Consider the following 71,336-nt stretch of genomic DNA (forward strand, 5'->3'; position numbering starts at 1 on the left):
ATAGGATTTAAATTTTGATTATAAAGCATTGTTTTTGTCAGACTCTTGACTATGTAGATGAATAGTAAACATGAGATAACACAAAATATGCTTCAAACATTGCGTATGATTTGGAAAGACTTTGATCCGAAGATGGTTTCATCTGCTAAACGTCAACAACAGTATACTCATTTATAATATCTTTAATTCTTTTCATGTAGGTCTCACATGGCTGATTATTCTGATGTCTGTCTTGGTAACGTCTATCACTGGCTTATCAATTTCTGCTATCTCCACTAATGGCAAAGTCAAGTCAGGTAACTCAATGATTTGTTCAAATACATCACTGATTATACATCACTGATTATTTTATCATTGTGGGATTTATTCACTGAACTGAGAGTTGCAGGTTAATTGAGGTGAGAAGAACCATTGATCTCACCACCCTCACCATACATTATAAAGGACTTAGGGAAAAGTTACAATTCTGAAATGAAATACTTCATCACAAAACAATACATATGCTTTCTGTTGCAGGTGGAACCTATTTCTTGATTTCTCGAAGCCTGGGCCCAGAGTTAGGGGGCTCCATCGGACTTATTTTTGCATTTGCCAATGCAGTTGCAGTTGCCATGCATACAGTGGGCTTTGCAGAGACTGTTCGAGACCTTCTCATAGTATGTTACGTTTCTTATTCCATGTTATAATTGAAAGAGATTGTTATGCTTAGTGCAAGACATGGGTTTAATTTTTTTATGCATACATTTTGCACCCCTTTTTTAAACAATATATTATTCACCCATCCTCAACAATATTATACAACATTATACATCATGTTCTAACCATCTCTTCTTACTTTTCTCCCAGGAATACAATGCTGTCATTTCTGACCCAGTTAATGACATCAGAATCATTGGTGTGATAACAGTTACAGTTCTTCTTGGAATCTCTTTAGCTGGAATGGAATGGGAAGCTAAGGTTGGGATACTTTCATAGGCCTTATGGCATTGTTTCATATCTCATTCTTGACTGAAATTTGTGTTTTAACTCCTGAACTCACACTGTTTTGTTTTCTTAACCAGGCCCAGGTCATATTCTTCTTTGTCATTATGGTGTCCTTTGTGAATTATTTAGTGGGAACATTTCTCCCTACTGAGGAAAAACAATCTAAAGGGTTTTTTGGCTATCAAGGTAAGTAGTTCATGGAGCTATCTTGAAAATAAACTTTATATTTCCAGCACATGGCTTCATGATTTAAAGAACTAGCAATATGTCTAACTAATCTTGTGTAACCATTATATCTGCTTTTATGCAATAGGGTCCATTTTCTTGGAAAACATTGTCCCTGACTGGCGTGGTGAAACTGGGTCCTTTTTTGGAATGTTCTCTATATTCTTTCCATCTGCTACCGGTATCCTGGCTGGTGCAAACATTTCTGGAGACCTTAAGGTATGATGCAACCATTCTATATAAATCCCAAAGTCTTACAGGTTCTCAGCTTGACATTGGGATCAATATAACAAGCTTGCAGCAGAGAATGCAAACTAAGCTCCTCGGTACATATCCCTGATGAGTTCACCCATTTGATGGTAGTTAGAAGAGAAGAGGACATTCAAAAGCATAGTAGTCAGTTACAAATACTGCGTCATCTTGCATTTCTTACATTTCTTTTCCTCAATATGTTCTATTATTTAGTGATTTTTTTTTTCCAGTCATTTGGGGGAACAAGTGGCAGACCTAATCTTGGTTTGTGTTTACTATTTTAATTCAGGATCCAGCAGTAGCTATACCCAAAGGAACATTGATGGCTATATTTTGGACCACCATATCATACCTGGCAATTTCTGCCACCATAGGTGAGTTTTAACTGCAGCTGTTTTAGAAACGCGAGAGCTTGTTACTTTTCCCATTCTATGTCTCCTTCACTCATTAGTATCTCATTGTAATCTTTTCCCTTCCTGTTGTTTTCAATAAGGTTCCTGTGTTATTCGTGATGCCTCTGGTATTTTGAACGACACAATCCCTATGAACGAGACAGTGGATTGTGAAGGACTGAGCTGCCAGTTTGGCTGGAACTTCACTGAATGCCAGGAAGCAGGATCATGTTACTATGGCCTGTCTAACCACTATCAAGTAAGATGTTGTGAACGCCAAAGTAGTGACATGGCTCTGACAAGCCTAAAGGCCTTCTAATTTGGATTTAACTCTTCTTTATGTCTCCAGGCAATGAGCATGGTGTCCGCATTCAGCCCTCTGATCACAGGTGGTATCTTTGCTGCTACTCTCTCGTCAGCACTAGCCTGTCTCGTGTCTGCTCCAAAAGTCTTCCAGGTAAGAAGAAATCAGTTTCCTTTAAGAATCTATTGTTATAAATTGTTTTTCTCTGTCACATTCCCTGCTAATATTTTGTCTTCTTCCTGTTTTAAAAATACCAGTACATGACATTATATTTTCTACCCTTCTATAGTGTCTTTGCAAGGACAAACTTTATCCTTTCATTGGATTCTTTGGGAAAGGTTATGGGAAGAACAATGAGCCACTCCGTGCATACATTCTGACCTTCATCATCGCTATTGCATTCATCCTCATTGGTGAGTTCAGTGTTTGACCAATTACTCAACTTCAACTATTGTGAACATTCAGCAACAGGCACCTCATATGTTTGGTATGATGGAAACAGGTTTGCTCTGATTATATTAATAATGGGGATAAAGTACAGCACTAGATAACATTACCATACTAAAAGCCGCAGTGATTTCTACACAGGTTACGTAAATTATTTTTATTTCTCATGCTTAAATGGGTTTTGTGCCCACATTATTTGTAAAGGCTTACACGTGGACATGTGATGACATTTATATGAAATGCTGTGTGTGTAATGCTAGCACCCACAGATGTAATGTAGGAAAGGGAAGCTACCCTGGTTCCACTGGTTAAATATCCATATTTGCTGACACTGATTGAATTTCCACAGCTGAGCTAAACGTCATTGCTCCAATTATCTCCAACTTCTTCCTGTGCTCCTACGCGCTCATCAACTTCAGCTGTTTCCATGCGTCCATCACTAACTCTCCAGGTAAGGACATTTATTGTGGGTTTCACCATGTTTCTTATCTCAGCCTTCTATAATCCTGTTTTGCTCATACTCTCTCTCTAAACTATGCAGGTAGCGTCTAAAACTACTTTCCAAACAATGCATGGGGTTTTCATAAACCAGCAGTTTTCTCATATTGTTATTTAAACCCTTTTAATGCCAGAATGATTTGATTTATACAATTTATTTTCCATCCCACAGGTTGGCGCCCATCATTCCGTTATTACAGCAAATGGACTTCCCTTTTTGGTGCAGTGGTGTCTATAGTCATCATGTTCCTCCTCACATGGTGGGCTGCTATAATTGCTGTGAGCATCATAGTTATCCTGCTTGGTTACGTCAATTACAAAAAACCAGGTACGGAAAAGTTCACCTTACATGATGGGCTAGTCTGTAAAGCTCTTTAAGGTAATTTTAGCTGACAATTGTACAAATTATTCAATTAACAGTTACCCTTCGGTATCTTTCTCCTCTATTTCCGTGTAGATGTGAACTGGGGATCATCTGTGCAGGCAGGAGCTTACAGCATGGCACTCACCTACAGTGTTAGCTTGACTGGCGTACAGGAACACGTCAAGAACTACAGGTAGCTTAATACGTACCTAAAAATTATTTTTCCTCCTATTAATATCCTTTCCCCAGTAAATGACACGCAGCTAATAAACATGTTGTGGTGTAGACACCATATATTGCACATATATTCACTCTTCAACACTCACCTTTTACTTTTTTTTTTTCACCTTCAGGCCACAGTGTCTTGTACTCACCGGACCTCCAAATTTCCGTCCAGCTTTGGTTGACTTTGTGAGCTCTGTTACCAAGAACATAAGCCTTATGATCTGTGGCAATGTTGTGACTGTGAGTATAGACAGTGTATTACTACAGTTATGCACATGATGAACATTTGAATAAATTCCTACAGGTTTCCACAAAACTGGTCATGGATACTTGTGCCATTGTTCAGACACTTTGTCTACCTTCAGCTTTTAATAATCTTTTTTTTCATCTCATTCAAGTCACAGTTATGAAACATTTTCATTTGTTTTTATACAATAATTATTATTTGGTTGCCTCTAACACAATATTATAAATGGTGGCAGAAAAGGTCATATTACATCAATAATGTGATATGGTTTATTTTGTTAATATAATTGGGTACACTTTCTTTTTTTATGAGTGCTGTGGACACAATAAGTGCTAGATAAGTGGATAACGTGGAAATGTTATGGTTATAGTTTGTTGTATGGACAATGTGAAAGTGGGTCATTTCTTTTGTTTGTGATGGAGAATGCTTTTGTATGTGTTTAGGAGAATGACAAAGTGACTGACTCAGATGGACACCTGCGGTGGCTGAACACCAGAAAAGTGAGATCCTTTTATAGTGTTATCTGTGAAAACAACCTGAGAGCAGGAGCCAAGAATCTCATGCAGGTATTATACACCTTATCAAAGTCTGTTTCTTCCTCTTCTTCTTTCCTAATCATGCTGAAAATTACAGCCTTCCGATTCAATGAACTACTATACAAGTCATACTATTAGCTTTTTCTGAAAACTATGTTTAATATTTTGAGCACACATTGAAATCACTCTAAATTCTCCTTACGCAGGTGTCTGGACTTGGTCGTCTAAAGCCAAACACATTGGTGTTAGGGTATAAAACTAACTGGCAAAATGATTCCCTACGGAGCCTAGAAGAATATGTAGGAGTTATACAGTGAGTACACTTTGACCTTTTGTATCTGCTGTCTCTTGAGTTTGCGGTCACAAAGCACAAACTCTGCCTCTTTTATAATTTGTGCTGATTTCTATTCTGTCTTACAATATGTTGTAAAGACAAATAACCTAAAGAAATGTTTTTCTCACAGTGATGCGTTTGACCGCCACTTTGGAGTGTGTGTTTTGAGGATAAAGGATGGGCTTGATGTGTCCCAAAAGGTGCAAGGCCAAGGTGAGCATTGCTGAGTGCCTAGTTCCCATAATTAATGAAGGGTTTTCTTTGGATAGAATAAGAAAATTACACGTTGTCTCACAAACATGTTTAATGTACATTATGTTCTTTCATTTTATGTATAATTTTTTATAATTATTTTATTTGGGAAGGTCCAGGTACATTTTTTACCTTATAATTTGAGAAACAAGGACATTGTACATTTTTAGTACAGGTGTCTAGGGTATATCCATAATTTAGTATGTATATAATCTATGGGTCCACTTATCTGTAAAACATGTTTTGAGACCAGAATCTTGTAAATATTACAGACCAACAAAGCCTTGTAATCTGGTATGTCATTTTCAATAGACTGGCAGCGGTATTATAATATGCAAAGTACTATTTTTAACATTAGTGACCTAAACAACATGAATATGTCAATTATAATATTAAAGTACATCAACAATCAAGGGACATTTTGCTGTTTCTCTGAAATATTTTATTATTGCCTGATCGGTAATAACAAAAAAAATATGTTCTTTCCCTTGTAGTCAATCTGGCCTTTGCTGACTCTGATGATGAAGTGGAATGTAACAAAGAGATAGAGAAAGGTAAGGGGTTTTCTATGTTCATGCCTGTTTCGGTCTGTCTGTATTGTAATATAGAAATAAATGTTGTGTGGTCACAATGGGTGTAGTAATGGTAGGAGTGGACAGGATTACTATAAAGCTCATTCTGACTCCACTAGTGTCCCTATGTGTGGCATTCTAGATACACGCCACATCTGGAAATTCATGTTTGCTAATAAACGTTATCATCAGTTTAGCTCAACAGTATACAAGGCTCCCTGAATCAGATTTATCTGGGGACCAGATTACTCAAAAATACATATGGCCTGACCACAATCACATTCTAGAAAAAAAGTACTGCATACATCAAACAAGTGGGTAATAATGACAATAATATAAAAAGTGTATTTAAACCTGAAAATGATAATAGACATGCCATAACTCATCGATACCTATAAACCTGTGAGCCAGCACCTAATTCAACAGATGTGCTTCTGTAGAGTTTATATAGACCTCTTGCAGACCACACAAATCCACGCACACACATATACCTTTTCCCACAACCACATATTTTGAAGGGTATTCTTCTCACTCTGTTTTTTTTCCTTCTGCTCAATTAAACCTCCATGACACTCACCACACATTTTGCTCCTCCAGTGCCACCCAGCCCAGGCCCAGAGATTCTCAGCCAAACCAATACTGAGTTCCAAACCAGACAGGGCAAAAAAAACATCCATATCTACTGGCTGTACGACGATGGAGGTGAGTAACTTTAATATTGTTTCATTAACCCCTGCTGTGTTCATCAACAAGATGATCTTGTCCTTTCACCTGCGTGCACCTGACCATGGTGGACTAATTTGTATTGTTGCATTTAGACCTTGTTATAATTGGTGCAGCAATCAGGAAAGGGTGGCTGTGACATGTAGTGCCATGAGATCCACAGGATCCAGGATACATTTTTCACTGAAAATTACCCCATATTATCATATTAGTACAACATATAGACCGGTAGTTTTCGCTATATAAATAAAAGATCATTATATATATATATATACATATTTAATGATTTACCATTTTGTTCTTCTTTTCCCATCATTTTACAGGCCTAACACTCCTTATCCCATACCTGCTGACCCGAAGGAAGAGATGGGGCCAATGTAAAGTCCGTGTATACATCAGAGGAACAAAGGAAAACGCAGAGCATGAGAAAAAAGAGTGAGTGACTGAGAGGTTTAGATGAAAATAACATTGTAAAGTGTTTACAACCAGCCCTTTAAACATTTGGGTGTCTTCTATTTGTAGTATTCAAGATCTCCTGGAGAAGTTCAGGCTGGGCTTCCATGAGGTTGTAGTGCTCACAGACATCGACCAAAAGCCACGACCCAAAACGTAAGTTCACACCACCTGTATGACCATATTGGCCTTAAACATACACTCCAGCCCTGTTTTCAAGTGAAATGCATTCTGGAGTCATGATGGGCTCTGTGAGAGAAACAAGAGATTTAACAAAGTACGTAAGGGATGTTTAATGTTAGACCTAGAATGTTATGGCATGGTCTAATAGTGGACCAAATGGTTCTTGAAATTCTATGTCATGAAATTCCATGTTTCTATTGTTAATGATTTCAATGGGAGTGCTAGCAAGGATGGGGCAGGAAGTCTGCTTCCCGCTTATGCCTCTTGTTTTCAGCAGAGGCAGCTGGAAGGATGAGTTAAATGTGAGGGAAGTTTCATTTTCTATCTCCAATAATTTGTTTTTTTTAACAGGGTAAAGATGTTTGAGGACATTATTGCCCCATACAAGGTTCCTGAGGTGCGAACAGGAGAGGAAGGATCTGAGATCCCTGTGTGCGGTATCACAGAAACTGACCTGCTTAATTACACGAACAAGGTACGTGGCTATAACTACAGTAAGGTTAGGGATCAAATACTTACACTGAATACATATCATGTGAAACAGGAGTAGCAAGGATGCTTACAAGACTCATGTTGCCCCATACATCAGCAACTTACTTCCAACGAACCTCCAGCTTTCAACCTTCCTCTCAATATATTTAAGAAAAACCTCAAAACCCGCTTCTTCAGAGATTGTAAGCATCTCAGTATGGCCCTCTATGGGTTTGCCCTAGTCTTATCAATTCTAGTTTTGTTATGCTCTTTGAATGTATTTACTGTAAGAAGACTGTGTAAATTGTTGGTAACAATAATAAATAATATCCAGTCTTGACCCAACACTAATCCATGCACTTACTCTATCCGAGAGCACAATGGGATAGATACCAGAGTACATGTCTATAGCTTGAGTCACTTGGGTCTATGTCTTCTAACCTGTATTATATACACCTACCAAATTGGTTCCTTTCTAAACATAACTATGATGTACACATATTTCTATGAAATATAACAATTTATTCTATTGACAGTCTGAGCGCTACATGAGGGTGAATGAGATCCTACACGAAAACTCAAAGGACGCTGCTCTTATTGTAATGTAAGTACTAAGATTCATCATTCAGTGCTTTATTTTTGTTGCAGATCTAACATAAAGCACCTACAAAACAAATGACATTGTATAAACACTTAGAACTGATCACAGTGACATCTGTGCTCCAGTACTGAACACTAAAGGAGAGTTATCCCTTATTTTCTGTGTTATCGTCATTCATTTAGCAGATTTTACAGGGTCTATTGGAAAGTCTGTTCTCTTTCAAACATTTTAGGAGGTTGTTCCCACTTATTGCCACTATTAGCTTATTTATTTACAGTTTGGGCTGTTAACGGTTTAACATTTCACGCTCTTCCAATTTATTTTGCAGAAGTCTTCCGATTGCTAACAAAGCAATCTGCCCCAGTCCTCTCTACATGGCCTGGCTGGAAAGCATTTCACATGACCTCATCCCACCAGTAATCTTTATACGTGGCAACCAACAGGATTCGCTAACAGTATACTGTCAGTAAATCGGCAAGACCTTCTTATCTACGTCCTTTGGTTCTACTCACTTATGGCTTTGACTCATGTGATCAGCCATTTATGAGCTTGTGACAAATATTTTACTTTTACATTATTTTTTATAGTGTGATAATGTAATGACACTTTGTTTTGGTTTCCTTTATGTACAAAATGTTTTTCTTTTACTTGCCTGATAATCATATCCATTTCTTGCCAACAAATCACAGTGACAGAGCTTTTACATAAAAAAAAATAAAAATATATGGAAATGCCGATTGATGGTGTTTCTGAAGTCAGGGTTTACAATTTTATAGATACACGTGTATTCATTTGTAAAGAGCTTATTTAGAAATATTATTTCTATTAATCATGAGTTATTTGATTAAAGCTAATTTAGAGGCTGATTTTTTTATTATTGATCAATCACCGATTACAGCCCTGCGTTATTTATTTTCCCTGTGTCGTCTTAAAATGGCTAATTATAGGAACCCTTAGTGACGGGCAGTATTTAGCCACCACCACCTCTATTTCTCTGAAAATCATCTAATTCTTAAAAAATGTAGCTGTTACTTTCATGGTTTCTGGAAACTGGTATAAGCTACTGGTGTTTTGTCTGTTCCAGTGTATTTATCACAATCATGTACATCCTCCACTCAAAATATTGATCATTTCCTTGAATGAGCGAACATTTCTGTTATTGTGTAAACCTGTAATATGTATTGTATATACAAAATGCCTTTGTAATAAACTGAGTTGTAAATGAATGCAATTGATTTATTTCTATGAAATACACAAAAACGTATCCCAACACAGAAATCTACAAATTGAAAAAGGTTAGTCTGCCCACAAACAAAAATATCCAATAAACAGCAAATCCTCCTAATAGCAATTTGAACAAATGTGAAGCCATTTTAAAGAAACGTCCCTCCTAGTGAATTAGTGGCACTGACATAGTGGGGTGATGCCCAGCTGTATACCCATAGCAATGATGAGTTTCCCAATTTCCCATGGACCTATACAATCAGATTGTTGGTTATCAATCTCTAGTGATATCAAGTTTAAATAAAACAAAACCAAATGTCTTGATGGAAAAAAAATATAGTGAGGAATATTACATTTTTTTTTATAATTTTCTAATAACAAAAATCCATAGCTAAATGCATCTTCAAAATTATTTTATCTGCCTGACAAACCAAATATTCATCCTTTTAAGAGAGAGCTCTATATAACATTCTTTAACGTGTACTATAAAATGTAGCTCAAGAGCAACTGACACCCCTTATAGCAGTTATGTCCATGTATCCTCCAACCTTGGTAAAACACAATCCTAAAATGTAACACCCTTAAAAAAAAAATTAAAAACAAAAAAAATAGCATTTATAGTTTCAATTTAACTCTCCGCCAGCACAACAATATGCCTCATTTCAAGTATGGGTTTTGTTTTTTTCTTTTCTTCAATAGATGCCAGTGCAAGTGCCTTATATGCAAGTAGAGAACAGAAGGTGTATGCTGATCCATAAAAATGGGGTATGACTTCCCCTTTAAAGTATTTAACTTAAGTGTTTTCTTATAAATCTAAAGAGAAGAATCTTAAAGATATGTTAATTATTGCCAATCATATTGAATGTCAAAAATCAGAAACAAACACCACATAATAAACAACAGATATTATAGCTCAATTCAATCAAAAACAAGCGAATGAGGACTGATGACCGTTATGATTATTCTAATGTCATAAGCGTGATAATGTATACAGCAAAAGGACTACAAGGCTGAATGTCTCATGAGTGGCCTCATCTGGAATATGAGTTGTTAGAATGGTATTTTTAACTGATGGCAGTAAAAGTTATTATCTGCAGCCATATGACATAAATCAGGATAATTTAAAATGTTAGACATGAGTTTTCAGCTATTTTAGACAAGAGCTCATTCTGATCTCTATAAATAGAGACATCTAACATTTTCTCTGCATCAAGACAGCAAGCCAGATCAACTTATAGATATTCAAGAGTTAGCTTACATGGAAAGATCATTAAATTCTCATGAGATATTAATGTGGGAAACAGCTTCCCAACTGAATCTCAAGACCAATGCTTCAAAGCCAAGCATCTTCTCAGAACACTTTGTACGCTAAGGTTAATGTGGGGCTGTGGTACCACTAAATGAAGAAAAATGCTTAAAGAGGAAAACTGCCGCAGCCTTTATCATAAACCGTCTAGCCTTAGTTTGCAATTGTTTTGCAGATTTGATTTAAAAGTTAATCGCAAGAAAACGTGTTTTGCAAAGTGGCATAATCTGATCAACTCCCTATCCTAAGGTTTTCTCCCATGTCCTCGCCTACTGCCATAAAAGCTCCTGGAACCAATCCACAGCAATGAGCAACGGGGAGAGATAGTGTGGTAAAGAGGGACGATCATGTTTAGGAAGTTAAGACAGCTGCTCCTGTGATATACCCATGGGGCAGCTTTGTAAAACATATTAACTGTTTATTTCAGAATGCCATTTTACCTGTTGCTTGATTCAAGCTGGTTTCCAAGACCCACTGGGCCATGGGTATAAATCATAACTTTCAGGCTCTGGCTATTCACCTTGCGCAATGCCCAACTATGACTTAGGTGATGTGCATGGGAAGTGGGACATGCTACAACACCGGTCCCACAAACTAGGAGTTTCCCCCATGATGATTGGACAACCGGAAAAGCAACACTTCGCCAGAAGTCTCCTGGCAAAACCTGGAGTTCCGAGGTATGGGGGGTAAAGGTGTGACAAGGTGCTAAAACGTTATGTGATTAACCTCCTTGGTTTACTCATTTGCCAGGTCATTTATATGCATCCCTCACTGAGGTTATGTTATGTAGGAAAGGTTTGTGCAACAAAAAAAGAAAACCTGACAGAACATTGGCTCTCTACATAGCAATAAGAACTATGATCAGATACATTTCAGAAGACACGTTGCATGAATTGTCACCCTAGGCTAAATAACATATGTCATGTTCATATCCACAAGAAAATTGATAATGACTTATTGGTCCAAGAGAAGATGGGAGTCTCTAATGGAAGGCTATACCTTTTATTTGACCAAAACAGAAATGTCAGATGGAAGACACCTCTGAGGTCCCAAAAGCTGGGACACTACATTTTTTCTGTCTTTGCCCAAACGTGCATCACTTTTGCCACTCAATATTTACATGGCAATCCGCTATATAGCAGCGTCCTATGCATAAGGTATCCCTTTCTTGTTTATCTCTCACATACATTTATTTTAGTAATAACTATGAACCAAATGTCACAGAGAGCTATTCAATGTGAAAAAACTGAAAATGTTCCATTATAATATCCATTCGTTTCTGAGCGAACCTGGGACACAAGTAACTTATTTTAAACAGGCTAAAAAGCTAATAGGGTGTAGTGGAGCCTCAAACCATGGAATACTAAGAACAAAATAACTTAATTTTATTTTGTTAATAAAGGACCTGAAAATCTAACCGCCTGCACTCCGCAAAACTGCCTGCAAGAAAAGCAAAAATAACAATTTTCTTAACATTTTCATGGCTACACTGTATCAGATCACAACACTATATGCAATGTGTGAAAGATGACATTTGCAAAGGAGAAACTTAAAAACAGCAGTAAGAAGCTCCAGTAACACGTCACTAAACAGATCAGAGCATTATAAACTTTCATTCTGACTTGTATGTGACACTGGGGGACTGGAGTTGCATAGAGGATTTCTATGTGTTGGGTCATACATACAACTGTAGGGAAAGGGAGGTTTTACACTCTATATGGCCATAAGAAGAGTAATAGGGTTGCAACCACCAGAGCAGTGATTACCGCTTTTTCTTATACAGCCATATAGAGAGTTATAGGGCAGTGGTCACTCCCCATAGCTTTGCTCCTGATCTTGCTATCACATAAAGCAGGTCGCAGAGCTTTCGACAACACAAAGTAATCCAGCCTCCAACCAACATTCTTGGCCCGTGCATTCATCATATAGGTCCAAAAGGTATACGCATGAGGCGTATCAGGGTACAGCTCCCGGAAGCTGTCCAGGAAGCCCTCTGCCAGAAGCTCAGTAAAGCCTTGGCGTTCCTGAGGGGTGAAACCTGGTGTCTTCTTGTTGGTCTTGGGGTTCTTCAAATCGATTTCCTGGTGCGCAACATTCAGATCCCCACATAGTATGAGTGGTTTCTTGCTATCCAGGCCTTTAAGGTATGCCCGGAAGTCCACATCCCAACGCTGACGATAATCAAGACGCACGAGGCCACGGCTTGAGTTGGGCACATAAGCAGCAATTGCATAAAAGGAGTCGAATTCAGCAGTAATTACTCGACCTTCCTTATCATGCTCTTCAATTCCTGAGGGTGTAATAAGGAAAACAATCTATTAATTCACTGAACAAGCATTCAAACCTTCAGCAATTAAAACAGAAGAGCATTCAGGTGTACAAGAAGCAGAGTAATAGCAGAAATACTCTTTTTTAATTCAAATTGAAGATCTTGTTAGAATATTTTAAAAAATTGTTATAGGCATTTCTGTTAATCTATGTTTCTTGATTGATCTAAACCTGCAATGCAGGGTTTGCATGTGATATTCAGTTGATCTGTTTTCCAGGTGCAAGCGCAGCATCCTTTCTTTGTCACTGTCAAATTTCTCTTTTGTTCTGAATCATATCATGCTGATTACCCCAAAAAAGATCCAAATAAAACTAATTAATTCTTTATTTTTTTCTTTGGCCCTTGAAAACGTGTGAAATACACGATGTGGTCCCCGTATAGAAAAGTTTTGAGACCCCTGGTCTAGACCCTGTTGGGATATCCATTCCCCCTGCTGGTCAATCACACGTATTGCAATCACCAATGCAAGTCTATGGATACTTTCTTGGTCATCACAGTGTGACCAGTACAGGGTGGATTGGAGCAACAAGAGCAAGAGAGGTAACAAAACAAAAAAAAAATTGAAATGATGAAAAATAAATGAAATTTTAAAAAACAATACAGTGAGTTCAGTATTGTCATTGTGACATAACTGGCATACATAAAATGTAGCGATCTCTATATATATATCGTACTGAGAACAATCATTTTCATCAGGGGCACCTAATGTGTAGAAGAAATTCTAAGAAATTGTGTTTTTTTTGCTTTTTTTTTTTAGTGTTTTTTTTCCCCCACACCAGTCCACCTTTTGGGAGGCCTGCATGTAGCGGGACAGTTCAGGAGGTCAAAGATCTGTATCAGAAACAAAACCTAGCACAAAAACATAAAAATACATGTGGAGGTGCAATACTCACCAATCCCATAAGTGACATTCAAAGGTTTGTCTTTACAGAGCATGGCAACCCCACTGTACCCCTCCTTATCATCAGAGCAGGCCCAGTACTTATGAGGATACTCAGGCATATCTTTGACTTCTGCAGGCAGGACTTTCTCTGCACATTTTGTCTCCTGAAGGCACAGGATATGAGGGTCCTCTTCCCTCACCCACTGTACAAAAAAACAAGATCAAGCTTAGTTCACTTATAAACAAATATCTGTAGAGGCAATTGGGCAATTGTGGATACTACTATAGATTTCCATTTTAATCTAGAAGCATTTTGGTTTTTCACAGTTTAAGTGTGTAGGGCATTACACTACGTCTGATGCAAATGTCCACAAGTACCAGGTAGTGCTATTAAACAGACGTGGCACGGTACTCACAGTTAGTCCCTGCTTTTTGACCCAGGCCCTAATTCCATCCACATTCCAAGAGCTGATCTTTAAAGTGTACTTCTTGTCATCAGCTGTGGTCAACTTGTCAGGAGCATCTTCATACAAAATCGCTGGCTCTGCTTCCTTCCCTGCTCCTTTTTTGCCTTTCTTCACTTCTGGTTCTGCAGAAATCAATGAAATTGAATGAAGACTTAATCTTGGTTTCCATATTAACCAAAAGCATACTTTGCTTATCTGTCACAACATAAACTTACCTTCTCTGTCCACCTCAGGTTCAGCAACCTCACTTTTCACATCGCCCTTCTTTCCACGTTTAGGCATTTTGAAGACGGATGGGATCAAACGCAGGGTGAGTAGTGAACGGAGCGTGATGGAATATCCTGCACTCTGTGCTAAAGAGACAAAAGTTTAAAAGCTAACAGTTACATTTTATCTATTTTTATCATTAGAGGGATAGGATCTATGTTGATTTTTGAGGGTTTTAATACCCTCGTTTCCTCTCGACTACTACTAATTTGGACATACTTTGAGAACTAATTTATAAAGAATAAAGATACCTGTTTTAAAGGATCATAGTGGTATCTATTCACTAAATTGGGAAATGTGGCATCAACTTCCTCACTTCACTATTCATTATGAAGGGCCAATACAGGCAGGTTCCTCTAGTGTGAAGGGCTAACCTCTTGTATATTGTATAATTCAATCTGCAAGAAGACTAAAGAAATCTCACTGATTAAACTATTATACATTATGAAGTTCTTCCTGCCACAGGATCTCACTGGACTTAAATGTACCTCATTTGCTAATGTATAGTGAAGCCAAGGAGCCATAACCACAACTATCCTGGCAACTCTCCCTTTGGCACTTTAAGATTTGCTTGGGTCATCAGCAAAGACTACTTGTTTTGATTTCCCGGCAGAATATGAATCTGAACGCTCTGGACTAAATGCCCCAGAGAATGCATAAAAAAAAGAATACGTCAAACCATGCTGTATAGTTAATTTAAGCTTAACAGGTTGAATTTTATAATCAGTGGAAGCTGTACAAAGTTACATACAATGAAGATTACTAGGATATTTACTCATATTAAACATGGGGGGGGTAGTGAAGAATTTAAACATACTATATACATTTTGTATTAAGACGGCTTCCCTGGAGCTACTTGGATGAGAAATAAACTATTTTATTGTAACTCGCTGCTTAGCAACTGAAGCCCTGGATATTAAAACCAGTTCTGATAAAAAGCTGCCCATATGGAGGTCCCCAGATCAAATATGTAATAAGATGGGCAAGACACTCATGACAAGAGGATCCAAGCCTGATATAGGCTTCATATTTATAATTTAGGACGTAAGAGGATCCATCCCATCACCACACAGACCTCAAACTGCACTCCATGTTTATTTTTAATTCAGTGTCTTTGCCAACTGGAATTTTAAACAGGGAAGTGCGATTTGCGATGAAGTTACATGTTACTCATATGGGTTTAATGTAGCGCCCTTTAAAAAGCTGCGCTAGTTCTGTAGAGAATAAGTCACAGCCTGGACTATGAACTAAATCCCAGGGGTCCGCACTGCGTGTCCATTTGGCAAACAGCGGATTACATTAATACCCTGCTTTATGCCAGGTGCTTTAGGAGCAGGCTCGGGAGGGGAGGGATGCGCTAAAACCCTTCTCGTTCCGTGGAAATAAAATAAACGACCCATCCCATATTTACACAAACACCGCCACCCAACAGCCCGCTCACACGTACACAATTCACAACTCGTCGGCAGCTCCGTCAGGGTCTCAGTAACACAAAGCACCAAGCGCCGGAAGCTCCACGCGCTAGTCACCGGAAACACGTCACGGGATGCGAGTGTAACAACACAGCCGCGTGTGGGTAAGACACACAGTAATCGGTGGGGGATGTATTTGCGACACATGTGACTTGAGAAGATTCTCTCTTTCTCCCCACCTCCCCCCTTAAATTGGCGCTGGAGGCTGAGAAGGTACAGGAGGGAAAGACGGGCGAGGAGGGACATGTGTCAGCATTAGGTTATAGAGATGAGGGGGGTGGTAGTATTCACAGACAGTAAGCTGCTCGGATAATTCGTTAAAATACACACGTGTATAAGTGTCATGACATTTTACATGGTATTTTGTAAATACAACATGGTTTCCTCTATACCGCGTATATGTGTGTATATATAATTATATATATATATATATACATAAACACACACACACAACAGTGCACGCTATATCGTGCGCGCTTTGGAAGGTGTGACAATAAGCTGTGTTACAAGGGCACTACCAATTTTTGAGAAGAGAGATTGCATGTAAAGTGTGATGGGTTTTGTGACTGTATCAGTGCGGTGAGTTAATTGTGGATATTTACTCAATTAGGCTCGTACCGCTAACTTTAGACTGTTAACCAAGAAGATAATGAGTATTACCGTGCAATGGTTACATGCTTTTGTTTTGGTATCGCACGTTGTCTAAGTTATGGATCCAAGAGAGCAATGGTGTCTATTCACTTAAGGAGGATTGGCAGGAGATTACAGTTTTTTCATTCCCTCGCTTTATTCATTCTTTCTTAAAGGCCCGACACCAGTAAATTTCACCTGTATAATGCATAATTTAATGGCTGATGAGACTTTGAGAAATCTCCTCGATTTAAGTATACATATACAAAATCAGCCAAGCTCTTCATGTAGCTGAAGCTCACTAGGGCTGACTTTTCATGATTTATAGTGAAGCTATGGAGGTGAAACTCTGCTGTCAACACTCCCTTTAGTGAATAGACTAAGATGATCTAAAGTGCAGCTAGTATGTGCTATTTTACCATTAGCCAGAGTCCTTTGACTTTTTTTATGATTTTTTAGTTAAAGCTACCACCTTATGTTTGTGTTGCAGGATTCATGTGGAAACCTGTTTCCAGTGCTCCAGAGGTGCTACCATGACTATTGTACTTGGGTTCGAAGGAAGTGCCAATAAAATTGGTGTTGGTATCATCCAGGATGGGAAGGTTTTAAGCAACCCACGTAGAACTTACATTACGCCTCCAGGACAAGGTGAGCGATTAATTTTGCCACGGAATGTGTCTGACAATTCATAGTGCCATTGGGGTAGCCATACCCAATAAAATGCGCCTCCCTTCTGAGATTCAAATGCAACATTTGGTACCTTTTGCGTTTGTTGCCATGTGAGATAAATGTGATTTATTGCCATTGTCTTGCATTTACTGGCTCATATTTCCCATGTGTTAAGATGTGTTTGGTGAGTGCTTTTTTTTTTTTTTGTCTCTCTACAGGCTTTATGCCCAGTGATACTGCCCGTCACCATCGCTCTTGTATCTTGGATGTTCTGCAAGAGGCTTTAGCTGAGGCACAAATACAGCCACAGGACATAGACTGTGTGGCGTATACAAAAGGTAAAAAGCAAAGCTTCTGTTCAGTAGACTTAGTATGAGGAGGTCTTGGTGGCCTGCCTATTTGCATACATGGTTGTGATAGCCTGTAGTCTGATGTGGCATTACACCATACTATTTGAGTAGCGTTATCTAATACGTGATTTGGGGTGGGGTTTGTTACACGTTAATGATGTAGTTCTTTTGACTTCCACAGGACCTGGGATGGGTGCTCCTCTACTGTCAGTTGCAATTGTTGCACGTACAGTGGCCCAGCTGTGGAAGAAGCCTTTGTTAGGAGTAAATCACTGCATAGGACACATTGAGATGGGGAGGCTGATCACAGGTGCAGAAAATCCCACTGTTCTGTACGTGAGTGGAGGAAACACACAGGTACACATGAAGAAACGCTCCGATTCTAGTAGTTAACACAAGGAACAATTCATTAAATCCAAAATGACAGAAATGCATAGGCAGCATCACGGTAAACACATCACATTTATAATGTCATGAGTCTCTGATTACTGTATTGTCCTAAAGAATACCCACACAATAAATGTAGTAAGTGGTCAAAAGTAAAGATTTTAGTTTGTTGAAAAGCACAGGTTATTTGATGGGCCATCATTCTCTTTATGATTCATAAGCTCCATGGTATGTCCTGGACACAGCGTGATTAAACTTGGGTGAAAAGGAGCCTAATTCTTTAAAATGTACCTACTGCTATCTATAGATGGATTACTTTCTAACTTGGAACATAAAAATAAAAACCTTTGTTTATGCAGCCGTATGGGGGCCTCAAACAGGTCACAATTTCTGGAAATCCCAGATTGCACATCTACGAAGGTCATAAAATTGTTTTTCTTCAAGGATACACGAAATACACATCTAAGCACCCAACTTATGTTTTCAATAAAGGTCATTGCCTATTCAGAGCATCGATATCGCATATTTGGAGAAACCATAGACATTGCAGTGGGGAACTGCTTGGACCGTTTTGCCAGAGTATTAAAGGTAACAAGCAAGAAAAAGTACTTTCCATACCAGAAGTGTTTTTTATTGTCTAATAGCTTTGGCAATAAAACTAAGGAAAGCTGATATAGATTACTAAAAAATACAGATATAAAATATTACGGTAGAGTAAGGGTTATCTGTAGTAAGGGCTCTGAAGTATAGGGTTATGGATATGTTTTTAGTATTTACTATATTTTAGTTCGCAGAACAATATAACATACACTTTATTGTATTTTCTGTACTTTTGTTACCCATTATAAATGCATGTCATATATAGATATTATATGTAGTATGAGTGCTGGGACCTGACTTCACTAACTGTTACTTCTTGGGTCCTTTCAGATATCCAATGACCCAAGCCCTGGTTATAACATTGAGCAAATGGCTAAGAAGTGAGTATTTGGGGAGCTTTATTTACACACGCAAAGATTTTCTGTACTATAAAGACATCATCTACGCAATCTAATTTGCATATTTATTTTACTCTCTTGGATTTATATTTATTTGCATAAACTCTCTGTGACCTTTTAAGTATCTCATGCATTAAACTCCCAGGGTGCATTGGTACTGGAGTCGGAACTGGTCTGGACACATTTAAACTACATTACACAAATAATATTTAAATACGCGTGGCTATAAACTTTACATCCTACAGGGAAACAGTAAAGTGCCAGCGATTGTCACCTCAGAAGATCTGGGAACACAGGGAGGACACTTAAGTAAATATATGAGGCTGGGCAGCAAGTAATGCAGCCTCGCATTTCACTGCTTGCAGGGAAAATCTGGTCCCCCCATTTAGGTGTCAGTGGTTTTAAAGTACCTACTTCGCTGACTGCATATGATGCGCAGAGAATAACGTACATACTAACGCAGTAACACAGTAATCTGAATGGGGAACACATTGTTTTTGATGCATCTGAAGCACTTGCCTCAACAGCTTATCATAAAATGTACAAAGCCCTTAGTAACAAGGGCCATATATTTTTCACCAAAAAAGGGTTTTAATAACATAAAAAGGTTTACAAATTTTTCAACACTTCACGGAACTTCTGAAATTAATATAGCTTGTGTGTTTTCAGCTTTTTTTTATTGTGTGTAGTTGTACTTTAGTAGGCAAGTAGTTGTTAAGCATTTTAGGTTTAAACTAAAATGTTCTTGTAATCAGAAGAATAGTGGGATCCCTTCTATATGAATGGTTGTATTAGCATATAAATGATCAAACACATCATTTTGTATGTACCCAGTGTATTCATTATATCCACCTTCTTGCCAAATCTCATAACCTTTGTTTTTTTTACTCTTTTAGGGGGAAGAAATTTGTGGAGTTGCCATACACGGTCAAGGGGATGGATGTGTCTTTTTCTGGCATTTTGTCTTACACTGAGGTGAGGTCTGCCGGTACCCTGTAATGAGGGTAAGTCAGGATAGAGTGGAGTTGGTTTAACCCATTTGTGCAAAACTGTGTTCTATGCCATCATGTAAAAGTGTGATGGCATGGAACACTGTGTGATTCTTACCACCATACGACTTGTTCCTGCTGGATCCTAGTGTAGAGGGATACCTCACAAGTAATGCAGCCCTGAGGGGCCCAGTTGATGGGTGGGAGAGTTATGTGATCACTTTGATGACCAATCACAACAATCCCAGCTAGTCTGACATGAGCCCGTATACTCAAATGCTGTTTGCGTCTGGAGCACTCCTCCCTGCCTTACAATGATCCTGAAGCAGGAACGGAGACTGAAAAGTGGTGTAACTTATAAGGCAACTAATAATGTTGTTTTATAGTAACCAAGAAAGATTGTACAGCAATTTTCTTAATTTATATTCTAATCCAGGTTTTTTTTTGTGTGTGTGTGTATAGATGTGTGTGTGTGTGTGTGTGTATATATATATATATATATATATATATATATATATATGTGGTGTGTGTATATTATACTGATACACTCACTAGCCACTTTATTTGGTACACCTGTTCAATTCTTAGTTAACACAACTAGCTAATCAGCCAATCACGTGGCAGCAACTCAATGCGTTTAAGAATGTAGATGTGGGCAAGACAACTTCAAACCGAGCATCAGAATGGGGAAGAAAGGGGATTTAAGTGACTTTGAACATGGCATGGTTGTTGATGCTAGAAGGGCTGGTCTGAGTATTTCAGAAACTGCTGATCTACTGGGATTTTCACCAGAACCATCTCTAGGGTTTACAGAGAATGGTCCGAAAAAGAGAAAATATCCAGCGAGCGGCAGTTGTGTGGGCGAAATGTGATGTTAGACATCAGAGGAGAATGGGCAGACTGGTTTGAGATGACAGAAAGGCAACAGTCGTTACAACCAAAGTATGCAGAATACCTTCTGTGAATGCACAACATGTTGAACCTTGAAGCAGATGGGCTACAGCAGCAGAAGACCCCACCGGGTGCCACTCCTGTCAGCCAAGCACACGGAACTAAGGCTACAATTCGCACAGGCTCACCAAAATTGGACAATGGAAGACTGGAAGAACATTGCCTGGTCTGATGAGTCTCGATTACAGCTGCAACATTCAGATAGCAGGGTCAGACTTTGGCTTAAACAACATGAAAGCATGGATTCATCCTGCCTTGTACAACGGTTCAGGCTGGTGGCGGTGGTGTAATGGTGTGGGGGACATTTCTTGGCACACTTTGGGGCCCTTAATACCAATTGAGCATTGTTTAAATGCGACAGCATACCTGAGTATTGTTGCTGACCATGTCAAGTTCACTGTACTCCAATAGCCTCCACAGTCACCAGATCTCAATCCAATAGAGCACATTTGGGATGTGTTGGAACCGGAGATTCGCATCATAAATGTGCAGCTGACAAATCTGCAGCAACTGCGGGATGCCATCATGTCCATATGGACCAAAATCTCTGAGGAATGTTTCCAGAAAGGGAGTTCTGAGGGCAACGGGTGGTCCAACCCGGTACTAGCAAGGTGGCCATTGGGGGATAATTTTCTATATAGACTTTCAAATAACTTGAAGATAGCTTAAAACACAAAACTATATTGGCATGTAGGTACTGTAAGTGCTTAAATGGAAACACTACTATTTCTGAAGCAGGATTTTATTGTTTCCAACATATTAATTGTGTATAGGTACATTTTGGGAGTCGATTTTCTTTCCCCCCCCCCCCCACACACTATATTTTAATATCATCACTTTGCTGTTTAAAATAAAAAAGCAGACCCATGATGCTTTATTTGTGAACCTAGTTTTCAGAACCTCGAAGCCTCACATGTGACGCAGCGTGCAAAGTAAATGGGTAAATATTTATGCCACAAACATCCTTACACAAGCCATATGTTTTGCAAAAATCTTTGTAAGCATACTTTTTAAAATTCTGACAATGCAAAGAAGAATTAAAGTATGCTATTGGGCTACTTGAGGCCTCCAGGAGATTAGCTGGCTACAAGGTTCTAGTTTACACTTAATATTCATAGACGAGAACCCAGGCCTCTAACCTAGTGGCATTAGTACAGTGAAAGTCAGATGGAGTACAGAACAAACAGGCCCCTGAGACTGTTCCCAATACTTTGGTCCTTGCAACAGATGCTTCTGCCCGTGCAGTCCTGTGATTACTGCGTTGAAGAACATTGGATTGTGAGGCTTCAAGCATCTCCCCCTTACACATTTAACTCATTCAAACCTGGAATTAGTGTATTTGCTCTATAAGTGCTACAAATAAGCCAGACATTCATCCGTAAAACAGATTCCATCTTGTAGCAAGTGGAGGAACTCAAAACAAAGATAATAAGGACAGTAAGAACACTTATGAGGCTAATGCTTCAAGCTTTTTTTTTTTTTTTTTTTTTTATATATATATATATATAGACGTTATTGTTTGAAAAGCTGCATAATGGGAACTATACTTTACAGCAGCTGTAATGGCAAAAGTGAGCTTTCATTGCTACATGATTTTGCTGAAACCTCCTAAACACAAGTAATTTTCGAAGAGGCATATGCCTCCGATAGAACTTCATATTTGTTGTTAATTTCAAGACATTCACGTTTTGCCTCATCGTTTGCAGGATATGGCACATAAGATGCTTTCGTCAGGAGAATGTACAGCTGAGGACCTCTGCTTCTCCCTTCAGGTTGTTTAAGGCGCTTCAACAAAATCGATACCCACTTACTCTGTGGCAGTTAGTAATGTGGAGGTTCTTTTGTGTTATTAGACATCCTCTAATGTACTTTCTCATCTTCCTGCAGGAAACCCTCTTCTCAATGCTGGTGGAGATCACTGAAAGGGCCATGGCTCATTGCGGGTCTCAGGAAGTGTTGATAGTTGGAGGAGTTGGATGTAAGAGACATTATATCCCAGGATATACTGCCCTTTATGTGCAAGACCAGTAGGGTATACATGATCTATTCAATGCAAATGTCAGATATATGTTTTATTCGTCAGGTAACATACGTTTACAGGAGATGATGGAAATAATGTGTAAGGAACGAGGGGCCAAGCTATTTGCCACTGACGAGCGGTAAGTGGATCAAACTGGCTGTAACTGAGGGGCCCAGGTCTTATTTGTAACATCTCGTAAAACAAGATACTTGGCCTTGGCTCATACCCTTCAATAAAGTCAAAAGGGAAGTCTTATGGGGAAAACTTGATTTTGTTCCCATAAACTCCCGTTATCTGCAGACTACTGCTGTTGGCAGTCATGATATTTTGATTGACTTTCCCTACTCATACACCACACTAGGCTCATTCTTTATGGCATCCTTGACACATTATGCAAAAATAAAAAAGGCACAATATTTTTTAATCTAAAAAAAAATGGTTGTTCACCTTTTAATCTCTGTAATTTTCTTTTTGTAGATTCTGTATTGACAACGGTGCTATGATTGCTCAGGCTGGTTGGGAAATGTTCCGCTCCGGGCATGTTACCCCAATACAGGACTCATGGATAACTCAGAGGTCAGTGTCTGCATCCCATCTGCCCTCGATCTCAGTCAGGTCAAGAGTTGAAAAAGCAGCAATCCCATCTGCTGGGCTGCTGTTTATCATTCTATAACCAAGTCTTTTGGGGAAGTGACAACGCTGAAATTACTTTTCGTTGTATTATATTAAGCCATGTTTTCATGGCGTGGTAAACACTTTGGGGAAGGTTGGTTGCTCATGGGCACAGGGGTCAGATGCCAATCAGTGGCAAGAATCCTCTGACCACAGTGAGAGGAGGCTAGCTGCAGCTTCCCTCTGAGTTAAGTACATTTTTATTTAGATTTTCTTTACCTTTGAACAATGCATACAAAAGTACACACAAAGCACTTCCGTATACATTGATTTTTAGAGGGCTTCCTAGGATAGTGGCCTACCCTTGAATTTATACGTGTATTAATCTTAATGCTTTTCTTTCCTAGGTACCGAACAGATGAAGTGGAAGTGACGTGGCGGGACTAAACGTATAAAATCCTAGTTCTATACATGGCAGAACAGTAATCTGTAGCCGGAAGAGAATGCATCTGCAAATTCATACATTGCCTCCTCCTACACTTTTTAATACAAACTTTGCCTATTTAAACCATTGAAATGTTCCATGTTTTAAGGAAAACTTGCTTGAACTACAGCTTTTGTTGTTTTTTTGCAACAGAGTTAATTAACCCCATTTTCAGTGTATTTAATATTTTGCGGGTTATTTTCTTCTCTCCGTTCAATTCTATACTTCTAGAATGTTTCAGTTCATGCTTCAGCTGAAGCCGTATGGCATTATATCGACTGCTTTGTTTCCACAGTTTGACTATAACCCGCACAATACAATTCGTTACCTAGATTATTAATTTTAATATGGTTTCTCTCACTATGTATCATGTGGCTTATACAAAGACTGCATGCTGTACGTTTATTTCTCAATGCAAACAAGGACACTGTTCCTTTGGAACGAGGCTGATTTATTTACACACATGGATTGAGAACATATTCAGGGAAGTGTTTACTCCCTAAAGAAGCTAATAATCACAATTTTCACACTACACGTTTTCAAAGCAGTAAGTATGATATGATTAGAGCTTGCTGTTGCCGTCACCAGAGAAAAGCGTAGTCCGTTGCCCTGAAGTGGGTAACAGATTCCTTTAGCAGCAAAAGGAGCTGTACTGAGCAACACAGTACACATGATCTCCCACCGCCTTGGGGTTTTATACTGGCCTTTTTTGTGTCACCCAGCAGTGCGATGCTCCCCCGCCACCTTCTTATCAATGTCCAGCTTTCCATTATGAAAGAGTAAAAGGATTCAGAGTTATTGCAAACACATAGTACAGTAAGATGCAGCAGGGAGGAGAATCTCCCAATATTTCACATTCTCCATTCCCTGTGTCTGTTATAATTTAACAATAAGCACTTATCTTTGTTCTTTATACATATGCTATTTATATATAATAGCAGAAATACACAGGTACAGGCAGTCAGCCATTCCAGACCACTTACTAATTACCTCCATCGGGCAGATAGTTTTGTTTTTTGACAAAAGGTACACTATGCTTACACAGTGGGTCTTTTTGAAGCATATAGTTCATGGACTGAATAAACACCACAAAGGCTTCCGCTTTAGAACAGTAGCAGTGCCTTTGGTAGATTTCTTTTTCCTTGTGTAGATCGCCTATTTCACATAAGTACATGGATGTTCCATGAAATACCTAAAGCTATCCAGGAGGCCAATCCAATAATTTTTTTTTTTACTTTTAAAACCTTTTACTGAAAAAGGCTTCTTAGAATGCAAAATTTTTCCGTTTATTTCATATGTTTAATAAGTTCCTTGCGTATTACACGTATTTTCTTGTCTGGTGCATCTATGCTTGGGTTAGCAGGTTAGGCATGTCCAAAGACAAGTTATTGCCATATTTATGGTGCAAGACACATTTGCCTTTTAAACGTGAAAAATATCTGGAAGGGATATCGTGGCGAAAAAAAAAAGTTTTGTTTGTAAAGTTGATGGCTGTTCAGCATAAGGGGGGGACTATTGAATGAACGACCATTAAAAAATATATATATACATATATTCACTACCATCCAAAGTTTGGGGTCACTTTGCTGTGGAAGACACGGACATTTCTAGCTGTGAGACATACCTGCAAAGGTTTTCTAATGATCGATTAGCCTTAAACTTCAAATAGTGAATCCAGCGTGCTTTTGGAACCCAGCAGCGATGGATGCTGATAAAAGGACTCGGTACGCCTATGAAGACATTCCATTAAAAATCAGCTACAATACTAATTTACGACATTAATGTCTACACTGTATTTCTGATCCATTTCATGTTATTTTAATTGACAAAATTTGCTTTTTCTTTAAAAAAGGAAATTTCTAAGTGACCCCAAACTTCTGAACGGCAGTGTATATAGTAATTTTTTTTTTTTATTATTACTATAGGTTATCGTTCAGTGTTTACCTAGAGAGGTGCCATTTTGGATTAATATGGTTTCTAGCAGTGTTGGCCAAAATTTGATTAGGGTTAGACACGGTTCCACTGATGACAGCACACAATCTGCCGATCGGAAGCCTTATAAAAACTATGAAAATTAGATAAGGTTTCAAAAGATTCTCTTCGCAAAATAAGAGAGAAACGCAACCAAAATAGGACTATTCACACATATATTGATCTAAAAATGGGTTAGCATTTGCATCTTTTAGGTGCCTGATAAATACTCAGTATGGATATCAGTACAAAGAGGTTACAGACTGTTATAGAAGTAACTTAAGCCATTTTCTCTTAAAGACAACCAACACGTTTCTATCATTACAGAATCTGGTGGCATAAAATGAAACTGGACAGCATAGTTAGCTAGTTCTGTACATGGGTCCTGCTACCGCTACTCCCGAGTTGTAGCAAACACGCCATTAGATTAGGATCATATTATGACATTACAAACATGCCTCAAACGTATCCTTATGCCAAAAACATACAACTACTACAAATCAACTGATTATAGCCATCTGACAGCTTTATGGACCGTACTCCGTACATTCTTGTTACTTAAAATGTAGATTACGTGTTCTCCAGATCCTGACAAGCTGTGTAGGAGAGGATGGCATTACCCTCTCTATCGCATTTCTCAGAAATTCTATGCGGACGATGGAAGGAAAGAAAGGATGTAAAACGGTTGTGTGTTTTATTAGCTCGTATTCAAATAAGCTGCCCAGGTCATTAAAACAGCAGTCGTGATTTAAACTCTGAATTCACTAAGAAGGGTTGAGCTGGCCCTACATAATGTATAGTTAAGCCAGCCGACTTCCAAGAAATCTCACAGATGTAAACTCGCTTTATCCATGGCCATCCAAGCTATTCATGAGAAGCCATTCGTAATGGTTACAGTAAACGGCAAAAGCTGCAACTTACGAACCATAATAAATGACATTTATCTTTCCCTGTAGAACATGATAAAAACACAAAAGGGAAAGGATAGCCAGGTGATGGGTTGTTCCAAAGCAATATCATGATCCGGATAACATGGACTTGTCTTCTATATCCGTGTCCAGTGACTGTCCAGACATCTTTTTAATATTAATGTATATATCTCCATCAGACTAATAGTTTATTTTTTTAAAGTAACCATGCGTTTATATCTAACCCCTTTATACCACTGCTGAAGATCTGGATTGATTTAACTTGCTACAGAGATCTTTGTATTAACATAAATGCGTTACGATATTGAGTATTTTAGACAGCTAAACTAGAATTGCAGTGTTTCGCAGCACTTTGAAAGGGCTCAATTCATAGACATACTAATAAACTCAAAGCATAATGGTCTGTATAACCTGTAATGGAATACAGGTAAGCAAGCTGGCCAAATAATGGCACCAACCAGGCCAAAGCCAAGCAGAGTCCCCGCTCATCAGAGACGGTTACGTGCCCTTATGCCGGTTTAGATTCTAACTTGGCTGTGGCTCACATACCAACCCCCAAGTTGAAGAGATGAAGAGGCAGAGCTTTTAAAATCCGCAAGCAAGCTAGAGACATAGTAATAAAAAACAAGTTTTATAAGCAGTTCCAAGCAAAGTAAAAGTTGCAGGAGGCACAGCAGCCCAAAAAAAAATAGAAAAATTATTTACAACCGAACAGCACAAACATAAAAATGCAAATTGGACCCTGCAAATTAACAGCCCTCCGTTACTCAAACTGTTCATTTTTTTCTCCCGCAACATACAAGATCAGAGGCTTGTACTAGATGGTAAAGGAACTAGTCCCCCCGCCTTGAACCCAAAAGGAAATTCAGGGGTATATTATTCTGCGTGGTAAACGCGAGGGAGGAAAAAGTCGGAGGCACCTTTTCCAATGTCCAGGATCTTCTTATGTACTTTTCTAGAGGTAGTGAAATTAAAAAACGTTTCTGGGCACATAGAGTGCTCCTGATTTCCGTTACAAACATAAGGAGGACGTAAAAAATAAAATTCCAGTGTTAATAGCCAACATGATATTAACCAATGTGCTAAACAACCTTTGGCTACCAAATGCATTGAGTGGTAGAGGGCACCAAACTTTAACCTCTCTGCCGGAAAACAGAATCTGTCCACCACTAGTCCTTGAGGGTCACAAGTCAGTGATCACAAAGTTTATAATTTGTGTATCAATCAGAGAAACCTACAATCATGGCCCTGAAGGTTCATGTAAGTGGTCATACCAGATGAAGTAGAATTTGGTAATATTCCATTTTAAACAACATTCCAGATTCCTGAGGACCTGCTATCAATAAATGCGGATATTGCTCCATAGGAAAATTTAGACCTTATCAGCCATGGTGAAGAGGAAAGACACCTGCAGCAGTATCTCTGGTATAAACCAGCATGAATAAGTAAGCAGTTTGGAGATGCACCGACCACCTCTTTCAGTGTATACTGCATGCCCTAGGTTACTACTAAATATTTGATGATGCTTTGGAAGGGAACAGTAATTAACAGATAACTGTTCCCTACCTATAGCAAATAGATTAAGGAATAGTTTTGTGAAGGCCTCTATGGTTAGGCTGATTGAACTCAGTCGCAGCAATGGGGGCTTAAAGTTAAATTTCCTAGCCTTTAAATTAAAAAACAAACACATCAATAACAAAAAATATGTTAAGGTGCAACAGATGATAGGATATGAACCAATGAGAAGAGAGCTTATTTAAGGGGTGTTCATCATATGAGGACCAGCTCACCAACCCCTCGGGTACTTGCTGGATGTGGCTCTGATCTTCAACGTGATGCACAGCCATCCACTTGTATATACACACACCTCCAGAGCTGCTCCTCCTTAATGTAAACATTATCCTGCATCCGCTATAACACACCGAACGGTTACAGCCCTAAAAACCAAGTCTTGGTGTCCCTAACACCCTTGAAATAAAAAAAAAAAAAATAAAAAAAAAAAAAAGGAATTAACCCCTTGGCAGCTACAGGGTTCCACAAAACACTGCAGTCCCCTGGCGGTAAAGAGGTTAGCCATGGGCAGCAGCATCTATCGGCAGAAGGATTGAGATTCTGGAACCAAAGTACAGCAGCGATGACTTCATCTCCCGGTCGAAAGCCGCTGCATTACATCCTCGCTGGTGCCCTGTGGCCATCAAGGGGAGGAACTGGAAAAAGGAAGGTCCCAACAAGCTTAAGAGAAGCTTTGTATGGGGTGGCTGACACGCATGCATGCCCAGTAAATGGCACGGCCCAAAAACACCAACGTGACCAGGAACATTATTGCCCAGGAGGCATAAATCCCACCATAACGACGGGCCAACGTCCAGGTACTAGCCTGTAGGGTTGCAAAATTAGTGAAATATTAGTTAACTGCATTGACTCTCTATACGTTTTATACACACACTAATATATATATATATATATATATATATATATATATATATATTAAAAACAAAACAATCCTATTAATAGAGGGCACACTATCATACACCACTAAACAGAATATTCACCGAAAAGATTTCAAGTGGGGCTCTCAAAAGCCCACCATTCCTGCCTGGAACTTTGTATAAAAGTTATTTAACACTAGATGGCAGCTCACAGGCAGAGTTCTCATCTCTTGATGTGCGTGTCTCCTGATTAATGTATAGTGTGTGTGGTGTGTGTGGTGTGTGTGGTGTGTGTGGTGTGTGTGGTGTGTCCCATTTAAGTTGTACAGCCCTGCATAATGTGTTGATGCTTAATAAAAAAGGTAATAGTAATAATGATCTATTTTATGTTACCTGCCTGCAACTTTCAATTCCTGAAGTACACTTTATATTCTAATGATGGCCGTTGCTTTCATTCAGTAAAAGGAAACTGCTTCTTCTATTCATGGTTGGTTTAGATTTAAACATGTTAACCCCATCACATCTGATATCAGAACACTTTATCCTTCTCGGATTTTTTTCAGCTTAATAGTACTGTGTGGATTTGTGACAGTATAGTCCCTTTCAAAAACTCACCACAAGTCCAGCTGCAGCTACGGCGAATAAAAAGCCCAACAAGAAGCAGCAGACGCAGCGCTTCCGTGGATAACGCAGTCCAATGGAGGAGCTGGGGGGAAAATATAAGACAGTTGGAGACAAGAGTCCTTCAACAACTATCAATTCTTACAAATGGCCTCATTTCCCATACTTACACTTTCCGACAGTGAGGGCAACGGGCCAATGTCCTGTCCGTAAACTCCGTCCACTGAATGAGAAACAGAAACAAATATTCAGAACAGCATAACAAATATGAAAACGATAGCATATGTGGCACTACTCTGGGTTGAACAATTAATATCCGTAGAGTAGCTGTAAAACTACATGTCCTATGATGCTAAGCAAGCACGCAGAGGCTCACTTCAACCTGGCACAGCAGCCTTGCAACAGACATGCGTCAATACAAGTTTCACCCAAGGGAGGCACTTTATATCGCACACAGAATGAGGAGACTGCTGCTTAAGCTGTGACAAATTCAGAATGCTTGGTATAATCAACCTGGGTTTATTTTTCTCAATGCGCCACACTTAACGGCAATGTATTTGCAAATATTTGCATAACAGAAAAGTAAACAGGTGTAGGTGCAAAAAGCCATCAAATATTGTCATACTAGTTTTACTAATTTTCTCAAGAAAGTCCAATTCTTTTAGAAAGATTTGAAGAATGCTAGGAAGCAGCGCTGTCCCACACCCGCCGCCTGGCGCTGGGAAGCAGCACCGTCCCACACCCGCCGCCTGGCGCTGGGAAGCAGCACCGTCCCACACCCGCAGCCTGGCGCTGGGAAGCAGAACCGTCCCACACCCGCAGCCTGGCGCTGGGAAGCAGAACCGTCCCACACCCGCAGCCTGGCGCTGGGAAGCAGAACCGTCCCACACCCGCCGCCGGGAAGCAGCGCCTCGCTCTGGAAAGCAGTGCCATCCCACACCCAGTGTCATCCCACACCCTCCGCCACGTGCTGGGAAGCAGCGCCATCCCACACCCTCCCACACCCAGGGCCCTTGCGCAGATCCATCCCACATTGTAAAAGTTTATAGTACCAGAAAATTGTTCTTGCAGTGTCCGCAGTTGACTCGCACACCTACTGGCTGTGGCTCTGGACTCAGAGGCCCTGCATGCACAGGTCCCAAATTAATGATTCGCTTACTGTAGGGAGGGAAAAAAAAGTCCTGTTAGCCAAACGTTTCCCATCCACCGCTTCTCCAGTCAGTCCTGGAGCATACCATTAAAAATGTTATTTGTCTTCTGGACATGCCACCCTACAGAGCTCACCAATATGGTCTTGGACAGGCTATTCTCTGAGACGTGACCTTACAGATCAACAGACAATTGCAAGGACAGCGCACGTATTTCTTCCCTTGTGGAGCATTCTTTATGGGCTGCAAAAAAATAACGTTGAATTATTGCACATGGACAGCTTATTTTACCGCCTTTCTTTCCCAACAATTCTTTCGCCCCAAGCCCTCACCGTTGCTTCATTGCAGACTCCACATTTCACCACGTGCTGATGCATTTTTCCCTCCACGTTGATGAGCGACTGGCAAACCCTGCAGGTTATCATGGGCGCGGAGCCGCTTTCTGGGCTTGTCAGAGGTGAATACGGAGGAGGATCTTCAGTGGGTACCACGGAGCCGTGACCTGCTGGAAATACAGGGAAACCTGGGGGGGGATAATGATGGAAAAAGGTTGAGATAAGGAAGCACAAATATTTAAAATACAAACTAAACAACTTTTTCAAACACAATATCAATAGACAAACAGCTAAGTGAGACAAAAACAGTGCTTCTGGTTTTAAAAACATTATGATGCACTCTACTATATATAAAAATTCCCTTCAGGATTTTTCAATTCCAATTAAAAATTAGTGAACTCTGACCCTCTTTACAATACGGAGCCCGTGACTGCAACGTGCTGCCATGCATGATATGAAACACGCCTGATGAGACGGGCAGGGCAGTTTCTCATTAATACTCCAATAGCACTATGTGCAGTTTAACTACACGGGGCATTTACGTTACAGACGCGTATTAACCGATTATTATTCAGTGATTAACGTCCGCTAAACCCGGCCCTCTCTGAGGACACGCAATAAATGCTGAGAAATACGGCATCTTTGGTCATTATTGTATGTTTGGTTTTTTTATGACAACATACTTTTCTACGCACATTTAAGGTGTTTTGTTAACCTGGTTTGTTTGGGACAGACCCACAGCCTGGTTTATTAATCCCCAAACACTGTGTGTCTGTGACAGTTGGAACACCACAGTACACATCTGATTAGAGCCATTACTCAATCCTGAACAAAGTGCAAGGGTCTTTTACCATGTGTGACACAGAACGACACGGTAACACGAACCTCAGATGTGTGTGTGTGTACACAATATAATACTTATAATACACACAGACATTTCTGGCATTAAACATCAATATGTAAAAGCTAATTTATATTAACGCACACATTAACGGAACGTGTGTGTGTGTGTGTGTGTGTGTGTGTGTGTGTGTGTGTGTGTGTGTGTGTGTGTGTGTGTGTGTGTGTGTGTGTGTGTGTGTGTGTGTGTGTGTGTGTGTGTGTGTGTGTGTGTGTGTGTGTGTGTGTGTGTGTGTGTGTGTGTGTGTGTGTGTGTGTGTGTGTGTGTTCCTCCACACCCCTGGTTGGTCAAGCCCATCGGCTGCTTCCTAAACCTTCTCCCCACTTCCTACATCATCCAATTAGCGATGACTATCCTCGGGCCCCGCCCATTGAAGGCGGGTCATGTCCTTCGGCTGCCGAGTACACACTACTAAGAATGTGGGGAGAAGGGGCGGGGCAAATTGAATTTGCCTGCTTAGGAAAACTACAGTGGGAGGTCCTTTACCTTGCGGCTTGTTGCTGGGGGTGGGACCGGGAACATCGTATGGAGGGGCTGTGGGGAGTGCGCTGCCCGGGGACGGCGTCCCAGGACTCTGGGCTGTCCCCATTCCGCCACCATCTCCGAGGTCCGAGAGCAGCGGGGAGCGCTCTCCATCCGTCATTTCTAACGCTCCCGTGTAACACCGGCACTTGTCTTTCAGCTGCTGCAACTGCACTCGTCTGCTGACGCACCTCACACTGCGGCTGCGCAGAGAGCGTGCGCGATGCACAGTGAAGGCTGCTACTCGGTTCAGCGCGTGCGTCAAGCTATCCGTGACGTTGCAGCATCATGTGCTCCCACTAAACAATTATTCACGTGATTTGGAATGGCTCTTTTTTTCTCAATAACTTTATGCCAAAGACAAATAAACACAAATCCAATTTTGTTTGTTCCACAATAACACGGATGTTTATGTTTAGTCATCAGTTCTGAAAACAATTAAAATATTACGCCTCAAAATAATGATTTAACATCAAAGCACCTAAAAAACCTTTTATACACAATAGATGAGATGTATAAAATAATGCTTCTTATTTTATTAGACGTTCTATTCCTCGTCTCAATAATTGACAATGCTTTGATTAATAAACAAATAGCTATTCATAGGTGATATATATGTGTGCAGAAACATGCAGTTAGAACGTTTTCTATACTGCAGATGTGCACAGTGCCAAAATTGAAATAGCAAAAAGCTCTAGTGCAATATGCAACATCATTGTATTTTTGCATACCACCCAAGTGTCCCTGTTTAGAAGGGGCAGCCCCTCTCAGGACCCAGATCCCTCTGTCCCTATTTTTTTCTCTTATGTCCCCCTTTTGTAAGAGCATGACCATATCACACAGATCCACGTTGACAAAAATGAATGCAGAAAACGGGTATATGTGGTATAAATACATTATTCTCCTTGTAAATGTTCTAAATAAACAACCATCACTAGGTTGAAAAACATATAAAGGTCCCGGCTACGCCCTTAACCACAACCCATAAAAAAACAAAAGCCTCCTTCTTTGGTTACAATAGGGAGGTACGCGTCAGAACTGTTTTTTATTATCTACAACAAAATATTTTTCCACATACAGTCAACATAGTTTATTTCACTCGTCCAAGCACCAACACTGATAAAATATATAGTAACATGTGCCTGTGAGTCCTGATTCAGATACTTAAATAGCTGTTAGTAGGTCGTGAAATGCCCGCATGTCTCATTAAATGCCATGCCTGTATCTTAAAAGGTTACTGTGACATTAAGTGTCATGGCCAATGTGGAATTGTACCATGTAAAACATTTATAATGATTTTCTTTCATTTTACATAAGCATCAATAAACACCTCCAAGGAGACAAGGATCTCTGACATAAACACAGTTTGCTTTAATACTTCCTTTGGAGCATGTTACAAAATGCGTTGAGTGTTGAACGGTGCTGAACAAATAATAACAATAATAATGTTTCTACTTTGGAAGTTACAATGATCCAGCCTGGCGTTGATTAACGAGCAAAGATTAGAATGCGTCTTTTTGAATATTTGATTGTATCTGCTTGTTTACCTGGACCAGGGCACAGCTATACCTTTTTTGTATACAATATTGTTTTGATAATCACTAAAACAAGTCCCATAATTACATAGTGAGCCAAACACAGAAGGTGGTATAGTATAACTCCAATAATTATATAGCAAGCCAGACACAGACTGTAGTACAGTAAAACTCTCCCTATATACTGAGACAGACTGAGACAGTGGTACAGTATAACTCCCATCACTATATAATGAGCCACACACTGAGAGTGGTACCGCATTGTTTTATCATGTTCATTTGCATTTTGTGTCTTTTTCACTCTCACTCACTCTTATTCACATTCTCTCACTCACATTCTTTTACATTCTCGCTCACTCTTATTCACAATCATTCATGCTCTCACTCATTCACACTTTCTACCACTCTCACACTTTCATTCATGCTATCTCACACTCTCAGACAGTCTAACTCATACTCACATTCTTTCACATGCTCACTCTCTCACCTTCTCCAACACTCTACCCCATAAAATATATATATATATACTGTATGACAAAATTTATGTGTTCTGGGAAGGCTTTCCACAAGACAATGAGGAGTGTTTCTATGGAAATTTGCACCCATTCAGCCAAATGAACATTTGTGAGGTCGGCGACTGATTTTGGACAAGGTCTGGCTCGCAATCTGTGTTCCAGTTCATCTCAAAGGTACAGCCATGCAGGAACAGGAGAGGGCCTTCCAAAACTGGTGCCACAAAGTTGAAAGCAAACAATTGTCTAAAATTTCTGTGTACTGTGGCGTTAACATTACCGTTCACTAAAACTAAAGGGCCCAAACCCCCAAAGAACAACCCCAGACCATTATTCCTCCTCCACAAACTTTACAGTAGACGCTATGCATTCTGGCAGGTTCCATTCTTTTGGAATTGGTCAATCCCAAATTTGTTTATCACACTTTCAGATAGTGAAGCGCCATTTATCACTCCAGAGAACATGTTTCCACTTGTGTCAAAGCTTGGCATAGCGATCTTCAGCTTATGTGCAGCTACCCAGCCATAGAAACCCTTTTCATGAAGCTCCCGTTTTGGTCATATAGTGTACTGTACACTCATACCCACCAAACATTTAGAAAAAAAGAAAGAGGAACATCAGGGGGAAAAAAGATGGACACAAGGAAGTTGGAGTCCCAAAGTACTAATGTTCCTAAAAAGGGACAGTTCTGAGATGTTGTAGTTAACTACATACTATGCTGTATATACTATTGTGTATATGATTATTATTATTATTAAATAATTAATTTATGAGATGTGACTTATGTGTGGATAACTTGTTACCTTCATCAGTTAGCATAAAAATGCGGCTGGAAAACTTTATAAATGGGGGTGGGGGTTAGTTTTACTTGTTATAGCACTTCAGGCACCGAAAAGCAACCGCTGCCAGGGTGCCCAAAACAAAAATGGTTGCCTCGCTTGGTGACGTAGACGGGCTTGATACCGGAAGCTAAAGGTCCTTCCGGGTACTGAAGCTAAGCGAAGTCGGGAGTGCGAGATTCCGGTTCAGTGTAAGGTAATGGAAATCTCATTAGTTATATGTTTATGTGCAGCAGAATCGTATTTCTAAAAGCTGCTTTCTACCGCGCGTACCACGACATTTATTGTTATGAATTAGCAGATTTTATGTGGGGAGCGCTGTTGTCTCGTACATTGCATTCAGACACTACATTTAAAATATGGGGGGGGGGGGGTTCGTTGTTTTTTTTTTTTTTACAATTGGCTTATTCTGTTCGATCAGCTCGTAAGTATGATAAACGCATAATTGCATATATATATATATATATATATATATATATATATATATGTGTGTATGTACACACACACACATACATACATACACACACACACACAGACATCACTTTGATTGACCTTCGTATTGTCGTTTGTGGTATCATGGTGTGAATGACTTTTCCCCCACCAGTGTCTTTATAGGGCAGCATGGCAGCTCCATCAAATTTGGTTGCAAACCGGACCCGCCGCTTCAAGTGGGCTATCGAATTTGGGAGCGGGGGAAATAGGTAAATCACCATATGCTGTGTAACGGTTACACAGTAACAGATACTGCTTAACCATTATTTATTGACATGAATAGTAATGACAGTAAAAAACATATATCTGCAACGCCTCTACACCTTCCTCTGGCTAGCGGCCAACTCTTTCCTGCCACAGATGGGCACACTTGGGTTCAGTGCTCAACCCAGCCACGGGGGGATATGCGCTGTCACCCACTTATGTCCGGTAAATCAAGATGCCATATCTCTCACTAACATGTCCATGGTGAAAGGAATAGTGAACCAGTGCCCATTGGTGGTGTACATATTGGTAATGTGTGCTAAGCAGGTAGTCATTACATGAAGTACAGTTTTTCCTTGTGTGAATAGCCAGCAGTGACTCCATTGTTCTGTACATTACAGCCAAGTTTTGTTGAGCTGTGCTGCCATCAGATGCCACTTACAGCCATGTTTTGCATCTTTTTCAGCAATATGTGGCTTGCATATGGAGTGTCTGTAAATAGGCATGCCATGAATGGCACCAGAGTTACCCTTTGAAATAAGCATGGGCTATTGCCTTGCATTAGCTGCAATTAATCGAAAGGTCATCAAAACCAATACACAAACGCCTTTAGCGTTAACGAAGCTTTTTTTAATTGTCGAGGTTTTTTTAGCCATTCTTGACATTTTCATATACCTCACATTTTCTTTGTGCTCCATCATTTGTAGGAGTCGAAGTGATAGGGGGGCTCCACAAGACAGCATGTATCCAGTGGGATATTCAGACAAACAGGTCCCCGACACAAGTGTGCAAGAGTCTGACCACATCTTAGTGGAGAAGGTAACAAATAATAAACTTGTGGTGGTGTTAACAGTGCGCAATAATGCTGTGATAGATGCTGTTGGGAATGGAGCTGCAGATTCTGCTTACTGACTCGTTCGTGTTTGCAGCGTTGCTGGGATATCGCTCTTGGACCACTCAAGCAGATCCCTATGAACTTGTTCATCATGTATATGGCCGGAAACACAATCTCCATCTTCCCAATCATGATGGTTTGCATGATGGCGTGGAGGCCTATACAGGCACTTCTTGCAACACCAGCCAGTGAGTTTTGTTCATTACTGTCTCTATAACTTTAATGCTTATTGTCTGCAACCCTCAAGTAGCAGGTGACAACTTTGTTAATTTTTTGATCTACTGTTGTGGGCTTTATAGCGTGATATATAATCCCAGTGCTTAAGGGTTGCAAACCAAACATTTAGAATAATTTACCTCTTATTTGGATGGAAATATGAGTAATTATTGAGAAGTATTTTAATAATATAAGGTATATGTTCTTAAGTGTTGTGGGTGACATCCAAAGCAGCATGACACACTACCTGCACCAATTATCTGGACATGGTGGGACATTCATGTACATGTTCTGCACATCCCAAGGACTCCAGTAGCTTGAGAAATACTTAATTGAGAAGACAATGCATGTAGTACGATAAGGATTCAGTTTTTGTTAGTGCGATATCAAAACACACCTATACATATAAAAACCTTGTCACCATTGGGTTTGTTGGTTATGTTGGATGGGACATAAACTAGAATGACCTAGAATTTCAGCCAGCAATCTGCTGGATAGTGTGGGAAGGTTCGCCACATAAGGTGTGTGTGTTAAGAAAATGGGCTTCTATGTGTTTTTAATGTAGTGCAAATAGAGTTTGCTGTATTGTGTGTGCAAGATTGCTGAAGGGCTGTTACGTAATGTTGTATACAGTCAGAGAGGCACTGCCCGATGGTATTGTGTGTCGAAAGGAGGTGCTGCCAGATGGTGTGTGCAGGAGGGGATGGGCAGCTGGAAAGTGTTGTGTGTAGGGAAGGGGGTAGATTAAAAAATAGGGAAGAGCTTGAGAGGAAAGGAAGAATGTGCAACACAAGAGGACAAAAAATGCATGGGATTTTAATAACATACCCAGGTACCTATATATAGTTGTCAAATACACAGTACTGTAGTGTATTATTGATTTGAAATTCTACTTATTCCAGTATTAGTCGTGAGTTTCCATATACCAGAATATGTGTATTTGAAATTGTAAGAAAATACTCCAGGATTGGGCATCCCCCAAAAGAAATTTTGCTCGTGTAAGCTTTAGAACTGTGCTTATAGAATAATACCAGGGCTGCAGGGATCCACATGCTGTGAAAAGCACAGGACATTTGTGGCTTGCCAGACCTCAGTATAATAGAAAGTTAATTTTGTTTATTTAGAATAAATAGATATTCCATAGAGCTACGCAATGTCAAAGTGCATGCTTGTTCCTTAATCATACTAATAAAAGCATCCTCTGAACAAACTAAAGGTGCTGGAAAGCCTACAGACTGCAAAATGCTGCATTAGAAACATAATTAGTACTGTTGAATGCTCCAAAGCAGCCAAAAAAGTAAAATGTTTCCTTATTCCCAATTTTCACCAAAAGCACTTGTCATGTAACACACAGGTAATGATTTGCTAGATGTTGCCAGAGATAAAAACAAAAAAGTTTCTTTTACAGCTTATGTTAACACAGAAGAAATAAAATTAAAGATCTGGTCTGCAGTACAGAGCACAGTTCTTATGTTATCAAGTGGAAAAACACCTTTAAACAATCATTTTTCTGCCAAACCTCTGTTCTCAGATGGACAATGGGATTTAGCCTATTTTTTTTTTTTGTATACTAATAAAGCAGTTTAAAATATATTATTCCCACAAATACCTTTAGTAAGATCTGGAACACAGTGAAGCCCTCCATAGTATTGCGTGGCTTTTTCCATTATTAAATACTTCTACGTAAGATCTTTATCGTGCAGAGATTTATTGTATTATTTGCCTGTTTCACTCAGCCTTCAAGCTCCTAGAAAGTTCTGGCCAGCGCTTCCTGCAGGGACTGGTTTACTTGATCGGGAACCTGCTTGGGCTGGCACTGGCTGTCTACAAGTGTCAGTCAATGGGGCTTCTGCCCACTCATGCATCAGATTGGTTGGCCTTCATTGAACCACCAGAGGTGAGTGTTCATGTTCTACTAGTACCACAGTCTAGAGCAGGGGTGTCCAAGTTTTTTCTGCAGTGGGCCACTTCATCAGAATTGTATACGTGCAAGGGTCGCACTCATTTTTCACTGTGAGAAAATATAGCCTTTAATAAAATATGCAGATTGAAATAAAGTAAACGACACAAAACCTGGTTGGCTGGGCATGATAGGAGTGTGATTGCTGTCAACAATCATATAGAAATTAATGGTTATTGTATTTTTTTGTCCAGTTTTAGTGCGTTAACCACACTTTTGTTAAAAGTAACACCATAATTGGACAAAAAAAAAACAACAATATGACTTGGCATGATAGGAGTGTGATTGCTAACAGCAAACACACTTTTTATACCAGGCGACCAGTAAATGCTGGAACCTAGGCATGATGGGACTGTGACTGCTGTTAGCAATCACACTCCTATCATCCCAAATCAGCCAGTACATGGTGGCTAAGTGCAGACCCCATACTGCTGGCAGCATCAATACACAAGGGGGGCAGCTAGCCAGGTTTCCGCATGTACTGGCTGACTTGGCATGATAGGAGTGTGATTGCTAACAGCAATCACAGTCCCATCATGCCTAGATTCCAGCACTTACACATCCATGCTATCACACATACAAATTCATTCCCTCAATCAGGCATACTCATTCAAACACCCACCCCCACCACCTAACCTGCACTACCGCTCTCGATGCTGCTCACAGACTTCAGCAGGGGGCGTGGCCTCCCGCTTCCTCTGTGCAGGACAATAAGACCTCCCACAAGTAAGCAGGGCTCTTGTGATCCTGGCTGCCGATCTCACGCCGGCCGCACCTCAAGGTCCCGTGGGCCGCATGTTGGACGCCCCTGGTCTAGAGTAATGATTTGTCATATCTGATACCTGTGTTATGGAAACACTGACGTACTTTTTTGTTTGTAGAGAATGGAATACTCAGGTGGTGGACTTCTATTATGAGAGAGACACACCGAATACTCAGAACTGCAAGGAACAGTAATTAGACTGACCTCAATCAGCTTGTGATTATTCCACTGTTTTTTTGTTGGTTTTTTTTTAAAGTAAATTATTGCCCTAGTCAGCTCTGGTTATCTATGTATTTCATGTTTTCCCCACTACCCTTCCGAAGAATAATAAAAAAAACAAATAAACTATCTTTATAAAACTTTTAATCTGATCTCTATCACAGAGCGTTTTAGCCCTCCCCACACTCAGGAAACAAATCACAGACACAAATTATGTTAGCGACTTGGGGAACAATTGATTTGGCGTATCCTGCAGACATTGCTACAGCCTCTACACCATGAGAACATGTTCCACCGAGCATGGAAACAATACAATCGGCCAAGCAACTCAGCTCTCACAGGCAGGACTTACCAAACAAATATAACACTTGGAATGACAGAGTGACCAATAAGTTAAAACCTGCTTACTTTACTTACAAAAAAAACAAAACAGATACACACAAAACTTTTCATGGCCCCCCTTAAAAAAAAAAAAATAAAAAAAAAATCTTCAAGAGGATTATTACTCAAGGACAGTAAGAAATCACCATTTTTTGTGTGTGGTTCAACTCTTAGACTTTGACAGCAACATTGGCAGCAACTAGAAATTAAGTTAAACACAAGGAACAACAAGTGAAGTGCCTTTTGTGTAAAATTTAAATATTTTGTTTACAAAACGACCTTTAAAGCAGGGATTGGCAACTCTGATTCTTGAAACCGGGACTAACCAGGCTCGTTTCAGATCCAGTACAAATTTCACCTCCTTCAAAGAGATGTATCAATGGCTTCTTTGTCCCGAGATCCACGGATTACAATATCTATAATGCATTCGCATGCAGTTTAAGCAACAAGCTAGTACAGTTCAGTTGAGTCATCTTCAACACAACCATTGCAATGTTAAGGAACCAAATGACTGTTTTTAGACAGGGTGGTATTTACAGTTTCAGAATCTAGTTTAAAGTTGTGGTTTGTTCCTACCATCGCAACTCTGATTTGTGTGGGAAAATAACTATATTCCAGCTTCAGTAATATTAAAGTTAAACCGTTCTGGGCCCATTCTGTGTAGTCAGACATGTCTACAGTGGTCTTTCTAGATCTTACAGTCACCTGGATGGTCCAGAAGATGCAGTATCCACTCTTCAAGACAGCTCAGCTCCAGAACATTTAAAATAGATTCCACACATTAAGTGACCTAGCTGTTCTCCCTTTCGTACATGAGAATAGATAAGATGCATTTTAATATGAATCAAGGTTTGTAATTTGGGAGTGTAGCAACCAGGCAAATAGTCTAAATCCATACATCCAGCGTATAGCATAGAGACAAACACTACACGCAACTGGGATTTTCTCACAATCGACACCATCTTCCTGAGTGTTACGTTGGGAGCCTATACGGTGCATGGATCTCTGACTCAAAATGGTTTGTCACTCATAATCAAGGATCAGTGCTGGTACAAAAGGAGTACTAAAGCAAAAGTTTCCCAAAGCCAATGCACCATCTCAACAAATGTGTATGAACCATAACTAGAGTAAGGAAACCATCTGCTAAAGTACTGCAACATTCACCAAATATTGCAAATGTTTAAAAAAAAAAACATGGGGCCAGCAGACAAAACATACGAGCATTGGCTGCATCGCTGTTGCATAGTGGTGTGTGCTGTTTCACAGTTCTGCAGGAGAGTCCACTGCTTTGGTAATCTCCATCAGTGCCAAGTGGGGAAGAGGGGAAGAGGCTGTTCGGCAACACTCGTCCCCTATGGCAGCAAATAATAGATTGCCTTTGGCATTAGAAAGGGTTAAAAAAGGGTTTCCCCAATCGCTGAAGCTAAAATAAAAGGTTACACAATCCAATCCCTTTTGCTGATGAGAGCTTGTTCCAGCTGCTTGCTCTGAAAAGGCGGGAAGGGGAATGAAGAGGTGCAGTTTCACCCCCCCCCTCCAACCTAGATTCCAGTCAACGCTCCTTACATATGGAGTAGTCAATTTCCCGAATGCAAGCTGGCATGATGTGCTGTGGAAATGGAGCTAAGCAGGAGTCCAGCGTTAAGAGTAAATGGTTATCACTTCCGTTCCACCTCCTCTCACTAGAAGTACACGCTCCAAGCCTTCAGTTAGAACCTCTAGAAACTCCATGTCTGGGAAGAAACTTGGGTTAAAGAAACAAATGGCAACACAAGGATTGAGATAGCTGGGCTATAAATAATTGTAAAAACAAATGCTCAATGTCATCAATACCAATAAAGTTTTCCCTACCGTCAATACAGTTTTCTATAGTTTAGTTTTTAAGATTATTTCAGTCAATCAGCCTTGAGAATTCATAGAATCAGTGTCTTATGGGGGCACATCTGCTTAATGACACACTATGTCCTCCATGGGTCCTGCACAAAAGGTGGACATACATAATATTGCTTGACGGTTAATATGTACAAGAGGCATACCTGGAGAATTTTTAAAGAAGATGTTAAAAGCTGATAAACCGGTTTAAAAAATAAAATTTTACTAAGGTTAAAATGATTGTTGAAAAGTTATTTTAAGGTGATTGCAGTTCAGAAGGGGCTCTTACCGTTACACTGTGGTGTTTAACTCTATGCCCCTTCAGCTTATCACTATGATTTCACGGTCAAAGGATACAGTTCTCATCACCTTGTGAATTGCGCGGGGGTCCTGGCATATTCAGCAGAACGAGTTTGGCGTCGTGAGACTTATTGACAATGACCTCATTCAGTTTCACTGCAGTGTGCATACGCCGTACATTAGACTGATCCCTGAAAAGCATCAGAAACGTTTCACATTTAAACAACAGAACTTTAATAAATTAACACGTCACTGCTAGTTTAAATAAATCTTCGCTCACGGTCGCATGCTCAGCAATTCCTGGAAACTGGGCATTGGTTTGTTTTGGATTACACGGGCAGACTGGTGCTTGTCTTTGGTCCACGTCATGTGCACTTTGTTTGGAGCAGCTTCCGTGTCATCATCCTCATCCGAGCCAACGCTGGTCAAACGCAGCATTGAGTTCCGGTCTTTCACAAGCTGAGCCTAAAAAAAGTATACAGAGAATCACTTTAATCAGGAACGTACCCTGCAAGCCACTCTCTGTAAAGAAACATCCAGCCAAGCTTCTCTACGCAGCATGGAGTTCACAAACTCAAGCCATGCGATTCTATTTCTGTGGAGATTCTCCTGGTGACACAGGCGTACACTCCGTTCTAACACACCGAGCTTACAAAACCATTCCTTGTTAGATTTGGTCCAGCAGAACACCACATACAATGCTGAATGATGTTCTATGAAAAAAGCAGCTTATTTCACCAGAATTCAAGTTAAAGACTGCTCTTTATTATCCATACCTCTCGTTCACGGTCGGTCTTAGAGAGCCGCATCTGCCTCAGCATTTGTGATCTCTGTTCCATCATAAGCGTGCGTTCGTATGTATACGCAGAGATATCGCTGTCATGCTGTATAGGAAACAGGACCATGTTAGCCTCTTTCCTTCCTAGCCATCAACCTCCGCTCCCCAAGTCCCACTATCTCACCATTTCCACCACTTCCACTTCAGCTGGCATACGTAAATGATAGAGGAAGGTGGCCAGGTCCTTTTTCATCTGGATGCTGTTATCCTCCATCTGAGCCACAGTGAAAATACGCATCCTACATTTCCGCCACACCTGATGGAGGGAGGGTCAGAACAGACAAGACCTGATGAAATCACTGAACAATTTGTTTTCCTATATAAACAGGTATACCCTGTATGTAAAACTATTTTGGACATGGTTCCAGGACATACTTGGAAAAGACAGACATCTCAATGCATTCTTCCTGGTAAAACACTTTCTAAATAAATAAATCAGCCAAAATAAAACTAAGGCAGCTTCACTGGTGAACAACTAAACAATGATGGCACACAAATACACAAAGCTGGTGCTTATCTCACCTTGTGCTGTTTAAGCAGGAATGGCAAAAGCATGAGCATGCCCCCGTCATGTACCACCCACCACACATCTATGTGGCCTTCTGCAAGGGGCTCCCGGGAGCCAGGGAACAGCGATATGTTCTTGGCCACCAACAGTGCCTGACGTGCTGCAGTTGTTACACGCACGGTGGCTAGAAGGTGCAAAACAGCACAAAATTGTATTTGGTTACGGGTTATATGGTTTGATGTACACAAGACTTTTCATATAGACCCCACACAGGTGACAACATTAAGTTCTTACTGATAAAAGTTTTCCAGGAACGAGAGTCCTCACTCTGCCTCCAGCCACTGGGCCACCCCATGATTACAGTGTTGTGTCTCATTCCTCCAAGGCCACAAGACTGGATGAGATGGGACAGACCCTCTCGTTGCTTCTGTGCCACAACCACCTGGCAGAAGCCTTTAACACGCTCCTGCTCCATCAGCTGTTTCAGTGCCTATCAGAAAGAGACAAGGACTGGCGTAAGGATAAACACATAATGGTTCTTTGTAAATAGAGTCTGACATTAGCAGTTTATGGTAACTCCCTGTACAGTACAGACCTGCTCTGCTGCTGCAGCCTCCCCGTAATTCTCCAGATAATCTCCTACCAAAACAGAGCCCACAATGGTTAGGCCTTTTCCAGCTTTCAGTTGAGAGGCAAAAGACAGAAGGCGAGGCTGGGAAACATGTAGATCAGAGTCCAGTTTTACCAGTACGAGGAGTTGTGGTCTGGTGAGAAAGTATGCGTTAAGTATTATATGAAATATCTACCGTCTGGTTTGCATTTACGTAAGCAGTAAGCTCACCTCCAGTTTTTGGTGTGTGGTGGTCCTTCCTCCAGTCGCAAGAGGGCAAACCGTGCGGCACTTAGCGACAAACCACGAATTCCATCCCCCCATTCTTTTTCAGCCCTACATACGAAAGAGAACTTTATTGCACATTGCAATTGGGGAAATATTCTAATTCCCTGCGGGAATGATGGTAACAAGCGTAAAGTTCTCTGCAAGAAAATAGCTAAAGGACAAACTTACCCGTGGTACTCAATGTATTTGTAAATCATGCCAGCGATGACCATGGAGATGATGGCATAGTACCAAGAGGATATGAACATAAGAGCTACGCATAGCACCATTCCCAAAAAAGACAGAGTCCTGTAAAAGAGACGCATTTGGTTCTGCAATATAGTATTTTCTGAGGATTTGTACGCTTGCTTCCGTTAAGTTTTGTCTTAAAAGGAAATTACTGAGCAGGACCTACCAGTGGTAATAATGGAAGCGAGGGCGCCAGTTTGGGGAGCGAAGGAGGGTCTGTAATCCACAGGCCAAGTTCACAAAGAGATAGCACATCAAGAAAAACCTGCAGCAGCAGAAGAGGAGGAGGAACTTAATGAGAAAGAACAGCGTTGGTTCACATGGCAGAAAGCCAGAAAGATAGGTCTGTGAGCACTGTACTATGCAAAAAAACAAACAAAAAAAACACGTGCCCCCGACACACAGAACAATCCTATCGTTAGAAGTACATACATTGACAAGATAGGGGCTACCAAGTCCAGAGAAGCAATGAGGATCCCAAGCTCAGCAATCACAGCCGTTAACAGAAGGGCCCACGTAGGCTCCCCGTTACTCTTCCCGTGACCAAACACCTTTGAGAATAAAAAAAAAGCTACATTAACTCAGCATATTTCCAGATACCCGATAGCACTTAGTGCCGTCTAATCTCGATTCCTGTTCACTAAACAGTGATTTTTTTTCAGAGAGTCGTAAATTCCATTTGCAAATTTTACTCAGCACTGGACAGCTACAGGTTTGACAAACCCCATTTCCTTTTCTCCGTTCCTTCATCTTACCCTCAGGAAAGGAATGATCCCATCCTTGGCAATAGCCTGCAACAAACGAGGCGCTCCTGTCAGACTTTGTAGTCCCGCGCCACAGGTGGAGAAGAAAGATCCAATCACGATAACCCAAGGCGATGGCCACGAAAGAGCTCCCACGACAAGCGTTCCCTTAACAGCATCACCAAACCTGCAGGAGACGAGAAGAGTTATGGCTGCCCTCTCCGGAAGGTCACCCACACACACTCAGGACCCACTAGTCCTCACATACTTGTCTCTGAGCACTACTCCATCGATACAGGCGCCAAACAGGATGACATTGCTGAGATCTGACGACAGCCGTCAAGGAAAGAAGCTGAACAGAGTCGGAATATATGCACAAGAGACAAAAACTCTGCATGTTTGCCCTTACCCAATACACGCAGAATAATGCAACAAACACGGTGATCTCTGTGAGATCTTCAAGGTCTCCATACACCTTGAATTATGTATGAAATGGGAGTTTAAACCATGAATCTCCTGCAAACACTCCCTTTAGTGAATAACAACCAACCCCCCCCCCCCCAAGAAGTGTTTTACTTAACAGTGCCATTCCTAACTAACTAGTTACGCAAATACACATTGGAAGATCTGTTATTTTAGTCTTCTGAAGGTTTAATAATAGAGAGTTTTTAGGCTATTGTGTCTCATGACAATTAAGTGTTCCAGCAAAATATCTGAAGGAGACAATTTTTTTTTACAGTATTAAAGTCCTTTTTCTATTAAAGATTTGGGTAAAAGAGATGACTCTTCTACTGCTGCTTTTATAAAAGCGCTAAAGTCTTTAACTTTCCGTGCGGCTTCTGCCTATTCATTGGTAGAGATCGGCCATGGGTCTAAGCTTCGTGCTTTTGTGACTCCATCTTTGCACATACATAGGCTGTGGGAATGTACACTTGTGACCTGGACCTGCACCTGGGCACAAAAGCTTGAGATAAAGCGGTGGTGCTTAGGCCATCCGCTGATTGTTTCATATATGAAAAGGAACAAGCTGGAGGGACTGATTATTATATTATATTATTATACACTTAGCATGGCGCTGTAACCACACTAGGCAAATAAACAGCCAGACTCAATCTGATAAGCGTAATAATTTTATGCTGTGTGAATTGTTGAGAACCCTCGGTACAGATAGACTGCTATGCTACACATACACACAGGAGCCAGAGAATCCTTTCCACGACCTTGGATATGTTTACTAAGGTATCGGCAGCGTGGTTCTGAGATTAAGTGATATCTCCTGGCAGCAGACACCATGTATTTTGGCTCCTGCACTGAAGTGACGGCTTCCCGATCCGTAGGAGACATTTTTTAACGTTTGCAAAAACATAGGCACATGTATTTTCACGGCGTGTCTGAAGACGACTGAAACAGGACTATTCCCCCCCCCCCCCCCCCCAAGTAGGATGGGGATCTTTAATCCCAGTGGTCATGCAGTAATGAGTTATATTTCTGATAGATTTCCAATTTAATATTTATATTGCGAGCCTGACATTCAGGTCATGAATTCCCTTTCGTGTTCATTCTTACTAATGATTCTGTCTTTAGATCATTATTCATTCACAGTTCCAAGGCACAGGCAGTTAAGACATTCGTGATACCGTTTAGTGGACAAGAGGTAATGGGGTAAGGTAAAACAAACTACATTGTACTGTCTTCTCTGGGAGCAATAAGACAATGTTGGTTTCTGTATTGTACGCATGGTAAGGATACAGACTAACGAGGTGGTTAGGATTGCAAGAATAGTTCCAATGGGGATTGATTTCTGTGCATCCTTGAGATCCCCAGAGCGGTTCGACCCAGCCATTATTCCTGCGGAAGAATAGAATTCAGAACTTGTTCTCAAATTGAGACACAATGCGACAGGAGACACACTGTACACCACATAGCAAAGAGGAGAGAAATCCTGCCTTGCCCTAAATAAGTTTTATTTTAGACAAATTATGGGTGGGTCTGCCGTTCGTACAAGTTACTGCCAGTTTCCCATGAGGAAGAGCAGTCTTCCCAAAGCACAAATTGTACTGTACACATAATAGGCATAAATTCACCGCATGCATGCGCAGTGTGAGCCTCAGGAAACCAGCACTTCCTGCAAGAATGATCATACAAAGCAGAAAAAGGAACGCACGCAGTACAACCGCTCGCCTCTTGGCTCACATTTTACATGAAATAAATAAAACGAAAAGGAACCGCCAACAACATGCTTTTCAGGCTGACGGCATGTTAGCCTCTCTACGAGGCTAGTGTTCCACTGGCATAGACGAGCGAGAAAGGTTGAGTCACTGGGGGAAAGAGGGCACAGTACACTCGGCGGTGCTAGATTCCAGAAAGAAGGTGACAGCCACAGTAAGCCAAAAGAGTAGCTTTTCTGAATTAAATATCAACCAATTTGGGGATTTAATACAGATAAAGCAAGGAAATTAATGTAAAGATCTTCATAAAATATCCCCACTATAAAAAATAAGTGATAAAATTGCACAGTAAATATTGTGTGTGAACTACAGGTTACGAACAACACAACAAACATAATCCTTGGTTTCATCCATTGGGGGTCATGGCAGTCCACAACCATTTACCTGTCACTGACGGGAAGAATATTCCAACAAGTAGCGTGAATGAGGTTGTGATGTCAGCAAGAACATAGTCATGGGAGAGGGATCCTAGCTCTTCTTCTGATTTCAAAGATGCCTTTTCTATAAATTCTCCTTTCTGGATGTAATTGCTCCACACGTTCTCTAAATTGGAAGTAGGAAATAAAACAGATGGTTGACGCAGCGTGCAGGGAAAGGGCTGCGATGATTGAACATACATTGTATGTCCATATGCTCTGTAAGGAAAATTGATAAGGTTCGGTATGTACCAGAGATGATGCCACTGGTCAGTCCAGGTATCCCCTGGATCTCGGTGACGTTGTTGTGCATGAAGTACTCATCGCAGCTTGCATTCAGCTGCCCGGGCGGGTGACAGAAGAGGTCCCACAAATCGGTGGTGTACGTCATGTTGTCCTTCTCTACCGTTTTAGCGCAAGCACTTATACGAAGACTTGACAAAGTGCGATTACCAAGCATACAAACTCTATAAAAGAGGAGAAAGAAAGAGAAGCATTAGACTACCTAGAATTACAGTTCTGGACAACAGTTTGGGTTTTTTTTCTGTTTCTACATCTTTTGTTATAATACCGTTTCATATATGGAGAAGAAATATACGGACACTAATTAAGTGGATCTCAAGTGTTTTATAGAAGAGGTTGTGGCTATACAATGGCTTAATTACACATTTTTTTGCCTCCCCACCCTGCAATATGTATCTATTGAGATCTAGTGGGCCCACTAGGGTTTGCCCTTGATAATCCACATAGAAATCGGGGTGTCTGGATGTATATGTGTCATGTGTATTAGGCTGTGTTGGGAACCTGAATCAGTTTGTGTCCATACAGGGAAAAATCTTAATGTTAAACTGCGCTGGAAATCTCTCTCCAGCGTGATCATCAGGGTGAGGCACCATGTCTAATCCGGAGAGAGAGAGACTACAATGTTCTCTCTCTGGTTTGCTGGGAAAAGTGAATCTGTAAAGAATCTTTGTAAAGAAAGCACATTAACAAGGAAATAAATGGAGACTATGGGCCAGCTGAAAGCAACAGCAATACCTTTGAAACGTTAGAATCTTTAAACTCTTAGTAAACTACGTGAAAGTAACCTAATATCCCAACAAAACTAGGCATTTTCAGAAATGCTACGGAAACCAAGACTAGATGACATGCTTTTAACCCAAGAATCTGTGAGGAATGTGGCCTTTTGCACGGTTTCACATATTAGCAGAAATCAAACAAATAAAACGGGCATTTCCAATTATGATACACCATTAAATTAGCGTAGACAAGTATATTTTCTCTACTCCTACCAACACCACCAAAACGTATAGCTTGGAAATACTTGCAACCAATGGATCAATTTAACCCCTTAAGGACCAGGCTGTTTTTCACTTTTTGTACCCTTTGAGACCAAAGCTGTTTTAACACTTTTGCGGTGCTCGTGTTTAGATGTAATTTTCTCCTCACTCATTTAGTGAACCCACACAAATTATATGTTGTTTTCCAGGACAAGAAGGGGCTTTCTTCAGAAGCCATTTTTTTGATCATTGAAAATTGAAAAAAAACGCACACATTTTCTGACTTTTACCTGAAAAATCTATTACTCATCCAAAAAAGCTAATGAAAAAAACAGCTAAATAGATTCCACTATTTGCCCTTAGTTTAGAAGTACCCAATGTTTTTATGTTTTGTTCTGCAAGTTATTGGACAATAAGTACAAGTAGCATTTTGATTTTTCAAAACCATTTTTTCCCCAAACCTGGTAACCCTTCCCCCATGTGCTATTTCGGGTATCTTTGCAATTTATCCCGTCAAACCATATATTTTTGAAAACTAGACACCTGAAGGTATTTCAAATGCTGGCATTTTAACCCTTTCCATGCACTATTTCTACTACCACCCTTTGTGGTATTTTTTCCCCCCCACACAAAATGTACTTCAGGTATAAATTTATAGCTCCAGGTATACGTCACTATCAAACAATGTGTGTTCAGCAGCATCTCCCGAGTACAGTGATACCCCCCCATGCATGGATTTGTGTGGTGTTTTACTAATCACATTGTGATTAGAAAGCTGGGCTCCATTGACTTGCAGTACCTGTATGCAACCTGCAAGTGGAGCCAGAGTTCTCAAGAGGGTCTGGAGACCCTCTAGCGAACTTTTCTCGGTGTTGCTGAATGCCTCGACATCGAGACATTACAGCAACACCGTTTAAGCTAAGAAGGTGATCGTAGATCACTTTCTAAGCTTGATTAATAAAATGACGTGACAGGCACGTCATTGGTTGTTATCTGACCATTTGGGGGTCATGCCTGACCCGTCAATTGACGTTAGGGGTTAAAAATGAACAGTGAATTTATGTATGTATGGCTTTAGTCACAAAGGACAGGAATGAAGGCAACAGTATTAAGTACAAATTTTCCCAGGACTGCCAAATACTGTGGCATCAACGTTCCTAATATTTGAGGCTACAGTGACAGACGTACTAAAATGTCTCCGATACTGTAATTCAAAGTAGGGACTGTCGTCATTAAGCCAATCTGTGCTATCATGACGAGGGTGAGAGAGAGAGAAAAAGAAGTATATACACTGTGAATCAACTCACGGGAATTCAGGTGGCGCAAATGCAGATTTCAGGGCCCCAGTATAGATGGCAAGAATAGACAGTATGACGCAGGTCAGGAATAGAGAGGCCAACTTGTTCACATAACGCACTCCCACAAACACGATGACAGACATGATAAGGAGGAATCCAGAGCCATAAACTCGCATATTGTTCAGCATTGCTGCCGACTCTTCCGCTGCTCCCTGTCCTTCAAATATCACAGCCTCTGGGGTGATATAAACCTAGACAGAAGGACACAAGATGTTCAGCAACAGATGACTAAAGTGGAACAGGTCCAGAACAATTATCATTAACCAAGTCACTTGAGCTGTACACACAAAATTAGTTTAAATAAACTTAAAAAAACAAATGTGTTTGTTTCAATATTATACTTTTTTAGATTCCCTTCTCACTTGCAACATCTTGTGCCTGTTCTCTGTTTTATTTGCATAATTACATAACCCGAGGTCTCTGTTTATAGTAAAACAGCATTGGATTGCTCTCTCAGAAGTGATCCATTGTTTACAGTAAAGCAACAGGACAAGTGAGTTTAAATGGCTTATCTTTACATGATGAAAAAGAAAGTGGTTAAAGCACAAAGCAATTTGGAACAAGTACAGTCATCAACCCCCTTACAAAATGTCATTTTAAAATATAAAAAAGGGTAATAAAAGAAGGATATTGTTCACATGTAACTAGCTTAACTTTTTCCAAAAGCAGGTTTAGCTCAATAATTACAAGATTCTCATTGTTAATATCAAATCTTGTTGCTTTAAATACACTCCTGTCACATCCCAAACATCCCACTTTTGTCTATCCCTGTAAAAATGGCTATAAAGGGAAGGCTCAAATCCTTACCAGAAATATCTCAATGGCTCCGAGGATATACATTGCAGTGGCAAACGTTGTTCCCAAGTAGAAGCAGAGACCAACAGCCCCTCCAAATTCTGGGCCAAGTGCCCGCGATATCATAAAGTATGAGCCACCCGCTAAAGAGAGAGAAAATAGAAAATGTAATATCACATTCTTATATGTAGCATGTGCACAATCATTATATGGCAAACATCCCACAACCACAAAGGGTCAATCAAGGCAGTGGATATTTAAAAACATAAATTAAAAAATCTGCATTATATGCACATCCAGAGACAATCAGCAGTGAGCAGATTTTGCACAACTAGTCTTCGGTGACTACTTGTTTTCAGCTCACTAATGTGAAAAGGATCTTGATAAAAATGAACTATTTTGAAAAAACATGGCTTGTTTGAAAGAACTGCTGCTGGCTCCAGTATGGAATATGAGACAATGACAACCATTCGATGCCCACAACAGGAGGTTGTCTTAAAATGTTCTCTGCTCTCCCTGTTATCTGCTTATGTATGCAGACTCAATCCAAGCCTATTATCTAGCTGGTATGTGGCAGAAACACACAATTCCATATAAGCCTTTTAGCACACATTTGTTATCCATGTTTCCTCTAGGGAAAATATAAAAAGCTAAATACCCAATGGTAGAGGAGCTAAGTAGGTTCTCACCTGGTACTACTCCATTCGTTGCTATTGCACTCATAGAAATGGCGGTAAGCATTGTCTGCAGTGAGCAAAAAATTGACATAATTAATATTTTCATCGAGCCCACCCAGATCATGTATGCAACCAGTCTTTGAAATACTCACACAGCAGCAGCAGGAAAACACAATGAAAAATGAATGAACAACTCCAGCTGTCCCAACCACCCAGGGAAGACGGAGGAAAAGGATCACACCAAAAATATTCTGCAGGCATGGGAGATACACTCCCATAATTGTTCCCATCCGAGTAGACTGCAATAAAATAAATAAAGTAGTAAAATACTCAGGACAAGATAAAAGAGAATGAATGAAGAACATAACGGCTGGTTGGGGGGGAAGTGCACCTGAATGAAAATTCATAACACACACTGTTGAGAGAGATATAAAAGGGGATATAAGCATAGAGACAAAATCAGCAAATATGTCTGCCAGCTGGCATGCATGCGTGGCCACACTCATGCAGATGAAAGTCTTTCATGGGACAAGCGGCATTGTGGGAGCTCACAGCCTAGCCATTAATTTTGTCCAGTAACAATATCTTTTCATCTATCCTTGCCAACAATTTTGCTGTAAAAAATAAACAAAAAAATCTACGCTTGATTCTACGGTCCTCCTTACTTTCGAAGGTTTTTTCTTGCCTTCACTCTCTTCCTCATGCTCTTTAGCACCCTGCGGGAGGTTGGTGTAATTCGCCAGACGGTTCAGCAGGGAGGAAACCTTAGGCCGAGTGTCCATTTCTTCCTGTACAGAAACAATTGAAATGAAAAATGAGAATGTTAGAAGTGGTGGAGGTGTAAGTTCAAGGAAGAGGTTGCAATGACTTTCTGTCATCTGTCGCTTACCTCAAAAAGAGCCAGATTCCTGTCGTAGGATTCCTCCCCCTCCTCACTGTGGTTCTGATACAGAGATGAATTCTTCCTCCGGTCAATTTCTATATTAAACAAATGAATGTTATTTTTTGTGCCTTATGCCTTACAACGCACCCCGCTGCCCTGGAACATACCTAGCAGTTTGCTGTTCTCCTCTGTGACCGATGTCTGGCTCCTATCTGCAGACAAAGAAGATGACAAAAAACAAACATCACCACCACCATCATCATCATCATCTGAGTGCATATTTCCCCAAAATATTTTACCTGTATGTACAAATACAAAATTATAACTCCTGACTCTGCAGGAGAGTGGTTATAGCAGTTTACATTCAGGTCTTGTCATAATAGTGTTAATTAACACCTAGACAACCAGAGGGATTAACATAGCAAGGAAAATACCAATGTTGCACGGTAAGCATGATCACACATTTCTACAGTACCGATCACCAAACATTTGTACGTTGTTTCTGCCCATGGCACAGCACTGCAGAACATGGCACAGCACTGCAGAACATGGACCAGACAAAGCGAAGCAAATTAATGTACGCCATCCCAATGAGTTTCTATGCACCATGAGAAAAATGATTCCATCATACATCATATGTTATAGTAAAATACGACACCCTATTCGTACTGCATGTTCTGGGACTACATATCATTACTCATACTTCCGTTATTTAATGGAGCGAAGCCAGGTCAATGACCCTAATGGACAGCAGACTGTATGTCCGCAGAGGTCTCCCAGTCTAGCGGAAGGCCACAAGATCAGCAATAATAATTAACAGATTTCACATTAGACATGAATCCTCCTACCACCAAATTAAAAAGTAAAAACATGTTTACAACAGAACCTGCTAATGATCGGACAATCTCACGCGCTTAGAGCGGAGTTAAGGATAAACAGTTAACTCACCATTATCCCAGGTGTCTTCTCTTTCAGCCCATCCTGTGGGACTGGAGCTCTCCCCTTGCTCGGCATACTCGGGATCTGGCACTTTCGTGACAGTGAAGTGCGGCATGGCTACCCTTCCCCTGTCTGCTTTGTACTTTCAAAGTCTACGCAGTTACTTCCTATTTCGACCTACACACCCTCACCTGTCCACCTCAATGTTTACTCCCCCACAAAAAGGTGTTCTCTTCGCCTGTTTCACCGCCCTTCTCAGTCTGCCATTCTTTAGCTCACTCCTCTTAAAAACTCATGCACTTTTTTTTTTCAGTCCCTCCTCTCTTAAGTTTTCAGCTAAAGTAAGCCATCTGCACCTGGTCTTTTTACTCAGCTTTCTTCTCCCCACCCTGTTCCAGAACTTTTCTATCTCAATTGCTCGCTGTCCTATTTTGGGCACATTTGTGCTTTGTTTTCTCCTCCCGTGCAATATCTCCCTTCCTCTCCGGGGACACACACACTATCACTGCTTCCCCGTCAGTCACGTGTTCCTTCGGCATCACGGTGGGAGGTGCACAGTCTTAAAGGTGCAGCTACCCTTAGCACCTTCCAGTCAAACCAATAAACTATGTAATCTCCCTTTACAGGTGTTGAAATCATGCCTTGTGTTTGCTCATTCATACAGGTTGTAATTCCTTTCTACAGGTGCCAAATGTTGTACCAGGGTGCTAATCGGACTGTATAGCCCAAAAAAAGTTAAGCGTCTGTTATTAAGCCATTCCCATAAATTGTTTTTAAACTTAAGGTGTGACTATAATAAACACACCTGTCATAGCAACATAAGGTAGGAGTAACCAGAGTGAGTGATCCCACGTAACCTGGGGCCACAATAATACATGTTCTACGAGAGTGGGCAAGCCCAACAATGCTGTGTCTCCTTTACTTGACCTCAACTTGCTACACGTTATAGGGGATTGATTCATATTGTGCTAGGCTTTGCTCTAATGTTAAAATGACAATCTAAGGTTATCTGTCTGTTCTGAACAGAGATTATAATAAAGTCCTCAAACACTGCTGAGTTTATATCTGACATTGACTTCCTGACCGGATATTATCGGGACAGGCTCAGACTACACTTGCTTTTTTTTTTAATGGGCTGTGACCACCTCCTTGGAAATCAGGTTTCATCATCTATTTACTGATGAACATCTGCAGCATCTCTATCTAATCTAAAGTGTCCTCAGCAGTCCGTCCATTATGTGTAAAACTTGCCCAGGAGCCAGCATTTAAGAAATCGGGAAGTTACGTATCCATTCAAGTTAATGCACAATAGATTTAGAAGTTAGGTGCCGTCAGATAGGAGACACATCTAACTGGCTCCTGGGGTTTGTCTAGACCTCATGAAGACTGCCTGAGAATGTAATCATTTACAGCTAGAGTATGTGGCGTAACATCTTAAAAAGGGATCAGGACAGGTTCAGTGCTGAACCTCTCTCCAATTTAGTAGGACATCCAGATCAGACACTGGGCTTTCTGATGTCTTGAATCTTCACACTGCGTTATCAGGACAGGTTCAGACAGTACTTGGTTTCTCTATTATGTGCCATGAGTTCCACACTCGAGATTACAAGTAATGGCTCAAACAGTGTTGGGTTTCTCTTCCATCCTCAGTAATATAAGCAGCGAACATATCTGTCTTATGATTCTAAAAAAACACAGAACGCCCTGGAGACATGCATGTTGAGTTGTGTCATCAGAAGAGGAGGGATGAAACATTGGCCTGGGTGGGGGAGCTGTGTATAAGATAAGAGGCAAGTAACTAAGGCTTGTGACAATACAGGAACATGCAGAAGACCTGCATTTAACCCTTTGCTACCTAAAATATTTCAATGTAACACTCTCGTACATAGAGGTCTTGAAATAGAGGGACTTTAGCACTTGCCATTAACAGATATCTACAGAGCTATGACACCCTTTTACCTACTGGAGTTACGTCAATAATAAAGAACAGACGTATTTGCCCCTACACCTTTACTTTGTGGGTTTATAAACTCCCCAGCAGAGACATAGCCTCTCACAATCTATATACCTGAACAGTTGTTTTTATCCTGATTCCAATGATTTGTGCTCTACATGTAAAAGTTACTAACCTCATTCATTCATTCCCACAATAGCACATAACCCTTCTGTCTTCTACCAGTTTGCCAACATCTCCTTGTTATCCTACAAAGCATTGCATCCAAAAAGTTCCAACACATCACCTGATGATTTTTATATAATCATATATATTTTTATATATATATTTTATATAATATAAAAATTATTTATATAGCGCCATCATATTCCGCAGAGCTGTACACAAATGACAACATACTCTGCACGACTTAATATTTCCCTTAGTACTTTGCCCGCCATAGAACCCCAATTAAATGATTACCTTCTCCAGAGTCCATGGAGTTGGAGGTCCTTTCACTAGTTGGATCCACAGCCGTAGTCGCCAGCGAGCTTTCGCTGTACGCTTCACTGCGACTTGCATCGCGGACACTCTCACGGGAGCTGAATCTGACGCGGGAAGAGGAGCTGAGATCTGGGCTGGTATCTGAGATGCCCCCCAAATCATCCATCTTGGTTGGGGTCACCGTGAACCGCACCGATGCCATTTTGGGAGGCATTGGTGCCAATTCCTCGCTCTGAGCGGACGTCGTCCCACCTTCCAAGCAAAATCCCAACAGAGATTGAATTTTTTGGTATCACAGTTTGTTGATATGTGATACCTAGAATAACATGTAAATCTTGTAATATCAGAGAATGATACAGCGATACAAAAAAAATCTTAACTTTCAGACTGTCCAAAAAGAATTGATATTAACGTCATTCACCCACAAAGCCATTTCAGACTATGTTACCAACAAAACAAAAAAAAAATTGTATCAAACATAAAAAACAAACTTTTCATTTACTGCAATAAACCATGGAGATTACATCGGATTTATGTATATATATACACAGACTGTGTATATATAAATATAGCTAGCAATAAAATAAAAACAACAATCAGCCTAAATATTTTAGAAAAGAGAATTTCTATATTCTTGCACGGTCACCATCAAGCGTGGCTGTACATAAAATGAAATATATATATATATGTTGAAACAAGTCAACGGATAATTATTTTGACGCTGGAAAGTGAGATAAAACCCGTACTCCTTGAAGATGTCTAGCGTCCAGTCCAAGAGAAGCGATCAAGCTCTATGAATGATAAGAACACGGGGATTCCTTGAAAGATACAGAAACCTTCCAGAAGAACAGGGCAAGGAAGAAAGAAAAAGAAAAACAAAAAGGTATAATAAGCTGACTGCAGAGGCTTTTAAGAGAAACAGATAAACAAAAAAAGGAAGCTGTAAAACAGGAACCCCCAAAAACCACAATTTTAAACCGGAATCAAAAACTCATAGTAATCCAACCTGGCATAAGCAAGATTGATGATAAAGCCACAAGGAGAATGACAGGCTGGGATTATCCACTGAATAAAATCAGGTTGAAAAATCAGGCCATTCACAGAAAAAAAAACAGTGCTGACCCTAATCAGAAGGAATAAGGCATATTAACATAAATTAAAGAAAGATGCTCTTTTCCTGATTTAAATTTTAAAAAATGAGGTTATAAATCCAAGGGCAGCGTCTGCGTGAAACGAGAATCTTGTATAAAAGCGGTAGTGCGGGAAGCCGGTAACCCGCTAATGAAAGGGGGGAGGAAGAGAGGATGAGTCAGGGCGCACAGCGCCGGGGACAGAAGATGAAGGCAGAAGCGAAAACAAGATAATGAGAGGACGAGGAAAGAAGAATAGAGGAGAACGGCGGGAACGCGCAGGACGTGCGCGGCGCGTACACAAGGAGGGAGGAAGGCGGGGTCAGCGAACGCTGATTGGTTGCTGCGTGTGCCTGGTTACCATACGCTTGTAATAATAGCTTGTGTACTGTGTGCGTGAAGCGTGGAGTAACAGCTTGCTGGGGGGTGGTGAATGTGTCACTGGGTGTTATTAACAGCTTGCCTATACAATCCCAATACAATAATTTTCATACAACTGGCCTGCCGGCCACCGGCTTCTTCTATTGTGCTGGTGTGTGTGTAAGGGCTTTTGACTGTGGGAAGCAAACGACACCCCTGTGGTACTATGACTAAAATACACCATTGAAAAGGGCTGCATCACGGACAAAATGTTTTCTGCTAAATAAAATCGGCGCAATTATTAATACAATGTAAGTGTATTTACTTTACCAAGATGGTGGTAGATAAGGAAAACAGCCTCCCAGCAGAAGTGGTAGAGGCTAATACAGAATTTAAATATACATGGGAACAGCCATAAAGTCATCCTGAACGTAAGACGTGATCAAGTGCTGATAAAGGTCTTTATACCAGGAAAAATGGGCTGAACATTCTTATCTGCCATATAATTCTATGTAAACTAAGCACAACCTAAGAGGTTTACGATACAATACGCTTTGGGGGTCAAACCCTTAATCTTATGGACAATCGGTGTTAAAAAGTATGTTAAATAAAACAACCACATAGTCGCCTTGGTTTGTGACAGCTGAATTCTGGGAAAGTACAATCCGGCGTGAGTCAGTCAGCTATTCTTATCTCCACAGCCATTCACTTTTATCAGCTTAACTGCTTTGAAAACAACAGTATGAGGTTGTGAGGGACTCCAGTTAAGGTAATAATGTCAACAATGCCTTACTCTATTCATCTTTGTTGTGTCTTTTTGCTATGTTATTTCCATCTTCCTCATTTAGTGTACCCACACAAATTATATATATATATATATATATATATATATATATATATATATATATAACATAGCAAAAAGACACAACAAAGAGATGCAAGAGTGGAAGTGCATCTGAAATCCAAATCAACTGGAAATAAAAATGAAAAACCCATATGAATATATATATATATATTGGGAGTTTTTCGGAACAAGTAGAGCTTTTTTTTAATCACATTTATAAACGTAAGGCATGGCATTTAAAAAAAAAACAAAAAACACACATTTACTTCGAGCTTTACAGGTACATTAATTGTACAAAGCTAGTTTAAATGGGAAAAAATACCAAAAAAGTATTTAACTTGATTCGGAAACCACCCGTATATTAATATGGGTTTTTCATTTTTATTTCCACAAGCATGTGATCACATGCACAAAAGTGTGGGGATCTGCTGTGGAGTGACTGCTCTGGTGAGAAAGGTAAGAAACAGCGATGCCCTTGTGATTTAACCGATGATGTACCAATCACGTCATGGGTCCTGTAGGACCATCTTTTTATGATGTAGCTCGTATATCATTAGTCGCTAACGGGTTAAGGTACTTATAAAAAGGAAAAAAATAAAGTACTTATGTAGAGGCTGGAATCCAAAGCTCTCGCTCCAAATCTATGGTGATAGTCAAATGAAAGACTAATAGAGGATGTTGTATAACGCTACTTGTTTCTGCATCACATGCAAGAGTGGAAGTGCATCTGAAATCCAAATCAACTGTAAACATGAATATTTTCACTTAACAGAAGTGAAAATGATATCAGATAATAGGTGCTATACTACACCAATATTCGCTAGCCACATTGGCATATGTACCGGAGATAAGTGTTTGAAATGTAATTTATCAGAAGCTGATTTGCTACATAATCTGTGGTTGTGCCAGAAATTGCGACTCTTCTGGTGTTCTTCTTTGAAGTCACAGGTTTGGCCCATTATGAATTATTACCTAGATATCACCTTTATGTCGGGTTCTTATAATCTCCCCAGTAATGTTTCTAAAAGTCAGGTTACTGGATTTTGTAGTCCTCTTGCCTCTCAAATGCATATTAATCAATTGGCTGGATCCTGAGCCTCTTTAGTTGTCTAGATGCATCAGGTCTTGCTGATGGAGTGGAGTGGGCCTTAGCTAAAGCTAATAAAGAACACGACGGAGTAAAGTTTTCTAGCACCTGGGAACCATTTATTGTGTTATTACATATCCATACGGGGGGGGGGGGCATCCAAAAGAGCTTCAAAAAAGCTTTTCTTATGAAAAAGAAAGTACACTTGCTGCTCAAGGTGGTTCTACAAGTTATTAAATCATTAGGTGTACTGAGTTTTTCACACATGGCTTCTCCATTGTGAAAATAAATCATGACACATTATATGTCATGTATTGTTGTTCATCTGAGGTTGTATTTACCTTATTTTTAGACCTAGTAATGAACAAATGACTGTTATGATCTCCTAATATGTAAAATCATAGAATTCAAAGAAGTTTGTACTCTCTTTTTCATGAATGGGGCCTGCACCATTGGGTCTGTAAGATGCTTGGATTTGGGCGGTGAGTGGGTATGGTGGTGCAGGGATTCCTCTTTGCCCCAAGAGATTGTATACAATATTTTTGGAAGTGTGTCCCACGTTTTGGTATGCTATTAAGTTGGGGACCTCCCTGTTGTCAGACATGAGGCTTTGGCATCATCTCTCGACAATAATAAAATGTTATTGAAAAAACATTTTAAATCTGCTTAACGGCAGCTTAATATGGGGCAGAGAAAACCTAAATATTTTTTAATGAAATTATTTCGTTTTTAAGGTATAGCTGATAGATATTTCCTAAGGCATCATAGTCGTGACTGCAGTAGAGTAAACCACAATTTCCTTAGCCAGACTGTTTTGATCCAGTGATTATGTTTTTCTATGAAAATTGCCGCATTGGAACTGGGATCCCGAAGACTTGTTTTTTTCGTGGGGGGAGCAGGCCCCTCTAAGACTTAATTGGGTCACTCTGGCCAAGGAGGAATGGAAGGAGCTGCATATCACCTTGTGGGACTGCAGCCTCAGAAGAGGAAGAATGGAGATACAGTGTCCACTGTGGCCTAAAGACTTTTTGATGCGCTTTTTCGCCCCCAACACATCGATGTGAAGCATGAGGTACCTCTGGCTTTATTAATGGGAAAAAAAAGTTTTGTGTTTCTGAAGTTTTTCTTTTGGTTTGCAATGCATGAATAGTATATTCCGGCATAGAACATGTTTCATGTTGAAAAACATGGCTCTTTCAAACATATACTTCCCCTTATTTCACAAAATAAGCTTTATTATCTTGGATGATTCAATGAATAACAGTTTTCTCAAGCACTGACAATACATTCTTACGAACAATCACGTGGTTATCTCATATGATTGGAAAATCCTGACAAACATCACACTCCTTAGTCATCAATATCAATAAATCAGTTGAAATAATTTTATCTCCTTAAATGGGAACTCCCATAATTTTTTTATTATAAGCATCAGATTAAAAATAAGTTTTTTTAAAACGTCTCGTTATTTAAAACAATTCTTATTTTTGCATATAATGTTTTAAGGCAGTTGCATATTAACCATTTGCATTTGCTCTGGCTGTATTCTCTTATCTCATCCTGGCTCCTTATCATACTGCCTCTAGCAAACAGTAGAATGGCTCACTATTAATTACCCAGGTGGACATAGTAGCTAATAAACATCTGTGGAGGAATAGCATCGTGATGGCAAACGTTTTTGGGCCCGAGTGCCCAATTTTCCGCACGAAAATAAGTTACAAGCCTCAAAGTTCCAGTCAAATCTCCGTTTATTTCCATAAAATAGAGAAGGATGTGAGTACAGGGATGAAATACATCGCATCGTGCGTCATAGCACGGAACAGCAAGTACAATGGTAGAAGGTAAATATGACAGGTAGAGCAAGAAACAGAACAATATACAAGATATTATCCAAACAGCACATAACCATACATATTTGACAACACAGAGTCACCTGTACAAGTATCATAAATCCCACATAGTGCCGGCAAATGAGGAAATGTCGGGAGACGGATAAGACCAGTGCAACGATATAAAAAACAGAAAACATAACCGAAACAGAAAAAATTGCTGCTGCGCAGGGCCACCGGTCAGTAAATAACCCAATAGAGGCAGTGGAGGATAAAAGACCTGGGGAGACGAGGGGGGAAAGAAGGCAGAGGCAGAGGGGAGGCAGGGGAGAATCATATGTGCATGGCCAGCCCAGCAAAGACCCATAAGGCACAGTCAAGGAGTCCGAGAGGCTCCGACAGCCGGTGGAAAACACAGGTCAAGAAGACGTGTCGAGGACGTAAAGAGCGACCAGGGTAACCATTTAAGGCCATTTTTATATTCGCGGCCCATCGAGGCAGCCACTAGATCCTCCATATGGGAAATGAGGTTCATCCGAGATATCCAAGCCGCAATAGGGGGGGGACCACGAGTCCTCCAAAATCTCGGTATGACAGCTTTGGCGGCTTGGACCATATGGATAGTGAGAGAGCGCTTATATGAAGAATATGAGGATTGGGTGTGATGTAATAAAAGGGCTCCAGGGGAAGCCTCAAAACCAGGATCTGTGACCGCCTTTATTACCTTAACAACTACATCCCAGAAGGAACGCACGTCCCTACACTCCCACCACAAATGCAGGTAAGAACCATCAGCGAGGCCACATCTCCAACATAGCGGAGATACCTGAGGGAGGTAGCGGTGAACTGACAGTGGGACCCTGTACCACCTGGACAATAATTTAAAAGAGCATTCTTGTGCCCTACTGGAAATGACACCCTTATGTGTAAGGGAAAGGATCTTGTCCCAGTCCGAGTCGACGAGCTGGAGACCCAAATCACGCTCCCAGAGGCTAAAATAAAACGGCTTGGATTGACTGTGTTCAGCAAGGAGAAGGGCATAGATTCGAGACAAGAGATGGGCCGGCTCACTAGTCATTACACACAAACGTTCAAAACCCGTCAGGCCTCTCGTCAATTTAGCGTCAGGTAAGAGGGAATTAGCGTAATGCTTAATTTGATGATATAAAAAGGTAAAAGAAAAAGTGGGGGAGGCCTGCCGGAGAAGGTCCTTCAAGGGTCTGAACTCAGGGCCCTGCATGATGTGACAAAACCTCATCTGCGTAATGTTCATGGGTTGAAGAAAATCCCGAAGCCCCTGACGGATAGACGGGGAAAGATCGGGATTATGTGTGAGGGGAAGTAAGGGGCTAGGGGTCGTGGTGAGCAGGCCACGGACCGACAATCGTTTCAAGACCCGCAACGTGGCGGGGATCGTAGGGTGGACACGCAACGTCAGGCCCCTATAGCGGTCCGGTAACCAGGGAGCAGTCGAAACGTCATGCACAAAAAAAGAGTTCTCCAAAGCCACCCATAATTTCGGGGGTCCGACCGACCACTCCACAACACGACGCATATGCGACGCCTGCCAGTACCATTCAATATTAGGGACCCCCAAACCCCCTCTGGATTTATGTCTAGTGAGATGCATGAAGGACAAGCGCGGATGACGCTCATTCCAAATAAACTTCAAAAAGGCCCTGTGGCAGGATTTAAAATAAGAACGGGGCAAGAATATGGGTAGGCACTGCAATAAATAGAGAAATTTGGGCAAAACAGTCATCTTCAACACTCCCACACGGCCGAACCACGAGATGTGGGGGGTCGACCACCGACGCAGATCTGTGACCACCGCGGAGAGCAGAGCGTCGTAATTGAGACGCGCAAGTTGCGAATAATCCGCCGGGATCCAGATCCCCAGATATTTAATGGCCGACTCGGACCACCTGAAGGGGAAGGAGCCCATTATAGCGGTTTTAAGAACAGGGGAGATATTGACCCCTAAAATCTCAGATTTCTGAAGATTAATTTTATAATTTGAGAGGGCATTAAAGGAGTGTAATTCATTTACGAGATGCGGCAGGGAGCTCACAGGATCTGTAACCAGACAGAGCATATCGTCCGCGTAAACAGCAATTTTATGAGTGTGACCCCCCAAGGTAAACCCTGTAATCTGAGTATTGCATCTAATAGCGGCCGCTAGGGGTTCCATCACCAGCAAAAACAGTAAGGGTGAAAGGGGACAACCCTGCCGGGTACCATTGGTGATAGCGAGATTCTCGGAAAGGATGCCATTGATTTTGATTTGGGCTGAGGGATTGGAATACAGCGCTCGAACTTGATTAAGGAAGTTTCCTTCCATACCTAGCGACTCCAACGTCTGGAAAAGAAAGGGCCAGGCCACCCTGTCGAACGCCTTCTCGGCGTCGAGAGAGAGAAGGGTATAGGGGAGGCAACGATCGTGGGCAAACGCCATCAAGTTAAGAACCCGGATGGTATTATCCCTGGCTTCCCTCCCAGGAACGAAGCCAACCTGATCCCCATGAATCAAAGACGGAATGTGAAGCTGCAGTCGGAGGGCCATTACTTTAGCGAGGAGTTTGAGGTCGGTGTTAATTAATGAAATGGGGCGGTAATTAGAGCAAAGCTCCACATCCCTGCCCGGTTTAGGGATGACCGTTATATGCGCCAGATTGGTCTGGGGATCAGGAACGTGACCCTTCGCAAAGGAGTTGAAGAGCGTGGTCAGGTGAGGTCCGAGGACTGGGAAGAAACGGGCATAGTAGTGAGTGGTAAACCCGTCAGGACCCGGGCACTTACCCTTAGGGGTTAATTTCAGGGCTGTCTTGATTTCATCGCACGTTATGGGGGCATGTAAAGCCGCCACAGCCGTGTCCCCCAGGCGTCGAGAGAGGTGTTTAGCGATATACGCCTTAATCGAAGCTAAATACGTGGGGTCAGTTTGCGCCAAGGAGGGGAGATTATAAAGGGACCTGTAATAAGCGTGAAAACATTTCGCGATCCCCGGGGAGTCGTGCACGAGCGAACCGGCACGATCCCGAATCTTTGAGATATAAACGGCGGATCTACGCGCACGAAGCGCCCTGGCAAGAAGTTTGCCCGGCTTGTCTCCGAGCTCGTAGAAGGGTTTCCTGGCCAAAAGAAAGGAACGTTTTACCCGCTCGTCCAGGAGGGAGGCCAATTGGGTTCGTAGAGTCTGCAATTGCGACAACACAGAAGGGTCTAATGATGCTTTATGGGATTGTTCTAAACGATACAGTTGCTTCGTAAGCGACAACATTGTAGCCATTTTCAGCTTTTTAATAGTAGAGCCTAACCGAATCAAGTGCCCCCTTATCACAGCCTTGTGAGCCTCCCAGACAGTGGGAAAGGGAAGGTCATCGGAAACGTTTTCCGCAAAATAGTTCTTCAAATGGTCCGACAAGTCCGAGAGGGCAGCGGGATCGTCAATGAGATTGTCATTAAGGCGCCAGTTCCAACGCCTGGGCTGGGGCTGCGACATCCTGAGGGAAAAGTGTATGGGTGCATGGTCGCTGAGTGACTGAATGCCAATGCTAGAGGAGTGTAATTGCAAAAGGTGGTGGTGGGACAGAAAAAACACGTCGATTCTAGTGTAACGGTCGTGTGGTGGGGAGTAGAAGGTATAGTCATTAACAGTCGGATGTTGGGCCCTCCAAACATCAACCAGCTGATTCAGGTGCAACGCTCTCCTAACTCTCTTAATATGGGCGTATGGAATATGAGAGTATCTGGCAGAAGAATCCCTGAGCGGGTCCAGTGTCATGTTAAGATCTCCACCAAAAATAGTAAGACCTTCCTGAAAGTCCCCAAGTCTGGACAATAAGCGGCTGAGAAAGAGAGGCTGGCCATGGTTGGGAGCATAAACATTTGCGAGTGTAACCTTTTGATTAAATAAAAACCCCTTTAGAAAGATGGCCCTGCCCTCCGGGTCCCTCCAGACCTCCAGCGTTTGGAATGGGAGCATTTTATGGATAAGGATTGCCACTCCTTTAGTCTTGGATTCCGGGGAGCTAGAGAAAAATGCTTGGGTGTAGAGACGATTAGTGAGTTTAAATTCTTTTGGTAATTTAAAGTGCGTCTCTTGGAGGAACGCAACGTGAGTCTTAAAGGAGTTTAGAACATGTAATAATTGAGACCTCTTCTGGGGTTTGTTCAAACCTCTCACATTCAGAGAGGTGAACTTGACTATGTCAGGTATCATCGAGAGGATGTCTGGAGAGACCAGCGGAACCGACAGCAGAGCAGCAGCAGGTAAATAACATTATAAAACAAAGGCAACAATAATAACAAAACAGAAACAAAAACAAAAAGGCCCCTGCGCACTCGAGTGGGAGTGCCGAGGACCCTGGATGCCAAGGCATCAAATAGTGAGCAACGGGACCTAACCGTAGGTCCAGAACCAATACCGTTCCCCCGGGTAGGGAGAGGGTCGGAAAGCTCCGGGGAGTGTGTGTGAAAGGGAAGTCACAAGAGGACATCCGTATACGCAGTAGTGTAATATGTAGTGTGCAAAAAAGAAAAAAAAAACTGACAAAGGAATCAGAAATGAAACGATGAGTCCGGTTGTACATCAGGCCCAGTGGTAACCAACACTCAAAAACCATAGAGCGCCCTTATGCGAGGAGAAAAGTGGTAAGGAAAAGAAAAAGTGAAAGAGTAAATAAGGGAATGGAGCCCCGCGACGTGAACAATGGTGCATCCCGCCAACAGCTGAGAAGCTGGGGAACCGATGTTCGCCGCAGTGTAAACGAAGTGGAAATATGTGTGCATCTAGAAACACCGCAGTGGTAGGCAATTAGGATAGGCACAGCCCATAGCGGTAAGCAAACGGGCAACCCCACCGGCAGATACCTTGCGCATGACACAAATAAAAAGGAAAAATGAAATAGCGGAAAATAAGGAAAATACCGGTGTCCCGGTACCAGGAGGCAACTCAGGACGAAGGAAGTCCAACGATCACAGCAGTCCGGCAACCAGTAACGCGGCACAGGAGAAGACCCGGTGCCGCAGAGACGGCACCACAACGCTGAAAACGTCCCTGGTCCCAGGTGATGCCTCGAGGCAGCAACGACGGGAAAGCGGCGAGCAGGACGGGACGGCACGGGAAAAAGTCAAATGAAACATCACTCCGGGGGGTCATTCCGTGTCTTCTGGCGTTTGGGTCTTTGCGGCCTGGGTGACCACATCTTCGAGGGATCCAAGAGGCTGGCGGGCGGCGTAAAGGAATGTTCCCAGTCGGCAACTTTACAACGCGGGAGGCCCAGCGCCTCTGTAAAACTAGGTACATCGCTGTGTTGCCGGATGATATGAGTGTCCGAGCCCCTGCGCACGATTAAAGCGAAGGGGAATCCCCACTGGTAGGGGATGCGAGCCTCCCTGAGGGCTTGCGTGACTGGCTGCAGTAGGCGCCGGTTCTGCAACGTGACCGGGGATAAGTCTTGGTAGACAGAGAGCACGTGGGAGTCCCATGTGAATGGAGGGCGATCCCGGAATGCCCGTAAGACCTCTTCCTTAAGGAGGAAATCCTGGAAGCAACAAATCACGTCGCGCGGAGGTAAGTTGTCCGGAGGCCGCTGACGGAGGGCCCTGTGGGCACGATCAAAGCGAATAACATCCTCTAGGGGCCTGCTCAGGACCTTGTTGAAAATTGATTGCAGAGTGAAGGGAAGGTCTGAGTGCGCCACCGACTCAGGTAGGCCGCGAACCCGAATGTTATTTCTGCGTCCCCGGTTGTCCAGGTCTTCGAGTTTGCGTGACAAGTGAGTCACCAAGTGGGATTGTAGGCGAAGTTGGGAAGTCAGGGAGTCCACAGCATTGTGGATCCGAGGTTGGTCATCTTCTAAAGCCGCCACGCGGTCTCCAATATGGCGGATATCAGACTGAATGTCCGCGAGGCTGGAGCGAATTCCCTGCGTAGCCCTGTCCACGATATCCGCGATGTCCGCCTTGGTGGGTAATAAATCCAGTTTCTCTTTCCAGGAGCGAGGAGCAGGGGCTGGAGAGACCAGACCAGGCGCCTGAGAAGCGTCCTCCGCCGCGTCACTCGCCACGCTTAACGAAGGAGATGGCGGCCTTTGAAAAGAATCCCGAGAGTCCTGATCCGAGGAGGACTGGAAAAACGAGCGGACAGAGGTAAGGGATCCTTTCTCCTTGGAACCCGATGGCCTCGGGGTGTTGGGAGCCTTGGTGTGCTTGCCCATGGTGAGTGAAAGAGCGAGTCTGGAGCGTATTTTAGGGCCCGATGCGCCGGAGCTCAGGACTTATGCGTCCATCTTATGTGCTGCCAAGCCACGCCCCCTCACAAGCCTCAAAGTTCCAACATTGCATGTTGGTGCCTACCCCTGGTGTAGTGCACTGTTCACCTTCCAGAAAAAACACACACAAGCATATAATCACATTGATTTACATACATATACACAATTACATACATCACACAATTCTGTTTAATGGGTTCTGTACTGCTGGCACTGTCTCCCCTTTCTCATTACCCCCTCCTCTTTATCTCTCCATTATCTTCCTCACTATCTCTCCCCATCTCTTACCTTTCTTGAGTTCTATGGTGGGAAGTGGGAACGCAAGGTCTGTTCTTACAGATCTCAGGTCTCTGTTTTAGTCCTCCATCGTGGCGTGTGCAGCTTCAGTTCTGAGCGCCTGTATATGACATGACATCACATCCCAGCACAGGGGAGCGGTGAAACAGAGGTCTGTAATTTTGGGCTTATTCCATAAAACAGAATTTGCTGAATTAGTAGGTTACGCCGTGATATAGGAAAAAAATTTTCAATTTAAAAACAGGCAGAAAACCTAAAAACCAGCAGACCAACTGCCCAAGTCACCCTAATCCCCAGAAGAAATCTCATCGTTTCGGACATGTGGAAAGGTTTGAATGGGAAGGTTTTTGGGTTTTTTGGCTCCCATTGCATAAGTGGTTTAGCCTAGGAAAAAGTCATATTTCCCGGTGCGTGTGGAATTTTTCAGGAATACTATATGGGCTAAAGGGCTACATAGATTGGATTCATTTCACAAATCTTATGTCTGGGATGTTGGAAAGGGAGGGCACATGCCTGGTTAAATATGAATTTTATTACTAACCCACTAATTTTTTTTCAACAACACTTGCATTTCCTCCCTGCTTACTCCCCTTTTCAGTTGTGGGAGAGGATCTCAGCCCCGGTTTCCTTGTGCTTTTGTGCACTGCCAGATAATGGTTTCCTGCCAGGAAACACACACATAAGCTAAAGGTGGCAGCGAGAAAGCTAGAGGTCGCAGATCTCATACTCTCACCATTGGCTATTTTGGGGGCATACTCTGAATCCAGCTATGACGACAACATATTAATCATATACACTATGTGGTAATTATGTTTTCCCTGTTGGGAAAGTATGAGGCAATAAGCAATGAGTTAATCTATATCAAGTTGTCTCCCACATTACACGGAATTGATCATACTGGGTGGTTTTAGTTCAAACTGAGCAACAATTCTGATACTAGGATTACTAGGTAGGGACTGCCAGATTGAAAAAACGTATTCATCAGCCTGCATTCACACAGCGTATGTGGTTCTACATCTTCTATATTGACCCAATAAAAAGTAATACCTTAGATTGAAGACTGCATCTACACTTCGACCAATACAAAAATCACTTACCTACACCAGTGTTCCTCAAACCTCTCCTCAAGGTACACCTAGCAGTCCAGGATTTAGGTATTACTCAGGTGTCTCTAAGGTGTTTTTGTTTGTTAATTATGCAACACCTTAGACACACCCGAGTAATACCTAAATCCTGGAATGCTAGGTGTTCCTTGAGGAGAGGGTTTATTAGCAGTGACCTACACTATGTAGAACATTAACTGCCTCTTTAATCCCAAATTTTTGTTAATGAAATGGAAGCTTTAAACAAATCAGAACATCAACAAGTTGTTCGGTCACTCAGTGATGGTGATCTCTGATCAACAGTGAATTTGATGTCAATGGTAAAGGTACACATAACTGTACCCTGGAAACACCCACAAGCTTGAAAACAGAAATGCTGATCTTATAAGTATTTTGTGAAGTTTCATACACATTCCTCCAATAAAAAAATACTTAACCCAAATACCTCATCCGCTAATCTAATGACTCTTGCCACTGACTGACCACTTGAAGCAGCCACTCAGTGGTAGCAAAGTACACCTATTGAAAACAAAGGGGAGCTCTTTCTGTGCTTCTGTCTAAACAGACCCCTGGCTGCAGTGTTTGTTGAGCCGGTGCAAAAGCTAACTTCAGGCAAGCATCACATGCATGGAAAACAGCTGAGGGTCGGGGAATGGGAAAATACATATGGCGGGATCCTGCAGAATGTCCCTAATGCATATGCAAGGGATCATGCAGCTATATAAGTGCATATGATGGTTGGAGAGTACCTTTACATAGAATAAGAGCAGGCTTGAGACTGGTATTAGGGTTTTGGAAAATACTGTGGTACAAAATAAAAAAATTTCAGTCATATCAACGTTTTTTTTTAGCGCAATCTTGGTAAAAACTAGAGACCAAAACCATTTGTGTATATGCTTTTTACAGGTAGAACTGTTCTGGGCCTACTCATGCTTCCTTTTTATATGCTTACGATCATATATGAAAAAATGAGAAAAAGCAACGCGAAGTAAAAACAAAATGGCAACATTTAATGGTTGAAAGCAAGATATTGTTGAC

At 41.2% G+C, this 71,336-nt stretch overlaps 5 protein-coding genes and 1 pseudogene across 6 annotated transcripts; 3 read left to right on the plus strand and 3 right to left on the minus strand.

Moving 5' to 3' along the window:
- LOC149278021 (solute carrier family 12 member 3-like) overlaps nucleotides 1-8,533 on the plus strand; it is a 9,451-nt pseudogene extending 918 nt beyond the window's left edge.
- A 3,835-nt stretch (nucleotides 8,534-12,368) lies between these two features.
- LOC149278022 (DNA repair nuclease APEX1-like) lies at nucleotides 12,369-14,554 on the minus strand. Its single transcript, XM_089502530.1, has 4 exons — nucleotides 14,488-14,554; nucleotides 14,222-14,394; nucleotides 13,816-14,008; nucleotides 12,369-12,883 (listed from the first exon to the last, which is right to left on the minus strand). Exons 1-4 carry the CDS (start codon nucleotides 14,552-14,554, stop codon nucleotides 12,369-12,371), a joined length of 948 nt encoding a protein of 315 aa, XP_089358656.1.
- A 2,620-nt stretch (nucleotides 14,555-17,174) lies between these two features.
- Nucleotides 17,175-24,064, plus strand: LOC149278023 (tRNA N6-adenosine threonylcarbamoyltransferase). The gene is made up of 11 exons (XM_089502528.1): nucleotides 17,175-17,289; nucleotides 17,529-17,648; nucleotides 17,842-18,017; nucleotides 18,540-18,635; nucleotides 18,978-19,027; nucleotides 19,942-20,020; nucleotides 22,692-22,757; nucleotides 22,873-22,963; nucleotides 23,069-23,144; nucleotides 23,483-23,581; nucleotides 24,025-24,064. The coding sequence occupies exons 1-11, from the start codon at nucleotides 17,175-17,177 to the stop codon at nucleotides 24,062-24,064; spliced, it is 1,008 nt and encodes a 335-aa protein (XP_089358654.1).
- A 5,170-nt stretch (nucleotides 24,065-29,234) lies between these two features.
- Nucleotides 29,235-33,078, minus strand: LOC149278024 (type 1 phosphatidylinositol 4,5-bisphosphate 4-phosphatase). The gene is made up of 7 exons (XM_089502524.1): nucleotides 32,922-33,078; nucleotides 31,532-31,722; nucleotides 31,336-31,442; nucleotides 31,104-31,209; nucleotides 30,222-30,274; nucleotides 30,046-30,136; nucleotides 29,235-29,378 (listed from the first exon to the last, which is right to left on the minus strand). Exons 1-7 carry the CDS (start codon nucleotides 33,076-33,078, stop codon nucleotides 29,235-29,237), a joined length of 849 nt encoding a protein of 282 aa, XP_089358650.1.
- A 3,386-nt stretch (nucleotides 33,079-36,464) lies between these two features.
- Nucleotides 36,465-40,577, plus strand: LOC149278025 (ER membrane protein complex subunit 4). 2 transcript variants are annotated; one of them, XM_089502526.1, is made up of 5 exons: nucleotides 36,465-36,544; nucleotides 37,247-37,358; nucleotides 37,469-37,622; nucleotides 39,387-39,547; nucleotides 40,492-40,577. In XM_089502526.1, exons 1-5 carry the CDS (start codon nucleotides 36,465-36,467, stop codon nucleotides 40,525-40,527), a joined length of 543 nt encoding a protein of 180 aa, XP_089358652.1. In that variant the 3' UTR covers nucleotides 40,528-40,577. The 2 variants fall into 2 exon arrangements, with proteins under 2 accessions (XP_089358652.1, XP_089358653.1); XM_089502527.1 differs by having other exon boundaries at nucleotides 37,250-37,358.
- A 2,037-nt stretch (nucleotides 40,578-42,614) lies between these two features.
- LOC149278026 (solute carrier family 12 member 6-like) lies at nucleotides 42,615-57,575 on the minus strand. The gene is made up of 25 exons (XM_089502455.1): nucleotides 57,353-57,575; nucleotides 54,165-54,209; nucleotides 54,004-54,092; nucleotides 53,780-53,902; nucleotides 53,267-53,413; nucleotides 53,127-53,181; nucleotides 52,450-52,580; nucleotides 51,592-51,833; nucleotides 49,257-49,471; nucleotides 48,973-49,131; nucleotides 48,110-48,208; nucleotides 46,629-46,686; nucleotides 46,373-46,547; nucleotides 46,050-46,168; nucleotides 45,784-45,882; nucleotides 45,558-45,677; nucleotides 45,333-45,437; nucleotides 45,087-45,255; nucleotides 44,786-44,981; nucleotides 44,506-44,675; nucleotides 44,108-44,239; nucleotides 43,922-44,029; nucleotides 43,426-43,610; nucleotides 43,203-43,336; nucleotides 42,615-42,706 (listed from the first exon to the last, which is right to left on the minus strand). Exons 1-25 carry the CDS (start codon nucleotides 57,573-57,575, stop codon nucleotides 42,615-42,617), a joined length of 3,390 nt encoding a protein of 1,129 aa, XP_089358581.1.
- Between the last annotated feature and the right edge of the window lie 13,761 nt (nucleotides 57,576-71,336).

This window comes from Sceloporus occidentalis, unplaced genomic scaffold (assembly GCF_023333645.1).
Source record: "Sceloporus occidentalis isolate IW3139 unplaced genomic scaffold, rSceOcc1.0.p SCAF_204, whole genome shotgun sequence".
NCBI lineage: Eukaryota > Metazoa > Chordata > Lepidosauria > Squamata > Phrynosomatidae > Sceloporus > Sceloporus occidentalis.

Coding starts and splice junctions, on each gene's coding strand:
- LOC149278022 (XM_089502530.1), bottom strand. CDS start 14,554: ATGCCTAAACGTGGAAAGAAGGGCGATGTGAAAAGTGAGGTTGCTGAA. Junction 14,395..14,487: donor ACCTGAGGTGGACAGAGAAG/GTAAGTTTATGT, acceptor TGATTTCTGCAG/AACCAGAAGTGAAGAAAGGC. Junction 12,884..13,815: donor GAATGTCACTTATGGGATTG/GTGAGTATTGCA, acceptor TTACACCCTCAG/GAATTGAAGAGCATGATAAG.
- LOC149278023 (XM_089502528.1), top strand. CDS start 17,175: ATGACTATTGTACTTGGGTTCGAAGGAAGTGCCAATAAAATTGGTGTT. Junction 17,649..17,841: donor CTGTGTGGCGTATACAAAAG/GTAAAAAGCAAA, acceptor TGACTTCCACAG/GACCTGGGATGGGTGCTCCT. Junction 20,021..22,691: donor GCATTTTGTCTTACACTGAG/GTGAGGTCTGCC, acceptor CATCGTTTGCAG/GATATGGCACATAAGATGCT.
- LOC149278024 (XM_089502524.1), bottom strand. CDS start 33,078: ATGACGGATGGAGAGCGCTCCCCGCTGCTCTCGGACCTCGGAGATGGT. Junction 31,723..32,921: donor CCCCAGCAACAAGCCGCAAG/GTAAAGGACCTC, acceptor ATCCCCCCCCAG/GTTTCCCTGTATTTCCAGCA. Junction 31,210..31,335: donor GCCTGTCCAAGACCATATTG/GTGAGCTCTGTA, acceptor CCCTCCCTACAG/TAAGCGAATCATTAATTTGG.
- LOC149278025 (XM_089502526.1), top strand. CDS start 36,465: ATGGCAGCTCCATCAAATTTGGTTGCAAACCGGACCCGCCGCTTCAAG. Junction 36,545..37,246: donor TTTGGGAGCGGGGGAAATAG/GTAAATCACCAT, acceptor CATCATTTGTAG/GAGTCGAAGTGATAGGGGGG. Junction 37,359..37,468: donor ACCACATCTTAGTGGAGAAG/GTAACAAATAAT, acceptor TCGTGTTTGCAG/CGTTGCTGGGATATCGCTCT.
- LOC149278026 (XM_089502455.1), bottom strand. CDS start 57,575: ATGGCATCGGTGCGGTTCACGGTGACCCCAACCAAGATGGATGATTTG. Junction 54,093..54,164: donor GGAGAACAGCAAACTGCTAG/GTATGTTCCAGG, acceptor TGTTTAATATAG/AAATTGACCGGAGGAAGAAT. Junction 48,209..48,972: donor ATTCTTCCCGTCAGTGACAG/GTAAATGGTTGT, acceptor ATTCTTCCGCAG/GAATAATGGCTGGGTCGAAC.